At 38.3% G+C, this 72,089-nt stretch overlaps 1 protein-coding gene and 1 pseudogene across 1 annotated transcript; both read left to right on the top strand.

Annotated features, from left to right (window-relative positions):
* Positions 1-28,012: 28,012 nt before the first annotated feature.
* Positions 28,013-33,941, top strand: LOC101829898 (putative gustatory receptor clone PTE01). The gene is made up of 2 exons (XM_005077337.1): positions 28,013-28,041; positions 32,975-33,941. Exons 1-2 carry the CDS (start codon positions 28,013-28,015, stop codon positions 33,939-33,941), a joined length of 996 nt encoding a protein of 331 aa, XP_005077394.1.
* A 22,214-nt stretch (positions 33,942-56,155) lies between these two features.
* On the top strand, positions 56,156-57,126 carry LOC101828786 (annotated as a pseudogene).
* The last annotated feature ends 14,963 nt before the right edge of the window (positions 57,127-72,089 follow it).

The raw sequence follows: 72,089 nt of genomic DNA, 5'->3' as shown, positions 1-72,089 counted from the left end.
TCTTAAAGCAACTTAAATGCCATATTCTGTAGGTCTTTGAAGTGTTTCAAGATTACCTATCCATCTAAAATATACTTCAGCTTATCTAGAAAACCTAACATGACTATAAGCTTGATTAATATATATAATTGTTAATTTGAATTTCTTAACTATATATTTTAATTGAGCTGTATAAACACAATGTCTTAAATAAGAGTAGAAATGTGCATGCAGTGTAACAAAATTGATCGTATAGTTGTAACAATAAACCAAAATCCATACCAATGTACAAAGTATTCATTTCTATAACATATCCCCTTTTCTTCTTTAGAAACACATTGAGTGTAAACACTAATCATTTATAACCCCATTTAAATATAAGCAATCATTTATAAACAATCATTATGGGAAATTGGGCATAGTTATCTAAACTACTTCCTGCTGATTGTTAGGCACAGTGATCTTACAGGGATCCAGCGAAAATTTAGAATTATGTTCAAGTTCTGACTTGGGTATTTTTGGGGGTTAGTCATCTTATCCAACAGTCCTGAAGCTGTTGTGGGTACTGGATTATCTGGGTCATCTTTTCACAGGATCTTATTTGATCAAAAAATATTATCCTGGAAAGAATCCATAGATCCTCATTTCCTGTGGAAAGGAAAGCATTACCTCTTCTCCAAAGTAACATATCTCTTGTCTTAAATTTTGAAGATACCTTTAAATTATATATGTTGGTTTAGCTTAGTAGCCCTCACAATCAACAGTTAGCTTATTAACAGTCAAAAAAATCAAAGAAAACACAACAGTATACATAATCGAGACAGTCTGTGTATTTTCCATATTTCCATGGCCCATTATATTTTTTCTTACTCTATCATCCTTTAAGAACTTCAGTTTACTATCCCTACATTATTTTTATCTATGACTCTATATTTTATCTCTCTCTGTCTCTCCCAAGCCCGTATACATTTGTGAACACACTGCGAGCCATTTAGAGGAATTTTTTTCTGAATCTGTCCTTACTGTGTATCTGTAACTCTTTTCTGACCAGAATCATTTTTTTAAATGGTAATCATGATTAGTTAGGACTAAATTAGCTGGCTCTACCCCATTCCTTGGATTCCTGAGAGTATAGTTTTAACGTGGAGGTACTGGTGGAAGATATGTTTTTCGCCCTCCACTCTGGGGAGGTTTTAGATTCATGCTACTGGGTGCTCATAAACTCCGCATAAGCGTTTGGTAGCAGGGCCTCTTAAAAGAGCCATATGGTTTTTCTGCTAACTAATGCTGAGTGAAGAAACCACCTCCTAAAGAAGTTACACCTCTATTTGCCTCTAGAAAACAGAGTCCACCCAAGAAAACATTGCTACCAAGAAGTCATGCTTGACTCTTTAGTTTTGTGTTTAGAATCCCTTTTTAATCTTTTGTCAGGTTTAATGTGGAAATTCTTGCCAAAAGTTTGGATGAAAACTTCCAAATACATCTGCCTCCAAGTTCTAGCCCCATTTGAGTTTCTGTCCTGACTTCATTCAATGATGAATGGCAACATGGAAGTTTAAGATGAATAAATCATTTCTACCCCATGTTGTTTTGGTCATAGTGTTTCATCCGGTGGTATCAATTCAAAGCACGGGATGCATGCACTTGGATCAACCCTGGCTACTATACACTGTAGTATTATATAGCTTTGCCTATGAGCCTCACCATGTGTGACAGAGAAAAGCAGACATTCCGCAATTCTATATTCTTGCTGAGATCATTTTAGGTTTAACTAGAAACTTATCTCCTTGATGAAGAATCCAATGGAAAATTATCCACCTATAGTTTAGGATCCAAGTAAAGGATGATCCATCTAACTTAGCTTCTGCTAAGCTGCTACATATGTAGACCTCCTCTTCCAGATAACCAGTTATCTTGATTTCTGTAAAAAATACTTGCTCACATAAAACTTCCCTCTACAATTGCAGACCAAGACACCAGTATGTGTATTTACCTTTAAAATCCTCTTGTTCAAAATGCTTGGGAATATGCTTGTGTCCCCAAACCCAAGTATGGTCCCAGCTGACTGGAAAAAGACTTTCAACTGGCTATAAACTGTGTCTGCTTGTCATCTGTGTAGGCTTCCTACAACATTTTGGGGACCTCCAGAGAGAACTCAGAGTCTGGACACCAGGACATGGGGACATTGGGAATTCCATGAGAAGGGAAGAGTATACAACTGGACAGAACTCCTAGAGTGTGTAGAACCTGTCATGAGACAGAATCTCCAACAAATCATGGCCAAGCATTTCAAAGGCATACTGACACCACCATCCAAAATTTTAAAAAAAGGAGTAAATCGAAATACATCTGGTCTGAAAACCACTGAAGGTAAGATTTGTCTGTAAGACTCATTATGTAATTAGGACACAAGAGGGAAAATCAGACATAACTGTAATCTATGCAACCAGGAACTGTATGAGATGTCATTAGACTCCAGTGGTCTGTTCAGGCATATAAATGTGTGACATCCTCACCTGGTTGTCTTTATTATGTATCTCTTTGTATGACTGTATCTTTCTGTGTGGTTCCTATAGCTCTGTCAGCTGGAAAAATATCTAAAATGGAAGGAAGATGGCATCACAAACACAAGAACACTGTTTCTCTTCAGGTACATGGTCCCTCTGAGCCACCCATCTGAGCTTTGGTACCCCACTTCAGGCAGCCAACATGGCCTAACCATCTGTTTCTACCGTGACACCAACAGATGCCAAAGCAGAAGTCACCATTTTCCCTATAATAACCAATGGCTTTCTGTAGTGCAAGATCAGGAATATTCGCGCACACACACACTCCTTGGATTAAGACCTGTGGCCTCTTAAAGGGGAACTGAATTCCTTTGGTCCGGTCAGGTCATCCAGATAAACCCCACACCTCCATCAGTTCTCTCAACCCTGCTGGAGGAAAATTGACCTCATCCCTTGCTCAGACTGGAGCACTTGCTTCCCTTCAAGCTTGAATAGTTGTTTAACATCTGCTTGACGTCCCAGGTTCCTGATCCTGTTCTCTGTATGGAGGTGGAGAGGGCCTTAGAGTACATGCAGGGAGGAGAAATAGTGACCTGAATCATGAGCCTTCTTCTATTCTGTGGCCTACTGTAAGCAGCTATTTACACATAGGGAAGGAGGAAATATTCCCGACAGTTGTACCTGGTTGGGGGCTGCAGTAAGTGGAAGTTCGGCTCCTTCCCCATTCATGGTATGTCTCCTTCTCTACAACTAGTTTGTATAACTGAAAGACCCAAAAACTCTTATCAGCCTTTTGGAAACTGTTTTAAAATAAGAGGGCACTGAATGCTTTTGGAAGGATTAAAAGAAGCACAGTAAGTCCAGTTACTCAAAGACCTGATTAATATCTGTTGGCTTTCTAGAAAAGTTCTGTGAGACATACAGGAACATATCCCCATAGACTCAGATGTCCACTTATAACAGTAAACCACTAATATTGCCATTTTCATGCAGTAATCCAGACATAAGGACAAAGGTCCCATAATTAGAGGTATCTGAAGGCACAAACAGTTTTCAACTGGAAATTGATCAGAAAGTTTACAGCAGTCAAGATGCACATTAAGACAAACAGAGAGGTCACAGTAAAGCTGCAGTTTCAGACCCAGAGCAGTGACAACGGATTTACAAGCCTCAGACCGTGACCATCATCAGAGGAAAGCCAGAGCTTCAGGCCCAGAGCAGTGTCAGTGACAGGACTGAATCCCAGACTGGAAGCAGCATCAGAGGAAGGAAGGAGCTTTAGGCCTGGAGCCATCAGTGAGAGGCCCGAATCCCACACTGGAAGCAGCTTTAGAGGAAGTACAGAGTTTCAGGTCCAGATAAGCAGCATAAGAGGGAGGCCTGAGCTTCAGACTGGAGAAACATAAATGAGAGGGCCACATCCCAGTCTGGAAGCAGAGTCAGAGGAAGGTTAGTGTTTCTGGCCTGGAGCAGCTTAAAGGGAACCATGAGCCTAAGACCCTGGAGCAGCATCAAAGGTAGGCTTGAAATTCAGGCCCGGAGCAGCAGCGTCAAAGGAAGGTTGGAGCTTCAGGCCCTGAGGAGCACCAAGGGTGCTGCAAGCACCACACCTAGGAACAATGTCAGAGGGAGGTCATAGCCTCAGGCCCAGGAGCAAAAAGTGATTGATAGGAGAAACAACAGAAGCTTTCCCAGGAGTAGCTTCCAGAAATTATTGCAAAAAGTTCCCCTGGGAAAGAGCACCTCTGTTCCAGCCAGCATCCACTGCCATTTCTCATTGGAGATACCCTGCTACTACATGGACCTTTTGACTCTCAGTTCCACATACACCTCCAGTGGGAGGAGCATACACCCAATATGTAATCCCCACCTGAAACACAAGGAGAGACCAACTGAGCATTGGATCCACTTCCACCAGGAGGAGCATTAACTCAAAACACTGCTCTACTTGTACTTGAGGAGTGGCCAATGGAACCACAGTCCCAAATTATACCAATTGGAGAAAGAGGGAACCCCTGAAGAACAAGGTCCACCTACACTGATTAAAGTAAGAGATATGTAGACAGTAAGGTAAGAACACACTCAACAATATAAAGAGCAATACCGTACCAGTAGGAACTAGTAATTCTGCAACAACAAGGCCTGAACATCCCAACACAAATGAAATAGAAGAAAATGATCCCAAAAAACTTTATGAGAATGATTGAGGCCCTTAAAGAGGGAAAGAAATGGATGAAAAAAAAATGGAAAGATATCGAAAACCCCCATAAAGAAAATGAAAGAAAAAGCAATCAAATAAGTGAAGGAAATGATGTAAGACAGGAAATCTGAAATAGAGGCAATAAAGAAAACAAAAATGAGGGAATTCTGTAAATGTAAAATCTTGCTAAATGATCAGGAACCACAAATGCAAGCATAACCAACAGAATGCAAGAGACAGAAGAAAGAATTTCAGGCATTGAAAATAATTTGGAGGAAAATGATTCATCAGTCAGTCTCTCTTAGGGTCCTCACTGTTTCCCAGCCTCTCTGGCAGTGTGGATTGTAGGCTGGTAATCCCCTGCTCCATGTCTAAAATCCCCATATGAGTGAGTACATACAATGTTTGTCATTTTGTGACTTGTTTACCTCACTTAGAATAGTTCCTTCTAGTGCCATTCATTTGCCTGCAAATTTCAAGATTCCATTGTTTTTTCCCACTGCGTAGTATTCCATTGTGTAAATGTACCACACTTCTCTGTCCACTTTTCAGTTGAGGGGTGTCGAAGTTACTTCCAGGTTCTGGCTATTCCAAATAATGCTGCTGTGTACATAGTTGAGCAGGTGTCCTTGTTGTATGAATGTACATCTTTTGGGTATATGCCTAAGAGTGGAATTGCTGAATCTTGTGGTAGACTGATCACTGAGGACCCTAAGAGAAAGACATACATGGAACCCCGGAGAAGGGGACAGGATCTCCTGAGCAGATTATTAGCATGAGGAAAGGAAGAGGGAGTTGGGAGAAGGAGACCAGGAGAAGAGGAGGGGAGAGGAGGACATGGGGGAGCAGGAAGTTTGAGTCTGGTGAAGAATATAGGAAAGCAGGATAAGAGGTACCATAATAGAGGGAACCATTATAGGTTTGAGGAGAGATCTGGCATTAGGGGAAATTTCCAGAGATCTACAAGGATGACACCATCTGGCAATCTAACCAATACTGGAGAGGCTACCTTAAACATCCTTCCCATATAATGAAATTGTTAACTACCTTATATGTCATCCTAGAGCCTTCATTCAGGGCCTGTTGGAAGCAGAGACAGACAGTCACAGCTAAACACTGAACTGAACTCCTGGAACCCAGTGGCAGACAGAGAGGAGTTATGGGCAAGGGGTCAAGACTGGGTGAGTGAAACCCACAGAAGCAGCTGACCTGAACCAGGGGGAGCTCATGGACACCAGACTAATGGCTGAGAGGCCAGCATGGGACTGATCCAGACTCCCAGAATGTGGATGTTAGTGAGAAGTTATCAGCAATCCATGGGTCCTTCTGCTAGTGCATCAGTATTTATCCCTGGCATATGAATGGACTGTGGGAGCCCATATCATGCGGAGGGATGTGCTCTCAGCCCAGACACATTGGGGAGGGTCTTGGCCCTGATCCGGATGATATAGCAGATTTTGGAGTGCCTCACCCTCCCTGAGGAGTGGAGAGGTGATGGGATGGGGAGATTAGTAGGGATGTGGGAGGAGGGGAGAGAGAGGGAGCTGGAGTTGACATATGAAGCAGGCTTGTTTCTAATTTAAATAAGAAAATTTAATAAATGATTCATCAGTCAAAGAAAAATTTACACTCAACAAATATTGAAGACAAAATATGCAGGAAATCTGGGATATCATGAATAGAACAAACTTAAGAATAACAGGGATATAATAAAGAGAATTTCAAGACACAGAAAATATATTCAAAAACATCATAGAAGAAAACTTTCCTAACCTAAAGAAGGCCATGCCTATGAAAATACAAGACCCTTGCATAAAACCAAATAACAAATTGACTTGACCAAAAAAAGTCTTCTCACCAAATAATAATTAAAATAATAAACATACAGAATAAAGAAAGAATATTGAGAGCTGCAAAGGAGAAAGGCCAGATAACAAATAAAGACAGAGCTACCAGAATGACACGTGACTTCTCAACAGAAACAGTGAAATCCAGAAGGTCTTGGTCAGATACCATGCAGAGTTTAAAGGAACACAGATGCCAGCCCAGACTGCTGTAACCAGCAAAGCTTTCAATAACCGCAGATGGAGAAAACAAGATAGTCCATGATGACTGATGCAGACACCATGAACGTGGGTGTCAGTGAGGAGGCCTCGGCAATCTTTGGGGCCTCGGGTATACAAATGGACTTTAGGAGTCCATTCTACATGGAGGGAGGCTCTCTTAACCTGGACACATTGGGGAGGGTCTAGGTCCTACCCCAGATGATATAATTTTAAAATATTTAAAAAAAGATATTCCATGATAAACCAGATTTAAAAAGCAGCTAACCACAAACCTAGCCCTACAGAAAGTCCTAGAAGTAAAATACTAATGCAAGAAAATTACCTATGTTCACAACAACACAGAATATATATGAACTTACAGCAGCAAATTGCAAAGAAGGGAATTGAACACACAATGACATAATCAACAACAAAAACAAAAATAACAGGAACTAGCAATCATTGGTCATTAATATTCATTAACACAGATGGTCTCAATTCACATACAAAACAAAAACAAAGGCTAACACATTGGATACAAAAACACAATCCATCCTTCTGCTGCATACAAGACACACACCTCAAACTCACAGACAGATATTACCTCAGAGTAAAGGTTTGAGAAAAAGTTTCATACTAATTGGACCTAAGAAACAAGTTGTTGTGGCTGTCCTAATATCTACTAAATAAACTTCAAATTAAAATCAATCAAAAAAGTTAAAGAAAGGCATTTTATATTCATCACAAGAAAAATCCATCAAAGGGAAATCTCAATTCTGAACATCTTTGCCTCAAACATAAGGGCTGCTGCATTTGTAAAAGAAGCATTACAAAAGCTGAAATCACAAATCAAGTCCCACACACTAATAGTGGAAGATTTCAACACCCCAATCTCATCACTGGGCAGGTCTCCAGATAGAAAATTAATAGAGAAATAAGAGAATTAACAGATGTTATGACTCAAAGGTCTTAACATACATCTATAGAACATTCCACCTAAACACATAAATATACTTTCTTTTCAGCACCTCATGGAGCCTTCTCAAAAATAGAGGCATACTCATCAACAAAGCAAGCATCAACAGATACAAAAAATTGGAATAACCCCTTGTATCCTATTGAATCACCACAAATTAAAGTTCAACAGCAACATTAATTTCAGAAATTCCACAAACACATGGAAATTGAGCTATGATCACCTGAATCACCACTGCGCCAAGGAAGAAATAAAGAAAGAAATTAAAAACTTCCTAATATTTAATGAATGTGACCACAAAATATGTACAAAATGATGGACAGAATGAAAGCAATGCTAAGAAGAATGTTCATATCACTAAATGCCTATGTAAAGAAGCTGAAAAATATGATGCTAGTGAATAAACAAAACAGCTGGAATTGTGCTAGAACAAAAAGAAGCAAACTCACCCAGAAGGAGTAGATGACAAGAAAGAGTCAAATTACAGGTTGAAATCAATAAAATAGAAACAAAGAATGCAATGCAAAGAATCAATGAAACAAAGAGTTGGTTCTTCGAGAAATTCAACAAACTAGACAAACCTTTAAAGATAATAGTGCTATCTAAAAAGAGATCTAATATTTTTATTTAATATACTTACAAGATGAGAAAGGATAAAAGCTCTGGGAATATGGGTTGCTTCCAAGAGAGAGCAAGGATTTCCTTTTCCTTTCCTTAAATATTTCACCTGTTCCCATCCCCTGTCCACAACCCTTTGGACAATATTATAGGCTCACCACTATAATTACCCTTTTAGTATAAATAAAAGATTAAACTTGATACAAAACTCAAACACATACAATATATATACATAGAAGGTGATAAGAAAGTTATAATCTACTTATGTCTTAAACTAAACATACCTATCCCATGTAAATCCTAAACTTATCTAAAAGGGGTATCCAGGTCTGAACACCTCCTTCCAATCCCACCCCTAAAACAATTGAAAACTAACATTAACAGGTGTAAGATATCCTTTAATATCAACAGTAGTGAAAGGGACATAGGATTCTCAAAATTACTTCCTGCTGAAATGAGACAATGACAATCTCATGGGGAACTGTGGGAAGAAAATGTTATGTTAAATAGTCTCTGTTTGGCAGGACATGCTTGATTGAAGCTCTTGTCTGAAGTTCTGGCCAGATTTTAGAAGGTGCACCATATCAGTTCCTTACTCCGGTATTGTGTCAAGTGATGTAGTTCCAAACCGGTTTCAGGATGGTACTAGACATGGGGAGTCGATGATGTGGGGAAGTTCAGATATATCGGGTCAAATCAGATGGAATTGATGAAGTGAGGGTTGCTGTTAATAAATTCCTCTTTGTAAGAGAAAGTGGGTGGTACCCTTGAAGGAATTGGTACAGGAGACTGCTTCTTGAACATAACACCAATAGCACAGACACTGAGGTCAACAAGTAGTAAACGGTACCTCCTGGACCTGAGAAGCATCTGTAAGGCAAAGGACACAGTCAAGAAAAAAAGGCAGCCCACAGAATGGGAAAAGATATTCACTAATCCCACATCTTACAGAGGGATAATTTCCAAAATTTACAAAGAAATCAAGAAGCAAGTCTATAAAATACCAAAGGATCCAATTAAAAAGTGGGCTACAGAACTACATAGAGAATTCTCAATAGAGGAGACTAAAAAGGTTGAGAGGCACTTGAGAAAGTTCTCAACATCCCTAGCCATCAGGGAAATTCAAATCAAAACAACTCTGAGATACCATCTTATTCCTGTCAGAATGGCTAAAATCAAAAACACCAATGACAGTTTATGCTGGAGAGGTTGTGGAGAAAGGGAAACACTTTTCCACTGCTGGTGGGAGTGCCAACTTGTACAGCCACTTTGGAAATCAGTGTGGAGATTCCTCAGGAAAATGGGAATCAGCCTACCACAAGACCCACTCTTAGGCAAATATCCAAAAGATGCACATTCATACAACAAGGACATCTTTTCCACTATGTTCATAGCAACATTATTTGTAATATGCAGAACCTGGAAGCAACCTACATGCCCCTCAATTGATGAGTGGATAGAGAAAATGTGGTACATTTATACAATGGAGTACTATTCAGCAGAAAATATACAGTGGAATCCTGAAATTTGCAGGCAAATCGATGGCACTAAAAAATCCACCCTGAGTGAGGTAACCCGGACACAAAAAGAGAAACATGATATGAACTCTGTCACATATGGATTTTAGATTTAGATCTGGGGAGTGGCAGCCTACAATCTTACTGCCAGAGAGTCTGGGAAATAAAACCTTCATTCAATGGCTGATGGAAGCAGAGGCAGACTCCCACAGCTAAACACTGAGCTGAACTCAAGGAACCCAGTGACAGAGAGGGAGGACTGATGAGCAAAGTGGTGAAGATTGGGCTGGTTTAACCTCCAGAAACACGTGACCTGATAAGGGTTACCTCTCGATTTCCAGACTAATGACTGGGAATCCAGGATGGGACTGATCAAGACCCCATGGATATTGGTGTCAGTGAGGAAGCCTAGGGAATCTATTGGTCCTTGGGTAGTAGATCAGCATTTATCCATTGTTTACAAATGCATGTTGGGTGCCCATACCACAATGAGAAATGAACTCTCATCCTGGACTCTTGTGGGAGGGTCTAGGCCTTGCCCTGGGTGAAACAACAGACTATGGACATCCCATGTAGGGCCTCACCCTCCCTGAGAAATAAGGGGTACTGGGAAGGTTGGAGGGAGGGCATGGGAGGAGGGGAGGAAAAGGGACCTGGGATTCACATGTGAAGCAACCTTCTTTCTAATTTAAATTTAAAAATAAAAAGAAATTAAAAAAAGAAATTTTCAATATTTATATGTATGCATACCGGGAAAGGCAACAATAAGGAAGATATTAAATATTAATGAGATTAGACTTTCAGAAAAGGAACCAAGTATAAACAAATGAAAGTACCTAGTTTTGTTTTCTTCTGTCTTATATCAATGGCTCTTTGATATTATACAGAAATTCTGAATTTTATTTTAACAACATGCTTGGATTTAGAGTAGGAGAGCCAATCCAATTACAAAGGCAGCTTCAGTTAAATGAATTGGGACTAAAGCATATTATAAAGCAAAGAGAAATGGATACTATAAGAACAAGATAGAGAGATTCAGACATTAATACCACACATTAGATTGTTGTATGTTTGATGGTCCTCTGGGTAACTATCCTTTCTTCTTCATATGGATATAATTCCAATATTTTTCGCTGTTTGGAGGTGAGTTTTCCTGTGAAAACAAAAACAGAACACTTCTCTTTCCTTTTATGAAGTCTCCTTACACATAGTATAATATGACCTTGTAGATGAGCTGGCATCTTTCCTCCCCCTGAGGTTTCTTCTGTTCCAATTGAATCTTGATTATTTTTGATGGAATCCAAAGTTTTTCTTCTCCTGTGGAAACAAAGGCAAAACCCCTTCCCCAATGTAACACATAACCTGGTTGCCAAATTGAGGTCATAACATTCTTGAAGTGCACTGGTTGGTCAGTTCAGAAGTCTTTTTTTTCTGTAGTCCGTTGTTTTTCTGCAGCTGTTTGTCCTTTTCATTAGCATTAAGAAAGTTCCACGTTACTACAGCATTATGTAATCTGTGTTTGGGGGGGTCTTTGTTTCCCCTGACTGTTTATGAATCATTTCTTTTAAGGTGTGGTTAGATCTCTCAACCACTGCTTATCCTGTGAGGTATAACTGTTACATGTTTTATGTTATAATATTTAAAAAAAACTGTTTCAATTTGCTGGAGACATATGCTGGAGTATTATCAGTTTTTATTTGTGCAGGTATACCCATAACAGCCGACACCTCTAAGAGGTATGTGAAAACAGATTCAGCCTTTTCAGAGCTGAGGGCAATAGTCCATTGAAAGCCTGAGAACATGTCTATGGCATGGTGTACATATTTCAACTACCAAATTCTGGAAAGTGAAATACATCCATCTGCCAAATTCCATTTCTGAGAATACCTTTGGGATTACTGTCTGCTGGTAACAGAGTTTGATTATAGAATGAACAGGTGGGGCAGTTTCTTACTATTTCCTTGGCTTGTTGCCAAGTAATAGTCAAATCCTTCTTTAAGCCTTTGCTGTTGACATGGTGTTTCTTATGAAATTCTGAAGCTTCCAACGTACTTCGTATTAATAAATGATCAATTTAATCATTGCCTTGTGCTAGAGGACCTGGCATACCCTTATCGAAACTGATGTATGTTATATATATAGGATGAGTTCTATTTCTGATCGTTTCCTTTAATTGTGAAAACAATGAGGCTAAATCTGTATCACCTGGAACAAATTCTGCAGTCTCGATATGTAAAACTACTCTCTCTGCATACTGAAAATCCGTAACTATATTGAGAGGCTCTGTAAATTCTTTAAGTACCATGAGAATGGTGTACAACTCTGCCTTTTGCACAGATTTGTAGGGGCTTTGAACTACTTTACTTATATTTCCTGATTTGCTTGCATCAGTATAGAACATAAGAACCACAGAAATAAGTGTTTTTCTTACAATACACAGAAGAATCCAAATTGCTTTCTTTATGAATTTGATTCTCTCTGTTTTGGGATAATTGTTACTGATCATTCCCAAAAAGTCACGGCAAGCCCTTTGCCAATATTCACTATCCTTCCAGAAGGAGGAAATTTCCTCATTCGTTAAGGGTACAACAATCACTGCTGGGTCCTTCCCAGTTAGTTGACAAAGACTTAACTTACCTTTTAATATCAAATCAGAGATCTTTTCTGCATATGTCTTCAGTTTTTTATTCTGTTTATGTGGCAGACATACACATAAGAAACAATGGCCCGCTTAATTACTTTCAGGTCCTTCATCTGTATTGGTTCCCACTGAAAAGTGATGGATGGAACCATTATGGTGCCACCTTGTTGCTGGTCTTTCACTCATAGTTACTGGAAAGGCCACATGGGGTGAAGTAACAACCTTAGGAAAATGTCTTAGGTGTCTTGTACATATACATCTGTCATGGCCTGGTGGTCTAGTGGCTAGTGCCTCTGAATCTGATGCATCAGATTGTGAATCCTCTATGGCTTACAAGCTCATGTCCATAGTATCTCTGAGTGATTGAATTTCCTGGGACAGGAATTTTTCTAAGGATTGCATAGAATCTGCTCATTTGTTGGATTCCTCCTTTATGTGTGATTCCAAGCATTGAATACTATTATCCCTAGAGGCCTGAATGGCATGGAAGTTGCCTTCTAGGAATAGTGTTCTGTCTGCTAAATGGCCATTGTCTTCAGACACAGAAGGAATTTTTCCTGACAATTTCATAGCTTCCTCCTAACTGTACTCTATTTTTTCCATAAATGCAGTGGACCTGGAATCAATCATATCTTGAAGGTTATTCTGTTTAAGTTCCAAGTTATCTATTCTGGTAGATAGTTCCTGCTTTTCCTGAAGATTTTGATCTTTTGACTCTAATTTTCTAAACATCTGTACAACTTCCCCAATATCTGTCTTATTATTGACTCTCTTTCATGTGATTCTATGTATGAGAAGCTAACAGTGAGCATGAGACATAAATACATTTGAAATATATCATAAATATCCACTAATATGTAACCCACGACATTGACAATGAGATCTCTAACATTCTGCATCGTTAAATTATTTGCCATGGTATAAAATAGGTATTCTTACCAACAATTTTAAAGTACTGAGTTATAAAATTCACCTCTAATTAATTTGGGTTGATGAGAGGAATTTTATCTGTAGTAACTGTGCTTGACCAGCAGGTGTACCACCAAACACAACTTTACCACAAAAGTTAGTTATCTTCAGGCAAATCTGGAAAACTCCAAGCAGCTTCCACAGAAAATTAGCGAATCGATTTATTAAAAAGGCGGGAAGGGCTGACCCCATCCTGTGGGCTGTGGAATGGACATGGGCACCATGGAGGGAAGGCAGACACCGCAAAGGATAGGTGGGCGCCATAAAAGGGGTGCAGGCACTAGAGGGTAAGCAAATGCCACACAGGGCATGGTGTGGCTTTTGAGATTCTAATGGCAGGAATCACGGTAGACATTCTGAGCCGGGGTCCAGGGGCTTTCTCTCTAGGTGTGTGCTGTTCTGCGGCTGCAAATGGAGTGGCCAGGGGACACACTTGGGCCGCAGGCTGGGGAAAGGGTGGACACAGCATCGAGGGGGATGCCTCGCAGCACAGCTTTCAGGCTGCTGCAGCTAGGGGCAAGTTAGGCCGCTCTGGCAGAGCTAGGGCCCAAGGGCAGCCTGTGGAGGCAGCAGTGGTGACCTTTATTTTCTCAGGGCTGGCCAGGGTACAACAGGGCCTTGGCCTGGATACTGCACTGTTAGCAACACAGCTCAGCCTGTTGGTGGCTTGGTGTGCAGTTCTTTCCCAGGCTTCCTGGAGCAGCACTGGGAGAGCTATAGGCAGCACGCATAACACTCACACGCTGAAGTCAAAAAACAAAATAAATAGTATCCTAAGCCATCCCTGGTTGGTTGGCTGGCTGGAAGCAGGGGTAAATTGTTGGGTGGGTTTCTTCTGACCCTTGACACCAGCTGATAAGGAAACAATGCAGTGGGGACACAAAGATATTTATTAAAGGTAGCAATCACTTACTTGGGAAGCACTCTGCCCTCCGAAGTACAGCCAACCTCCAAGGGAAGGGGAGGGCCCACCTGTTCTTTCTTGTATATCCTGAATCTTCCCACGTACACATGTCCATGCCCTCCTGGAGAGTGGTTAGCTGCAGGTTCCTGGTCTCTCCCCACATTGAATTCCTGAAGGGATTACACAAATTAATTCCACCATCAAGGACTTGAAAAATTCAAGAGTTGTGGTTCCCAATCTACCTCCCTTTAATTCTCTTATTCCTCTTGTGCAGAATACAGAAGGATCATGAAATATGACAATTGGCTATCACAAATGTATTCAAATACTGACCTCAATTGCAGCTACTATGACAGATGTGGTATTCCTACTTGTGCCAGTTAACACATATCCTGGCACATCATATGCAGATATTCATCTAGCAAATGCCTCCTTTTCAGGACCTATCAATACGGATGAAAAATATTAACTTGCTTTCAGTTGAACAGCCTGACAGTATACTTTTTACACTTTGACCTTGAGAGTATATTAATTCTCCATCCCTGTGTCTTTACTTAGTTCAAAGGGAATGTGGCAATCTTTCTCTTACACAAAATATCACAGTGATACACTATATTGATGAATTATTCTGATTGAACAAAGTGAGCAGAAAGTATCAAGCACTTTGGACTAGTTGGAAGTGTATATGAACATAAGAGGATGCATTATACATACAAACAAAATAAAGGACCCTCTACTTCAGAAAAACTTCTAGGACTGCAGTGGGGTGGAACATGCAGAGATGTTCAGTCTAGAGTGAAAGAAGGCTTATTTCTTTAGCTGCTTCTTTCTACCACCAAGAAAGAAGCATGCTATTTAGCTCCATCATTTGTATTCTAGGGGCAGCACATTCCTGATTTATGTGTTACTCTAACCAATATACCAAGTGATTTGAAAAGATGCTAGTATGGCTGGAAGGGAAGGGTCTTCACATAGTACAGGCTGATATGAAGACTTCAGACTTCACTACCATTTGGACTATAAGATCCAGAAGAATCCAGAATTCATGGTACTTTAGGTGTCATCAGTAGAGAGGCTGTTTGGCATTGATAGAAAAATCCTACAGGTTAATGACAGTGGTGATTCTTGAGATCCACCATCATCTGGAAAGAACACTTTCCCCTTTAAAAGACAACTCTTATTCTGGTAGTTGGCTTTAATGGTAAGTGAACATGTGACAATAATCCACCAATTTGACCTTCACATGGTCATCTGGGTATTATCTGACCCACCAAGTCATAAAGCAGCACATGCACAGGATCAATCCACTATCAAACATCTGATTGGGCCCAAACAAGTCCTGTGGGCATAAACAAGTAAAGAAGTTACACAAATCCCATAGTTTCTACTCCCATTACAATGCCTTTTTCTCCAAAGCATACATATACTTTCTTGCTGGGGCCTAGCCCCCACAGCATATCTGAATTGTGCATACTGTTTTCTAGTCCTGGCTTACTGCCCCCACATTGCCCCACTGACATCAACATCTAACACGAGGAATACAGGCTCTCTTGCACCTGGGGTTTTTCTACTGTGTTGTAAGACTGTATATAAGACTTCTCCCTCCTACAAGAGAGAGACCTCTTAGCACTTGCAAAATAAAGACACTTCTTAGTACAAACAGCTGGGCATCTCATCTTTCTTTACCTGAGTTGCTTGTGTCATGGGCACTGCCCTTTCTCATGATGTTTTGACTGAAAAATAGAAGACTAGGCTGTCATTAGGTATCATGTATACATTATATGCAGTGATCACCCAGAAATGGACAGCTGCATCATTACAACCCATCCCATCACTGGAACTACCTGGGACATCAATGAAGAGAAATCTTCACAGTGCCCAGAACCTCAAGTGGTATATGTGTTTACACGTTCTTTCTTGGAAGGGAAGAGGCATGATGTGAGACTTGTAAGGTCATTAATTCATGACCTTAATACAAAGGAGTGGTTACAGAGTCAGAGAGTTGGAATGATGTGATTTGAAAAACTGAACATGACATATGGGGAAAAAACATTTGGATAGACTTCATCAAATTGGGCAAGGGTGTGAAAATAGTTGTGTTATCAAAAGGGTGACCAGCAGAGCAAGACTTAAGTAGTGACATATATTGGATGTCTCCCATGTGAATAGGCAGCTCTTTTTCACACCATCTCTGCCATTGGCCAATATGGCCTATGTATAAATAAACCATGGTGGCAGACATGGAGGTTATGCATGGGCTCACAAACGTGGTCTACCATTCATCTAGATTGACTGGGCTTTAGATATATAAATGTTGCTAAACACCATGACTGCCAATATGATGCTGATCATATTGAAGGTGATCATTCAGTGAACTAGTGACAACTTAACTACACTAGACAACTTCTTTCATTGAATGGACAATTCATTCTCCATACTAGAATAGATACCTATTGTTTAAGGATTTTCATATTCTGAACATAATATATATGTCAAAACAACCATCCATTGCCTTAAAGAATGCTATATCCACTAACATGTTCTTAAACATGTTTCTGTTTAAGAAACCAATTTCGTAGACAGAACAGTTCATTGAATCCACTAGTCTTGACATGTCCTCCACTACTTGGAAGTAGCTGGTAATGTACAATACTGGTTTTCACTTGATTTTACAAAGACAGATTTATGGTGTCAATTACATGACAAAAGCCTCAAAAGTCCAGGTCAGTATTCTTCAGAAGGCAAAATACACTTTGAACCAGCATGCAATGCATGGTATTGTTTCTCCTGTTTCTCAGTGGTCCAGGAATCCAAGAGTGGAAATGGAAATGGTTCTACTATCACAATTGGCCCAGGAAAAACATTGGTTCCTGTTCAAACAACCTTTGTTCTACATATTTGGTTTCATCAGAAGTGTTCCTGCTTAGAGACACAATAAACATTCCATTCAACTAGAAGTTCAGACTTTGCCCTGGCCAATTTGGATTTGCAGGGCCCTTATATACACTTAGTACTAAAGAAAGTATACTGCTAGGGAGGGTGATTGATGTGAAAGTAAGTAGGACTGTATCTGGAGTGCAGGAGATCCTCTAGAATATATCTATGTCTTTTATTTTGGAAACAATCTTATTTTACACATCAATCCTCCCATTCCTTCACCCTCCCATCCTCCCATGCTTACCACTGACACCATAATCCACCCCTCACCCACTCCCCAAGGATAGTGAGTACCTCCACAGGGGCCATCAAAGTCATTGTCTCTTTCATGAATCTATGCTGCAATAGTAACCCTTTATAGGGAATGGACTTCAAAAGTTCATTTGTACACTAAGGATAAACACTGGCTCCACTGTTAGAAGTCTCATAGACTTCCCAGACCTCCCAGCTGGCACCCACATTCAGAGGGCTTGGTTAGGCCCAAAGCTGCTTCCCCATCTTTATGACTATGGTCTCTGGGCTCTCACTAGGTCAGGTCAACTGTATCTTCGGGTATCTCCAGAACAGTCTTGGCTCCTTTGCTCATCTCTTCTCCTTCTCCATAACTGGATTCCAGGAATATGGCTCAGTGTTTAGCTGTGGGTGTCTGCTTCTGCTTCAGTCAGCTACTGGATGAAGGTTCTAGGAATGGCAAACAAGATAGGATCAATCTCATTATAGAGGAAGGTCATTAAAGGCAGTCTCTCCACCAATGCATAGGTTCACAGTTGGAGATCCCTGAACATTTCTCCAGTGACAGACCTCTCTTTAAACCTATACTGGCTCACTCTATCAAGGCATATCCTTTCTTGCCCTCCTCTATTCCTCCCCTGTCTCAATCCTCCTGATCCCTCCTCTTCTCCAGTCTTCTCCCGTTCTCCTCCTCTTCGCTTCCCACCTCCCTCCTTCCCCACCTCAAGTGCTCCCAATTTTCCCAGGGGTTCTTTTCCCTGCCCCCTTCTTTGGGGGACCACGGGTTCTTCTTTTTTCATATTTTTATTAAACTTTTTATACATGTTGTTTTCAGTTCCGTCTCCCTCCCCTCTTCCCCCTGTCCCCCCAATTCTCCAAACCACCCCTCCACATCCCCCTCTGCTCCCCCAGGAGGGTAAGGGCTTCAATGAGGGATTTTCAGAGTCTTTCATCTCATCCTGGGCAGGGCCTATGTCTTCCCCATGTGTCCATTCTGAGAGAGCATACCTTCGTGTGGAATGGGCTCCCAGAGTCTATTTGTAGGCCAGGAGTAAATACTGATCTACTTTCCCAGGGGACTCCTCCTTGTTCCCCAGATTCTCTGGTGGTGTGGATTGGAGGCTGATAGTCCTATGGTCTATGTCTAATATCCATTTATAAGTGAGTACATACCCTGCTTGTCTTTCTGTGACTGAATTACCTCACTCAAGATGATTTCTCACAGTTCTATCAATTTCCCTGCAAATTTCAAATGTTCATTTTTTTTCCCTGAGCAATACTCCATTGTGTGAATGTACGACATTTTCTCCATTCATTCTTTGGTTGAGGGGTATCTAGGTTTGGGCTATTATAAACAATGCTGCTTTAAACATAGTTGATGTATGAATGCACATTCTTTGGTTATATGTCAAAGAGTGGAATTGCTGGATGTCGAGGTAGACAGAGAGAAACAGAGAGACACAGAGAGAGAGAGACATCACTTAAAAATCAGACAAATAAAAATCACTGAATTTTTTTTAATTAACCTTTTCTTTTTTTTTGTTTTTTCGAGACAGGGTTTCTATGTATTGATTTGGAGGCTGTCCTGGAACTCGCTCTGTAGAGCAGGCTGGCCTCATACTCACAGAGATCCTCCTGCCTCTGCCTCCCGAGTGCTGGGATTAAAGGCATGAGTCACCAACTACTGGCTCCTGAACTCAAGAAATCCAGTGACAGAGAGGGAGGACTGATGACCAAAGGGATTAAGACTGGGCTGGTTTAACCCCCAGAAATAGATGACCTGAAAATGGTTAGCTCTTGAATCCCAGGCATCAGCCTGGGAATCCAGCATGGGACTGAGTAAGACCCCCTGAATGTGGGTGTCAGTGAGGAGGCCTAGGTAATCTATTGAGCCTTGGGTAGTAGATCAATATTTATCCCGGTTATACAAATGGACTTTGGACTCCCCTCCAACAATGAGAGATGCACTCTCACCCTAAAATCTTGGGGGTGGGCCCAGGCCCTGTCCTGGATGAAATGACAGACTATGGACACCCCTATGGAGGGCCTCCCCCTCCCTGGGGAAATGAGGTTTATTGGGGGGGTTGGTGGGAGGGCACGGGAGGAGGGGAAGGAAACAGGGAGGGACCTGGAATTGACTTGTGAAGCAACCTTGTTTCTAATTTAAATTTAAATTAAAAAAATATAAAAAAATTACTAAATTTCGCTATTGTCTAGTAAAACATCCTTTTGTTATGAATAAATGTGGATAATGTGGACAAATTAAAGTCATCAATCTTTAGATTCAATATGGATACAATGAGGCAGGGTTCTCAGTTATTTTCTCAGTTATTGGTGCTTAGATTTTCTAATATGTGTCTTAAAGTGAGCCATGAGACCTGTTATTAAACAACACAAACATGGAGCCTTTTTAGAGAACTGCTACTGTCCTGATTTCTCAGACTGTAGATGAAAGGATTTAGCATGGGTGTGACCACAGTGTACATTATTGAGGCCACCACATAATTTCCAGAAGAGTGAGACAAAACGAACCAAAATACTCTGCAAGCCCTGTTCCAGTGCTAGATGAGACCCACAGGTGGGGAAGGCTTTATAACTCCCACCTAAAGAGGTGATTCTCAAACTAGAAGAAATGATTTTAAAGTATGAGACAAGAATCCCTGATAAGGGAAAAACAAGTATGACATCAATACAAACATGAGTATGCTATTATTAAATGTGTTGTTGCATCCTAAATTTAGAAGTTGAGAAGGGTGACAGAAGAAAGTAGTAATTTCCACATCTTTGAAGCATTTAAGTTGTAAGATAACAAAATTGTGAAGCAGGGAATCAAAAAGGCTAACTAAAAACGACACTAAAGCTAAGATGCCCCAGCGACAGGGGTTCATAATTACTGTGTAATATAATGGATGACAAATGGCCACAAGCCTGCCATACGCCATGACAATCAGAAGAATACTATCCATTCATGCAAAAATGACAAGAAAAGATATCTGAGTCAGACAACCCACATAGGATATGGCTGGACTTCGGATTTGAATGTTTGCAACCATGTTGGTGACCATGGTAGAAATGAAGCCGATGTCTGTCAAGGAAAGAATGGAGAAGAAGTACATGGGAGTGTGTAGATGGGAATCAGAACTGATGATCAGGATGATGAGCTGGTTTCCCAGGACTGATATCAGATACATGGATAGGAAGAACCCACAGAGAAAGGGCTGCAATGCTGGATCATCAGATAATCTCATAAGATAGAATTCTGAAATATGTGTTATGTATTTCGTTTTCATTTCCATCATTACCCTTTTAAAAAGGAAAGAAATAATTATAAAAATAATTCAAATATAAATTCACACTGAACTCTAGATAACTTGACTGCAAATACCCTCAATCAAGGTGTTCTATATTCTTACAGAAGTATTTTGGGGTCCCACAAAGACAATCTTTGAAGTCTTTCATTATTGTTTTGTGTGTTATTCACTTTCTTGTACACAAATCATTCATCTACATTCATATAAACCATTTTAGGATTCCATAAACATTAGAGAAAACAGGTATGTATTAATAATTAAGTAAACCACCTCTATTTTAACAACAAAGTAGAAGTAATAAAATCTTCCTCTAATGAAAAATGTCAATCAAATTCAGGAAATTAAGAAGTATCCTACTCAATTCTACTTTATTCTGCTAAGATAGTATCACTCCTTCCAATATATATATTCTAAGGGCTCTCTCTCTCTCTCTCTCTCTCTCTCTATATATATATATATATATATATATATATATATATATATACTATCTAAGGGCTGAAAGTACTATACGTGTGTGTGTGTGTGTGTGTGTGTGTGTGTGTGTATGTATGGCCTAGGCTGACCTGCAACTTCTGTATCTGCCTCTGCCCCTTTAGTGCTAGGATTGAGGTATTGACCACCACACACTCAATTGAACTTAGTTGATTTTATTTTAACCAAAAATCAGTTTGGAAGGTAAACTAAATTTGTAGGTTAGACAGTGAAGGCTGATAAAAGTTGTCAATGTGACCAAACTGAGATCCTGAAAATTGTTACAGTCATCTATTTTTTCCTAAGAATACTTTACACTATAAATATTACAAATAAAAACAGTAGAAACTGAAAAGCAAGTGAGAAGAAATTAGCAAAGTGTATCTCATAACTACATTTACATTTGAGTAGAATGAACCCATAAATTTTATGGACATTCTTTTGTTCATTTTCTCCTCCCCTGGTTTTGTCATATGACCCTCATCTTCTTCCTTTACCTCCTAAATCAAATACAATACCTGAACTTATGTGACAATTTATAAGAACTGTACATCAAAATTAAAATATTATACAGACTATTCACACTGTTTCACTACCCTTATATTTTCCAGGACTTTTATCATGAAGTCAGCTTGGATTTGTTCAAATGCTTTTCTTCATTTATTGAGATGAGCATCAGCTGTGTGTGTCTTCCATGTGTTGAACAACTGAATAAAACCAGCTTGGTCATGGTGGATAATCTTTTTGATGCAATGCTATCTTCTGTTTATCAAAAAATTTTTAGTATGTTTACTGAAAATGATCGGCTGTACTGTGCATTTTTGTTGTTGTTATGTATTTACCTTATTTTCTATTATAGTGACACTAGCTTTGGGTTTGCTCCGTTGGCTTTTATTTCTTAAATATTTTATTAATTAGAACATGCTTTGTTGGTTTTTTTGTGTTGGGGGAGTTGTTGTATTTTCAGTTTTTTTTAGATAGGGTTTCTCTGTATTGCTTTAGAGTCTGTCCTGGAACTCATTCCGTAGGCCATACTGGCTTTAAATATATTTTGACCCTATGTCTCATCCATCTTGTCCTACCAGATCTATTTGCCTTCTCTACTCAACTGATACAAGCCACAAAATCATACAGTAATTAAATAATAATTAACTTTTTCATGGATTCAGACAACATGGAATAAATTTCTCTCACTGACCAGAGTTAGCCACAAAATATAAACTAACTTCATAGATCTGCCAAAAGAGCTGCAAGTTTCTCTTTCTGGGGTAGGGCTACATGCTATAAAGAAAACTATATCTTAAGATTTAAAATGCTTTTAATGTCACTGTGTCTCGGTAAGTGCTGTATGGGCTCCTCTGCAGCTCATGCTATTGCACTCTCTGAAGAAACAGTGGAAACAGACAAATCCCCAGTCTGAGAAAGCCTGACCTATATAACCACTAACCACAAAATGTTTAATTTTTATCCACTCAAATGTATGGGATATAACACAGAATTTCCTTATTTCTCTTATTAGTTTAGTTCCATAAGGCTACCACTATATTTAAGATAAAAGAAAAAGACTTCTTTGCAGATTGCAGCTACAATGTGTAGTCCACTAATTAGGGAGTTAACTAAAGGAAAGTGCTCTTTTCTTACTATCTGGATTCATTGTACTGTGAGTTGTGGGAATGATTCTTTTTCTTATCACATTACTTAAGAAATGATATGAGAACTTCAGATGAATGCCTGAAATATTTTGTTGGTCTTTGTAAGCTGTGTAGGAGAAAGAAAGACAGCCGGGCTATAGTGGTGCATGTCTTTAATCCCAGCATGCAGGAGGCAGAGGCAGGTGGATCTCTGTGAGTTCAAGTCCAGGACTGATCTACAAGCGCTAGTTCCAGGACAGCCTCCAAAGCCACAGAGAAACCCTGTCTCAAAAAAACAAGAAAAAAGAAGTAGAAGTTGGAGGAGAAACTGGCAGAAATAATAAAATGGAAAAGAAGGAAGAAGAGGAGGTAACAGAAAATTGAATAGAGAATTAGCTCTAAGAAATTGTAGACAGATATTACAGAAGAATTAGAATAGAGGCAGAAGAAAAAAGTTACAATAAAAGAGACATTGATAGAAAGATCATATTGAGAGTAGATTCTGTTTCCCTCACATTTTAGTTCCTTCACTTCTCATGACTCCTTTTTTTGAACCCTGAGAGAAAGGTTTGGAAGCAGGCATTCTAAAGTGTTCAATACTCATTCAACTTCAAGTTGTTTCATAAAACAAGAAAAACCTAACACAACAGCAAGTTTCTCTGATGCTGTGAAGTAGAGCCTCCAGCAGCATAGGGTTTGAGATGGATAATACCCTACAGAGTCCTCAGATGTGTATTTTTTATCTGAAGGAATAACACTTAATTATCTAAGACTGGTAAGTGGGGGTGACTAACTTAACTCTCTGGGGACTGTGAAAGAGATAACAGGCACACACATATTAAGGATATTTCTATCATCTTATGCCTCAGTTATATCTTTAGTTTTCCTTTACAGCTTACATATCCCAACATTTTTGAGGCAATATAAAATTACAATGTGGTTACAATCTATTTTTCAAATGGATGATTTGAAATGACTCATTTCAAGTAATGAATACAGGTAGAAAACTTGTCTCCCATTTATACATGATTAAACAAAGTCACTCCCAGAGCCCACATACTTTCACAGCTAAATAACTTGTTATAGATTAAAAGAGTGTGACCAAGCAGATCCTTTACTGGCATACTGCATATTGTGGTTACAAAGAATGAATTGATCACTTTGTTACTTATCTTGAAAGGCAATATTATAAGGAATCTTAACAGCATCACACACCTAAGCTTTCATATATGAAAAACTGCTAAACTTCAAATCTTTAGGGTACGTACCTACTTGCCAACAATATATATCAAGAAGTTGAGGCCACAAATGAGTACAGGGAATTAATCATAAACTTTGATCACCTTCCAATCCTAACAAGAAAGACATATAAGGTAATAATAATTGAGTTGCTTTTGCTCATGTTCCCTGAGCTTAATGTGTCTCTCACTTGGCTAGGTGATTTTCAAAAACTTTAGATTGTTTTCCTGGGTTTTTCACCTCAAAGTTCTTTGACAAAAACCTCTTAGTCTAACCTTAAGCCATTTCCCCGAGCTTTGTTTTAAACTGCCCAGTCCCCCATTTTAGCAGCCATTACAGGCTAACATGTGCTCACCTGACGTTGCTCCTCCTGTCTTGGTCACTAGGAAGTCAGATGCCCTCCTCATGGCAAGGAACCAACCAGAAGTTAGCTGGCAGTGCTGTGCTTTACAGCCCTGGGTGTGCTTTACAGACAAGTGCATAACAGTGACATGCAGAACATAGCAACTGTCCTGAAGGGCATATGGGCCAAAAAAACCAGTTACCCAATCAAGACGGGCAGGTCATCCAAGCCTGGAAGCACACCAATCCTGAGACTGTTGCATACCCCTACCCACTCCCCTTACACTGCCCTTTAAAATCCATGCCTTGTGATTTCTCAGGGTCCTTCTCCAGCCATTCACTGTGGTGAATGGATGAAATGCCCAAGTTAATGGGGTTAGCTTGTTAAACAACTGCAATAAAAGACTCTTTGTGGGCTGGAGAGATGGCTCATCCGTTAAAGTCTAGGCTCACAACCAAAAATATAAGATGGTTTTCTTTGCATCGAAATGGGCCTCGTGGTGATTTGTGGCTTCAGTATTTGGGCGCAACAGTTTCAGCTATGATGCACTCTGAACCTGTGATCAAGTCTCCCAGCAATAATATTAAAAGAATTTAATATATCTGGGCTTCTACGACTCAGTTGTTTTTCTTGATCATTAATCTATGCCACAGGCTATGCGGCTCATCAAGAGAAACAAATTGTGTGACATTTCCCCATTTTGCTGTCTATCCTCTGAAACCTCTGCTTTATCATGGGCAAGGACAACGTTTTATCCTACCTTTACCTATATTAACTTTTCCACTAAAATATCCTCTATCATAATCCCTTACAATATTTATTAAAAACCATTATTATCATAATTCTACTTAAACTGACACTAGTATTGTATAAAATCACTGTTTCAGTTAAAAAGTACAGCTTATGAGGAAATCATCTTCATAACACTCTACAGGGAAAAATACCCAATAGAATGTGCTATCTGCAAGACATGAACATATTGCATTAAGGGCAGTGTAGAATATCCTTAGGCCCAATCACACCATGCCAGACACCAGAGAAAAATGGCAGTGGCAAAAATGCAAAGACACAGCAGTAACAAGAAATATTCTGTGGCTGAGGCTCTCTGGGGCCCTTGCCTACCAGAGATTCACCCATTGAGGTTTTGTTTCCTGTTGACCCAGCTTTGTGAACCTTAACTGCCACCTGGTGCTCCTAGGACATGGACACCAGCAAATTCTTATTTTGTTTTCTTGAATAGTTTAAGAACTGGTTATAAATATCTGCATGTCGGGTAGGATTCTTCTAAGAATTCAACAGTTCCTGGATTTTTTTTAACATGGACAAATTTGAATCACTGTTTCTTTTTGTTTATTTATTTTGTCATTTTACATATTAACCTCAGTTCCCACTTCTCCCCTTCTCCTGCCCCCCAACCTCCCACCACCCTTCATGCCTGAGTAGGGGTAAGTCCTTCCTTGAGGAGGCAACAAAGTCTGGCATATCAAGTTGAAACAGGACCGAGTTCCAACGCCCATATCAATTCTGAGCAAGGTAACCCACCATAGGGAATGAGCTCCAAAAAGTCAGTTCCCTGGGATAAGTCCTGGTACCCCTTCCACCTCCCACACCACAATAGATCAAGTCTCAGAACTGTCACCTACATTTCTCCATCATTATCTTTACTACCCTTGCTTATAAGACCACTCCTCCCTCTCTTCAAGTGAACTCATGGAGCTCAACCCAGTGCTTTGCAGTAGGTCACTCCATCTGCTTCCATCAGTTACTGGATATAAATTCGATGATGACAATTAAGGTAGTCACTAATCTGATTAAAGGAGAAATCCCATTCAGAGAGCCTCTCCACTACTGCTAAGAGTCCTAGCAGGGGTCATCCTTGTGGATCCTGAGTGTTTCTCTAGCATCAAGTTTCTCTCTAATGTCATAATTGCTGGATCTATCAAGATCTCCTTCATTGCTCCCCCCCTTGTCTCTCAATTCCCTCATTTGTGATGTATTTCTTTAAGTCATTGAGTTCTTCTTGGTTTCATTTTGGTGGTTTGGCTGATCCTAGAAATTCATCCATGTCTTTTATATTTCCCAGCTTATGGAAGTACAGGCTTTTCAAAAAGTCTCATAATATTTTGAATTTCTTTTATAGCTGTGAAATTGTTCCCTCTGTGTGTCTGATTCTGTTAATTTGAGTCATCTCTTTCTTTTAATTAGATGAACCAAAGACATGTAAATTTTTATTATATTCTCACAGAACCAGCCCTTAGATTTGCTTCATTTTATATTGTTTACTTTATATTTGCTGATTCTTATTCTAGTTTTTATTTCTTTTGATTGACTAATCTGGATTTGGTGTGGACCACTATTGCTTAAATACTCAAAATACTCTAAATTCTATCAAAGAGTCACTTGCACATCTATGTTTGTTGCAATAGATAAACAAAGAATAGGACCACTCTGAGAGCTATCAGCAGAGGACAAAACTGGAGAAAATATGGTATGTATACACAATATAATTTCTTCCACTAAAATATGCCATTTGTAGGTAAATGGGTGAATCTGTCTCTCTTCTCTCTGTGTATGTTTGTGTGTGTGTATGTGTGTGTGAGTGAGAGAGAGTGTACATGTGGGTGTGTTGAAACTAAAAAAGAACCATGATAAGCACCTATTTCTGAAGACACCCCTCATTTGCTGCAGGATATAGGGAAATTAATGTAAAACTTACTGGAAATTTTCTGCTCTAGTATTATTAAGTTAACTAGTGGAGAGGAGCAAGAGCTCTTAGAGAGCAAGGTGAGAACTGGAGGTAAATATTAACATAAAAAAGAAAAAATAGAATAATTTGGGCTGCAGCAAAATGGGACAGGAGGATTTGAAGTGTATTTTCACAGAAGGACAGAAAAGAGCAAAGTTTCTATGAAAATGCCATCCTAAAATTGATTTACTTTACATACTACCTTTAAGAAAGTAATAAAAACTATTTTTAAATGTACAGATTTTTAGATTATTACTTTTTGAAGGTTATAAGTATATCATTTCCCCATTCTCTTTCCTCCCTCCAAACCTTCACATATACTACTTGCAGAATGATTTGATCTCATTGAAATTAGTGACTTTTAACATACAAGTATTTTTAAAGAAGATATAAAATATATAAATACATTGAATGATAACTAGAAGTTTCCCTGAGAAGGAACCATAAGATTTCAGTGAAGTATTTTTCTTTTCTTCCTTTTTTCACTTCTAATATTAAGAACCTCTGAGAGACTGTGATGAAATGAAGCAATGTGTGTAATTGTGAGCTCTGGGCATTCAATCTCCAAGGTCATAAAAAAGTCAATAATGACCACAGGCCATCGACCTTGCAATTTGGAGTCTTGAGTACAGTGGGGACAGAGAAGTACATCAGGGGTTTATTTTATTATATATTTACATCAAGCATAAGAAATAAACCAGAGCCTTACATAGACACAAGACAAAGAAGTTACTTTGGATCTTGATTATGACCCAGCAAAGAATCATTTTAACCATGTAAGTGTTGAGTGGGGTGGATGATGGAGAAAAACCCTTGGAAGCATTGGCTTATCATCATAAGAGAAAAGTTGGTGAAAGGAACTGGCTGTATGGTGAGTGGGGGATTTTATATTCTGTGTTGTATTATGGAGGACTGATACATAATTCAATATGATTTCCTTCCTCGTGGATAGTATTGTCACACATATCTAACACATCAAAGCTAAAAACAGCTTTTTCCTAAGTATTTTTACAATATTATGAATGTGATTTAAAAAGAGGATGGTGAATAACCACCACATAATGTCTATTTCCCATTGCCATCAGATGAGTCCTTCAAAAGTGTTTGCTATGAAATCCTGTTGTTATGAAAAAGAGCAAGAACAGTAGGTATAGGAGTCCACCAGTATCATCTGGCACTATTACTGAAGGATTTTGAGTTTGGGGTTCTGACCAGTGTGTTCTGTGCATCTTATTTCTCTGCATTTACCTAATCACCTCCAACTCAAAAGTAATCAGTTCATTTCCTGGTAAACAAGAAGTACAGTCTTTGTATCAGTTGTGCACAAGAGTATTAAATTTTAAAAAATATAGTAAATCGTGCTTGAAGTGTATCACCTGACTATGGACAGAGACGTCTTTTCAAAAGTGCCTAGCTTTGTTACCCCTCAAAATAATCTCACTCATGTTTCATTTCCTGTAAACCCAGGACACTCAATATTTTTCCTTTTGTGATTCTACATACATCCCATTTGGAGACATTAGCTGCTTCCACCAGGTGGATATCCCATAGACCACAGGCAAAGAACACAAAGAATTAGACACATAGTTATTCAAGGCAGATGTGCCTGCCATGGCCTCAAAAATATCCTTGAAAGTATGCCAGCATGTCTAGAACTCAAAAAAACATCATATGCTTCAGATACGCTATGCAATGATACTAATGGTTACCCACTAAAAACATACCTGTAAGTAACATTGTGCAAACTTAGTAGATTGCACTCACATATTTAGTGGTTTTGTGTGTGTGTGTGTGTGTGTGTGTGTGTTTGCCTAACAACAATTAATTAAAACAAAGACCATGAATTTGAAAAAGACCAAAGAAGGCTATACAGGAGGGGGGTGCAGGGAGAAATTGGAGGTTGAAATGATGTAATTAAATTACAATCTCAAAATCTAAAGAAAATGTAAAATACATTGGTCTAAAAAATACAATATTTTTCTATGTTTAGCATATAACTCTGAAAATACATTGCATGTATTTTTGCTTTAATCACATCCTGCAAACAGCAATGTGGATAAATTCTGTTTCATATTATTATAGGAGGAGATAACTAAATAAAAACAGTTGAGAAAAATAAGAAAGGTTATTTCACCAGACCGAGCAATAATTTACATTTGAGTTAATTTAGCTTTCCTTTCTACTTCTATAATGCTTGGAAAACTGTTAGTATCTCTGAGACTTGGTGTATCCATCTGTGAGGATTTCTCATTCATATAGCTGCACTGAATAATATCAACAGATGAAGGGAATCTCAGTGTGTGACAAGTATGTATTTTTAAATATAGGTAAAGAAAATGTTACATGTTATGAATATATATACATATTATTAATATATATTACTTTTCATTAAATTTTAATAAAAATCATGAAACCTATTTATGATTTCTATTTTTGTAATGAAAGTTTTCATTATGCCTCATATATAACAATTCTGTAATAAATGAAAGACAATAATTTTAACGTTTTCTTTTCCAATTCCCGAGAGCCTACATTATGGTCACCACAAAAGATGTTTCCAAAAATTTATGTCATCATTAAAGACCCTGTCTTGGCTCACAAACATTGGTCATAGTTAATGTGACTTCAAAACAGTAGGTATTTCTTCTCTATACCTTTGTCTCCTTAAAAAATGCTCCCATAAGAACAAAAGAAAGAAATTTTTATCTTTAAAGGCATTATAAAACTTGTTACTCAATCTTTATGACACAAATGTTGACAGACATAAGAAATTTACAAGACAGAGGAAGTGTATTCTTTTGTAACTTAGTCTAAAGCACATTTTAGAATATTTTATCAGCCTGAGCAACAATGCCTTTGAAAACTGTGTCACTCAAAACTTTTATTTATCCCCGGTGAGGGCACACTAGTCCAGCCAAAATGAAAAGAAAAATAATGGTCCCTCAAATAACTAACACTAGATTTACCTTATGATTCAACTATAGCACTCACAGGTACCAAAAGTACTCTAAATCAATACAGGAAAAAACACACATTATCAGCTGTAATAAAACAAAATGTGTTATTTGAAAAAAAAATGAAGGGAGATATCACATTAAGCAAATTAAGCCAGGCTCAGATAGACATATTTTTTCAATAACAAAAACTATGGTGTGTTCAGTTGTACCAGTAATTACAATTATTTGTAACTACTCCTGTTTGTGACATTTGTACTTTATATAGATGTTTAAAATGAAGGAAATACATTTGATAGGAAATCATAAGTGTAACTGATAAAAAGATTAATGAGTAGGCAATTAAGGGTAAATCAGGGACTGTATTCCTTATGCAGTATATATTCAAATAAAATGTCTTAGGTGGCACAAAGCCCTGCACAATGAATATATGCAATGAATATTTCAAATTATTGTTTCCATACTGCTAAAATTCTCAAGGAGAAAAACACACACTGGTGAGACTTTGCTGTCTTTAGAGACTGTAAATAATGCGCAGTTGGGCAACATTCTCTAGTACAGATACAGAAAGGAGGACGGGTTCATATACTATATATTGACTCCCTTATATTACAAGGTCAATGACATGGGACTAAACCACATACATCCTGATTCCTATCCCTCATCGCTGTCTGCTCTTCTGAAGCAATGAAGAATATCATTCCTTATGGAAGATGGAATTTCTTAGTGAATTATAAAGGAAGGATTATTACAAAGTGGATTTTAGGGATACCATCTGTTTAGAAGAAGCATGATAATTTTGGGGATTTGGGGTCGGTAACAACTGTTTGTAATTACTTTTAAAACCATACATGTCCCAATTTTGGAATCAATCAGCTATCGATCATCATATTAATAAAGAGACTCAAGAGATTTTATTGAAATAATTATTCTCATGCAGTATCTTGCGATCATAGTTTCCCACTCCTATCTCCTCCAAATCCTCTAATTTCCCCTAACCACCCAATTCCCTTGCACAGCCACTCTTTAGAAACAAACAGGAAAACAAAACCTGAATTAAAAGAAAGAACACAAAACACACACACAAACACAAGCCCTAAAAATGGAAGACCAGAAAGCATAAAAGTCCTAGAAGAGCAAAACAAATGCCCAAGTGAGAAAAGAGACTCAAGACTTTTGAAAGTAGTCTAAGTTCAGTTGGTAAGGTACAGGTTGAGAACCTGAGTTTGAATATCAAATGTCAATGTAAAAGGCAAGAATGACAGCATATCTCTGTAACTCTAGTATTGGGGGAGGGGAGGAAACCTAAAAACTTCAGGTACTTGCTAAGGAAGATGAATCCAGCATTCTTCCTGCCAGTCTGGTCCCAGAGCCACATCAGTTTCAAATGAGCACGCAGGACATTATGTTAATTATGAAGCTATTGGCCATTTGCTTTGGTCTCTTGTTGGCTAGCTCTGACTTAATTATTAACCCATAACTGCTAATCTGAATATTTCCACATGGTCTTCTCTTACTGGCGAAAGGGTCCAGACCTCTTACTCCTCTGGTATCCTACATGGTGACTGAATGTGCCTCTGTTTCCCAAAATCCTCCACCTCTCCTAGTCCCACCTACCTTGTTTTCCTATTGGCCAACAGTGTTTTATTTATCAATAAGATAAATTATACAAAGAAGGACTTCCCCCATCAGAAATTTTCCATAGATAAACCATAGATAAAGGTATATATCTCACTTGAAGATATTAACAGGAAATCAATTCCTGTTATTTAAATCATTTCCTGTTACAATTCCAAAGGTATTTTTCATTGTAAGTCAAGAGAAGAAATCAACTCACAAATTACTAAGATCTCAATTTTTCTATGGATAATTCAGAATCTATGTAATAGTACTTCTGAAACAGACATTATTAAATCATCATGCTGTCTTTTGAGTCAGTGAAGGCTACTGATAGCAGTAAACAGTTAATATGTCATATCATCCAGGGAAGGGTCTAGGCCCTCCCATATGTGTCTAGAATGAGAGAGCATCCCCCTATGTGGAATGGGCTCCCAAAGTGCATTGATACACCAGGGGAAAATACTGAAATATACATACTCCTCATCGACACCTATGTTCTGGGGGTGTGGATCAGTCCCATGCTGGCCTCTCAACCGTCATTCTGGGATCCATGAGATCAAACTTGTTCAGGTTTTCCTAATTAATGTAGCACAGGATTTTTAAATATTCCATTATAGCAACTACTTTGTCTGTCTAAAAGGATCATGCTAAGCTAATGTACAAAATAATACAACTTAAGTCATTTGTGTTTTCATAAAATAATCTCATACAACAAAAAATTCACTGTCTTAAGAAAAATGTATATTCTGCTAATATATTTGCTGTAATCAGAATGATTTTTCAAAGTGAAAGGATATTATTTTCTTCCCTGTGTCATCAAAAAATGGTTGTATATTACCATAATCTTAACCTTGTGATTTGTAATCTCCTTCATTTTAAAACTCTCATGAGTTTACCTCATCACAAATAGATTTGTATGAAAGGACATGTGTAACTTGGAAACACATGAAGAAAGTTGTTGATTATTGTCATGATGCTGCATGTGAAGAACCTCAAGTTAGCACATTTTACTTGTAACAAGTTGAACTTAAGATATATGGGTTTCCACCTTTTGAAAATATTTTTTACTTTTGAGAGTACAATTAAGTCATACCTTATTTTATGTATTTTTCCAATTAATTTTCTTTATCCAAAGGTGTTCAAATAATACAGCACAAAATCTACCTGTTGTCTTGCAATTCCAACTCATGAGCCTCTCAGAGGATCCAGAACTGCAGCCCCTCCTCTTCGGACTCTTCTTACTCATGTATATGGTCACAGTGGTTGGGAACCTGCTCATCATCTTGACTGTCATCTCTGACTCCCACCTCCATACCCCCATGTATTTCTTTATCTCCAACCTTTCCTGGTCTGACATCTGTTTCATCTCAACTACAGTACCAAAGATGATTTTGGATATTCAGACGCAAAGCAGAGTCATCTCCTATGTGGGCTGCCTAACACAGATGTCTATGTTCATAATTTTTGGGTGTATGGATAGTATGCTTTTGACTGCAATGGCCTATGACAGGTTTGTGGCCATCTGCCACCCCCTGCATTACACAACCATTATGAACAATCACCTCTGTGGTTTATTAGTTTTGGTATGTATTTTGATTAGTCTTTTGGACTCTCAGGTACATAATTTGATTGTGCTACAATTTACATATTTCAAGGACATGCAAATCTCTAACTTTTTTTGTGACCCTTCACAACTTTTAAATCTTGACTGTTCGTTAATGTTTACCAAAAACATAATCACACATTTGTTTGGTGTTTTTTTAGGTTTATTTTCAACCTCAGGGATTCTTATATCTTACTATAAAATTATTTCTACCATGCAGAGACTTCCATCAACAAATGGAAAATATAAAGCCTTCTCCACTTGTGGGTCTCACCTTTCAGTTGTTTGCTTATTTTATGGAACAGGCATTGGAGTATATATTGGTTCAACTGTATCAAATTCTCCTGAAAACTGTGCAGTAGCTTCACTGATGTACACAGTGATCACACCTCTGATGAATCCTTTCATCTACAGCTTAAAAAACAAGGACATTAAAAGTTCCCTCTGGAGGTTTCAGAAAAGAACAACATGCTTACCTAACTCCTTCCATCATTTCTGAAGATTGAGTTGTGAATCCAACTATCTACACCTAAAAATGAAACCTCTTTGGTGTTATGACTTTTATCTCACTCCACTAATACTTAAATGTATATTTCTTCTCGTTGTCTTTAATTGAATAGAATAAGAAGGCCTAGAGCTTGTCTTCTCTTAAACATAAATAAATTAATACATTCAGGAGAACCATAATTTCCAAGTAAAATCCTGGATTTAGAGTGAAATAGTTAAGTTACTTTTACATTTTCACAATTTATACCCCTTTATAAAGTCCACATATACTTATTTTAAAATATATATTTAAGTTACTATATCCAGAGAATATACTCTGATAAATTGAGAGATAATTTTCTTTTTAAATTGGTCCTGGATGTCTCCAGATGTTTTACCTGTATCAAAATATAAATCTGCCTTTTTAATCACATCCTATCTAAAGATTCATTAGTATCATGTCAAATTCCTCACACAATGAACTCTTACTTTTTAAAATTAATTTAGTCTTACATTTGTATAGCAAACATTGCAAAAATAATAGGTCAATATCTAAATCAAGTATGATTATTAACAATGGACACAATATTTGCTAGATTGCAAATCTCTTAATTTCAATTCATAGTAATAAAAAATGTTCTCATGGTGAGTGTGGCATTATTTTACCTCCTCTAAAGTCCAATCCAATTGCATTGCTACTTCTAAATTTCAAAGATAGTTTTGTTTTGCTATAGACCTTGGTTACTGAATACCAGCAGCAAAGCATCTGTCCAACTCCTCCTAATATATTGAAGAGGAGTTTTAGCCATACATCACATCCATAATTGTTCTAAGGTATCTATTTTCCCTCTGAGGGGAAATCTCTGTGGTACCTGTTTTCCAGGCTTTCTAATTCAACATCAATGAGTTTCAACTGGCAAAATTGAGTTCCATATCCCAAGATATAGCCTGGACAAACTGCTAGAAATTCAGCCCTTGGCCAAATTAAGAATCAAGATGCTCACAGAGGTCTAGGAAAATTTTTCTTAAAAGTATTTTTTTATTTTAAATAGCTTGTTTTACATGTCAATCCCAGTTCCCTCTCTCTCCCCTCCTCCCGCACCCCCCACCATCCCCCCATCCTCCCACCCTATTGCCAATTCCTTCCACATAGGGTATATCTAGAGTCTATCATTTCATTCAGGGTAGGGTCCAGACACTTCCCTAAGAGTCCAGGCAGAGACATCAACCCTCTTTGTGTTATGGACACGTGATGTCTGTTAGTATTCAAGGGATAAACATTGATCCACTGCTCAGGACCCCATAAGTGGCCCAGGCATCCTCATTGACTCTCACATTCAGGGGTTCTGGATCAGTCCCATGCTGGCCTCCCAGCTGTCGGTCTGGGATCCCAGAGCTCTCCCCTGTTCAGATAAGCTATCTCTGCTGGTTTTGCCAGCCCATTCTTTGCCAATTTGTTCTTCGCTCCTCTCTCTCTGTCGCTGGATCCCTTGGGTTCTGTTCAGTATTTAACTGTGGGTGTTTGCCTCTGCTTCCATCAGTCACGTGATGAAGGATGGTTATAGGCATCAAGTTCACTATCAGGAATAGGCATTCGAGGTGGTCTCTACACTATTGCTTAGCTTGCCAATTGGTGTCATCCGTTTAGATCACTAGAGGTCAAGATGGTGCCTGATTTGTCTTCTAACATATGATTCCCTCTTCCCCCTATCCTACCCCTCCAGTCGACCTTCCTGTTCCTCCACGTACTACTCTCTCTTCCACTTCTCCCCTTCTCTATTTCCCAGGCACCCCTCCCCCCCATCCCTTGCTGTGTTTCCTATCTGTTCAGAGGATCTTGCCTCATTTCTCTTCTCTTGGGTACCATATATATCATTTAGGTTCTTCCCTGTTTCCCAGACTCACTGGCACTGGAATTGTAGGCTGATACTCCCCTGATCCAATTCTAAAATCCATATATGAGTGAGTACATACCATGTTTGTCTTTTTGTTACTGGGTTACCTCACTCAGGATGGTTTCTTCCAGTGCTATCCATTTACCTGTGAATTTCAAGATTCCATTGTTTTTATCTGCTGAGTAATACTCAATTGTGTAAATGTACCACATTTTCTCTATCCGCTGTTCAGTTGAGGGGCATCTAGGTTGCTCCCAGGTTCTGGTTATTACAAATAATGCTGCTATGAACATAGTGGAGCAGATGCCCTTGTTGTATGAATTTGCCTCCTTTGGATATATGCCTAAGAGTGGAATTGCTGTGTCTTGTGGTAGATTGATTCCCATTTTCCAGAGGAATCTCCATACTGCTTTCCAAAGAGGCTGTACGAGTTGGCACTCCCACCAGCAGTGGAGGAGTGTTCCTTCTCTCCACATCCTCTCCAGCATAAATTGTCTTTGGTGTTTTTGATTTTAGCCATTCTTACAGGAGTAAGATGGTATCTCAGTTTTTTTTTATTTGAATTTCTCTTATGGCTAAGGATGTTGAGCACTTTCTTAAGTGTCTCTTGGCCATTATAGCCTCCTCTATTGAGAATTCTCTGTTTAATTCTGTGCCCCATCTTTTGATTGGATCCTTTGGTGTTTTGGAGACTTGCTTCTTGAGTTCTTTCTAAATTTTGGAGATTAGCACTATGTCAGATGTGGGGTCAGTGAATATCTTTTCACATTGCGTGGACTGCCTTTCTGTCTTGTTGACTGTGTCCTTTGCCTTACAGAAGCTTTTTAGTTTCATGAGTTCCATTTGTTAATTGTCGATCTCAGTGTCTGTGACACTGGTGTTATGCTCAGGAAGCGGTCTCCTGTACCAACTCTTTGAAGAGTATCTCCCACTTTCTCTTCTAAAAGTTTCAGTGTGGCTGGATGTATGTTGAGATCTTTGATCCATTTGGACTTAAGTTTTGTACAAGGCGATAAACATGGATCTATCTGCAGTATCTACCAGTACCCAGTTATGCCAGCACCATTTGTTGAAGATGCTTTCTTTTTTCCATTGTATAGTTTTAGCTATTTTGTCAAAAATCAAGTGTTCATAGGTGTGTGGGTTAAAATCAGGGTTTTCAATTCGGTTCCATTGGTCCACCTGCCTATTTTTGAGCCAATACCAAGCTGTTTTCAGGACTATAGCTCTATAATAAATAGAGCTTGGAATCAGGTATAGTGATGCCTCCTGGAGTTCCTTTATTGTATAGGGTTGTTTTGGCTATCCTGGGCCTTTTGTTTTTCCATATAAAATTGATTAATGTTCTTTCAGGTCTGTGAAGAATTGTGCCAGAATTTTTATAGGGATTGCTTTGAATCTGTAGACTGCTTTTGGCAAGATTGACATTTTTATTATGTTGATCCTACAAATCCAAGAGCATGGGAGATCTTTCCATTTTCTGGTATCCTCTTTGATTTGTTTCTTTAAAGGCTCAAATTTCTTGATATGCAGGGCTTTCACTTCCTTGGTTAACATTATCCCCAGGTATTTGATGCTATTTATGACTATTGTAAAGGGTGAGGTTTCTCTGATTTCTTTCTCAGTCACTTTATCATTCCTCATTCCACCTCTCTGGGATATCATGCATCTCTCTTGGGAACCTCTCTGTTTCCGAGACTCACTGGCACTGATATTGTATTGTATTTAGTATAACACACATATTGGGCATTGTCTACAATCCCCAGGGACAAGGATCATAGAGCAAGCCAACCAAACGTCAAAAAACATGATCTCAAGGTTACGGGGCTCCACATTACCCCATAATCCTCCAACCCCCCCCCCGCCTTCTTGTACGATATGCTCTTTTCGTGCTAAATTTTCTCCAAGTAGATAAACATGGCAAGTCAGCCAGAGAACGCGTTTGGCACCCCCAGCCATCTTTCACATAACCACTTGCCAGATGGAAGGATCTGGTCACTAATTCCTGGCATTGACCGGATCCCATCCTGATCTGGGGCTGCAGCTCTGCTTGCATGTGTGATAAGGTTAGCGATGCTCCTTGCTGGCTACCCAAGAGACTTGTTAAGCATTCTTCTGCCTCCCATTAACCTAACATACCAGGTCAGGAGACCCCTCTCTGCTTGAGTCCGGATCGTCTGTTCTCTCCCCAGATGAAACTAAAACAGATGAGCCCAAATGTCAAGGTGACAAGGAAGAGACTACCTCATCAGCCTGGCTGCATTTTTTGATCCTTAAATTGTTCCTCCTTACACTGACCCCTTCTGTTCTCATGTCATCCCCAGTCCCCACCAAAAAAACCTAACCCACACGAGCCATGAAATTATACCTGGGTAGTTCTCTCAGAGACAAGAGATACAGCCTGGTATGCCTCTAAGTCCTGACACACTCCTTGGTGGCCAGATTCTTTCAACCCAGACCTTTGTAAACTTGCACCGAGTGCTAGAGCTCCTTGGGTCCCTGAGCAAATTTTTGATCAGGCCAACATGCCTTACATTCCCTTTATGTGCCCCATATATGCTGGATGCTCCCACCCTCAGAGACAAACTCTACTTAGGATCTACTGCGTCCATGTTTGCCCCAGCCCCCACCAGGACAACAATCTTCTTCATAGATGTGCAAACTCTTCGGATTTCTTTTGTCTGTCTTGGGGCTACGAGACAACCGGAGACACAAATTGGAATCCCACTTGTGATTGGGACTACATTACAGTTACAGTCTCCTACCACCAACCCCTCCCTCCTTGCATTAGCCAAATCTATGGTTCAACTTGCAGGTATCAGCCCCCTTTATATTGTCAGCTCGACTCTCCCTCACAAGGCTGGTGCAATCTCTTAAAAATCCGATTCACCACATCAGAATATCACACCCTAAACTGGTATGGAGGATACACTTGGGGCCTTTGACTATATAAAAATGATACGATGAAGGCCTCACCTTCTCAATTAAATTACTCAAAGAGATTTCCCCATATCCGTGGACCTCAGGTACTACTGGGCCCGGACTCAGTCTTGGGAGGAGGCCAGAGACCTCCTATCCTTAAACCCACCCCTGGCTTGCCAAACCCCACTGACAGATAGCCCAATCTCACCACCCTCCTCACCCTGAGCCCTTCTCCACCCCCCTCTTACCCATTGAGAATCAGGACTCCCTCTTTTTAGATACAGGTGATGTTATTTTAGATCTAATCTACCCCACCTTTTTTCAGCCAATAGAACCAACCCCCATCTGATGGCATATTGCTGGCTTTGCTGTCCCTCCCCCACACTTTTATGAAGGATTGGCTGTTCTTGCTGGATTTACCACCACCAGTGACTCCAGATATTGTCAATGGAGTTCAGATAAATCCATTTGCCACCTCGTCCTGCAACAGATCGTTGGATCTGGCCTATGCATAACCATGCCTACACATCCTTCCCCTCCCCTTTCACATGCTTCACTTGGTAAGACCACTTTAGTCCTCGGCTCCCCTGATGATTTTGCTGTCCCCCCAAATGGTTCTTACTGGGCCTTCCTTGATGTTATTATGCCCTGCCTTTCCATTCCACTTTTCCAGGAGGTTGGGTTCTGTGCATTGGTGCAGGTCATCCTGTGCCTATCCTGTTACCGTCCTGATTAATTCTTTAATTTCTGGGAAACTTCCCAAGACCTTAGTATACGTACAGAACACATTAGAGCTGTTACATTTGCCATCCTTTTTGGAATTAGCGTGTTTGGAGCCGGGACAGGCATCTCTGCCCTGGTGGCTGGTAAATCCAACAACCAGGAACACAGTGCCTCCATTGACAGAGACATCAAGGAATTGCAAAATCAAATGGACTATTTAGAAGAGTCACACCAATCCCTGGCCGAAATGGCCTTACAAAATAGATGAGGCTTAGATTTACTCTTCCTCCAACAAGGGGGGCTTTGTATGGCCCTGAAAGAAGAATGTTGTTCCTATGCCAATAGGTAAGTAGTCGTCTGTGATAGTATAGCTATGATTCAAGAAAGCTTATAAACAAGAAAGAGAGAAAGAGAAAAACAAGAATCCTGGCATCAAAATTGGTTCTCAACATCTCTGTGGTTGACCTTCCTCTTCCTCCTGGGGCCCCTCATGGGCTCCTTTTGGTGGTATCTTTTGGACCATGGACATTCCAAAAACTGCTTAACTTTATCAAACAACAGGTTGACTCTGCCACCAGACTTGTCTTGGTACAATATCATGGTCCCTAACTTTATGACAAGGTCTCTGAGCTTTCACTACGTCAAGTCAACTGCTTATGTGGGTTTCTCCAAAATGGTCTGGGTTCCTTTGCTCATCACTCCTCTTTCCTCCACAATTGGATTCCAGGAGTATGGCTCAGCTGTGGGTGCCTGCTTATGCTTCAATCAGCTATTGGGTGAAGGCTCTTAGAATGGCAACCAAGGTAGTCATCAATCTTATTACAGAGGAAGGGTATCAAAGGCAGCCTCTCCACCACTGCCTAAATTCATAATTGGTGTCATTCCTATGGATTCCATAACTTTTCTCCATTGTCAGACCTCTCTCCAAAACTATACTGGCTCCCTCTATGAGGTCATCTCTTTGATGTCTCCCTCTATTCCTCCCCTGTTTCAATTCTCCTGATACTTCCTGTTTTCCAGTCTCCTCCCCTTCTCCTCCTCTCTACTTCCTACCTGCCTCCTCTCTATCTCCATGCTCCCAATTTGCTCAGGGCTTCTTATCCCCCTCCCATTCTTTGGGGGAACATGTGCTCTTTTCTTGGAGTTCTTCTTGTTCCCTGGTTTCTCTGGTGGTGTGGATTGTAGGCTGATAATTCTTTGTTCTATGTCTAAAATCCACATATGAGTGAATACACACTATGTTCATCTTTTTGTGACTGTGTTACCTCATTCAGGATGGATTCTTTTAGTCCCATCAATTTGCCTCCAAATTTCAAGATTCCATTGGGAATTTTTTCTGTTAAGTGGCACTGACTAGTGTAAGGTGGAATCTCAAAGTTGTTTTGAGTTGCAATTCCCTGATGGCTATGGATGTTGAGCACTTTCTTCAGTATCTTTCAGCCATTTTAAATTCCTCTATTGAGAATTCTCTATTTAGTTCTTTACTCCAATTTTTAATTGGATTGTTCACTATTTTGATGACTAGCTTCTTGATTTGATTGTATGTTATAGAAAGGAGTCCTCTGTCAGATGTGGGGTTGGTAAGGATCTTTTCCCATTCTGTGGCCTGCCGTTTTATCTTAATTATTGTGTCCTTTACCTTATAGAAACTTCTCATTTTTCAGGAGGTCTGATTTATTAATTGTCAATCTCAGTGTCTATTCTACAGGTGTTATATAGAACATTTCTTGATATCACCTTACTCTGTGATTGAGGTCAATGGAAAACTATAAAAACATGATCCAGGAAGACCGAAAAATCGTTCAATGAGAACATTGGTTACCTACCCAGTTAAAGAATCAAAATATGCTGAGCTGCTTACCAAGAGTGGGTAAATAGAAAACCAACAGTACAAAAAGGTAGTTATATGAGCAGTTACAGAAATAAGGAGTGCAATATTCATGAGCATTTTCTATCCTATTATATTAAGAACATGCTTGGGTATATAAACATATATTGTGTGAATAGCTGCATTTACTTTCTTAATTTAACATATAATATGATATTTACTGAAATATAAGTGGTTATTTTAATTATGCTATGAGGTACTAAAGGACTAAAAATTTTCAAAGGATATTGACATCTTATCTAAAATATATAATGCATAAATGCTAGTATGAGGAATAGTTATACCATGGTAAATGGAACAATGACATGCTATTGTTTTCATATGGAATTAAGTATGACATAAAGAGATTCAATTGTGTGTCAGGCTGACAAAGGGTAGACTTTTGATGGTTCATTTCGGGAGTCATCTCTACTGAATGTAGAATCAAGAAAAACCCTAAATACTTAGCATTTCTGTGAAGGATATTTTCTTAGTCAGATTATTAGAAATAGGAAGGCCCACCCTAAACTGGGTTAGCAACTTCTGGAAATAGACAAGAAGACATAGGACGAAAAATGTTCCTTTTAACAGCTTGCCCCAAATATCACTGGAAATATTATTCTATCCAGTCTCTCTGACATTAGTTCATAGTTAATATATCCAACTTCTTCACAATTGCCATATAGACTAAAACCTAGAAACTCTTCAAGAATCCTCAAGAACACCAACTCCAAATTGGAACTGCTAAGAAATACAGTCTCCTGGCTAATGGCCAAAACAACTGCTTGATTTGTGGTCCCTCCACTGTGAAACAGGAATTGTTGGACTATCTGCACCATGCCATGTAAGCAATCTAACAAATCACACACACACACACACACACAACACACACAACACACACACACACACACACTAACACAATGACCTGTGTTATTCAGGTTTCTCTAAAAGAATGAAATTAATAGAATATATGTATGTTATACCAACAAAAGGTCCAAAAATTCAGTTGTTGTTCAGTCACAAGCTGGATGTCTCAGCTGATCTTCAACATATAAGAACCCTGAAGAACTGGGCTATAATGCCAAAAAAGGAGTGGGTATTCTTGTGATAATAGAAGTGGGGTTTTTCACCTGAAAAGTTTAAAGTAAGAAAAAAATACTTCATAAGCATGCTAGCCATTTGAGTTTTTGGAAATTCCAGATGTAGTTAAGTTGACAAAATAGGATATTCATCACAAATCTACCCCTTGTCACCTTGAAACACAACCATGTCCACCTATGCCAGGTATATTTTGAAATGAAAATGATAACGAGGTCATAATTATGCCTAACATGATATAACTATGATATGTATAATCAAGATTTTCCATGCTCTTCGATAGGTAGAATCAACATATTAAAAATGGTAATCTTTCCAAAAGCAATCTACAGATTCAATGAAATCCCCATCAAAATCCTAGCACAATTCTTCACAGATCTTGAAAGGACAATTCTCAACTTTACATGCAAAAACAAAAGACCTAGGATAACCAAAACAATCCTGTGCAATAAAGAAATTTCTGGAGGTATTAGCATCCCTGAATTCAAACTCTATTATGCAGCTATAGGTCTGAAAACACAAATGTTGACAGACATAAGAAATTCAAAAGACAAAAAAAGAAAGAGTAACTTGGTCTAAAGCACATTTTAGAATATTGTATCAGCCTGAACATTAATATCTTTAAAAACTGTGTCCCTAAAACCTCTTATTTATACTTGGTGGCGGCACACTAGTCCAGCCAAAATGAAAAGAAAAATAATGGTCCCTCAATAACCAATACTAGGTTTACCTTGTGATTCAACTATAGCACTCACGGGTACCAAAAGTACTCCAAATCAATACAGGACAAAATCCATGTCACCTTTGATTGTAGCACTATTTAAAATAGACAAGATATAGAGTCAGCCTAAGTATCCAACACAGTAATGGGTAAAGAATATACGATAAGCATATGATGAATTATCAGGTGTACCATAACAAAATGGGTTATTTGAAAAGAATGAAGGCAGACAGACATCACTTTAAGCAAATTAAGCCAGTCTCAGAAAAACACATTTTTTTCCAATAACAAAAATTATGGTGTATTCAGTTTTACCAGTAATTACAATTCTTTGTAACTACTTCTATTTGTGGCATTTGTATTTTCTATAGATGTTTAAAATGAAGGATATACATATGATAGGAAATGATAAGTGAAACTGAAAAAAGACTAATGGGTGGGCATTAAAGAGGAATTCGGGTAATGTGTTCAATATGCAGTATATATTCAAATAAATGTCTTCGGTGGCACAAAGCCTTGTACAATGAATATATGCAACAGATATTTAAATTATTGTTTCCATACTGCTAAAATTCTCAAAGAGAAAAACACACACAGTGGTGAGACTTTGCTGTCTTTAGAGGCTATGAATATTGTGCAGATGGGCAACATTCTCTAGTACAAACAGAAAGTATGATGGGTTCATATACTATATATTGACTCCCTTATATTACAAAGTCAATGACATGTGACTAAATAACATACATCCCGATTCCTATCCCTCATCACTGTATGCTCTTCTGAAGCAATGAAGAATATCATTCCTTATGTAAGATGGAATTTCTTAGTGAATTATAAAGGAAGAATTATTACAATGTGGATTTTAGGGATACCATCTGTTTAGAATAAGAATGTTTATTTTTGAGATTTGGGGTCAGTTAACAAATGTTTGTATTTACTTTTAAAACTGAACATGTCCCAATTTTGGAATCAAAGAGCGATCAATCATTATATTATATTATATTATATTATATTATATTATATTATATTATGAGACTCAAGAGATTTTTATTGAAATAATTATTCTCATAAAATATATTCTGATCATAGTTTCCCACCACCATCTTCTCTATATCCTCTAATTTTTCCTATCCACCCAATTCTCTTGCCCATCCTCTCATTAGAATGCAAACAGGAAAACAAAACCTGAATTAAAAGAAAGAACACAAGAAACACACACAAGCACAAGTCCTAAAAATGGAAGACCAGAAACCATAAAATTCCTAGAAGAGCAAAACAAATGCCCAAGTGAGAAAAGAGACTCAAGACTTTTGAAAGGAGTCTAAGGAGCTTATTCAGTTGGTAAGGTACAAGTTGAGAACCTGAGTTTAAATAGCCAATGCCAATGTAAAAGGCAAGAATGACAGCATAGTTCCATAACTAGTATTGGGGGAGGGGTGGAACCCTAAAAACTTCAGGTACTTGCTAAGGAAGATGAAACCAGCATTCTTCCTGCCAGTCTGGTCCCAGAGCCACATCAATCCCAAATGAACAGGCATGATGCTATATTAATTATGAAGCTGTCAGCTATTTGTTTTGGTTTCTTGTTGGCTAGCTCTGACTTAATTATTAACCCATAACTGCTAATATGAATATTTCCACATGGTCTTCTCTTACTGGAGAAATGGTCCAGACCTCTCACTGCTTTCACATCCTACCTGGTGACTAACTGTGCCTTAGTTTCCTAGAATCCTCCACCTCTCCTAGTCCCACCTACCTTGCTTCCCTATTGACCAACAGTGCTTTATTTATCAATTATTAAGACAAACATATACACAAAAGGACTTTTCCCATCAGAAAGTTTTTAAAGATTAACCATGGATAAAGATATATATCTCACTTGAAGATATTAACAGGAAATCATAGTCCCAATTCCAAAGATATTTTTCATTGTAAGGCAAGTGAACCAGTCAACTCACAAATTACTAAGATCTCAATTTTTCTATGGATAATTCAGAATCTATGTGTCCGCACTTCTGAAATAGACATTTTTAAATCACCATTCTGCATATTGAGGGAGTGAGGGCTACTGTTAGCGGTAAAGAGTTACTATTTCATATCATTTCGGGCAGGCCCTAGGCCCTGCCATATGTGTTCAGGCTGAGAGAGCATCCCTGCATGTGGAATGTGCTCTCAAAGTCCATTCATACACCAGAGATAAATACCGATCTATTAAATGAGGCCCTATAAATTTCCAAAGTCAACTCCACGACACCCACGTTCTGGGGGTCTGGATCACTCCCATACTTGCCTCTCAGCCATAAGTCTGGAGTCATGAAGTCCCCCTTGTTCAGGTCAGCTGATTTTGTGGGTTTCACAAGCCTAGTCTTGTCCCCTTTGCCCATCATTTCTCCCTTTCTACAACTGGGTTCTAGTTCACTTCAATGTTAAGCTGTTGTGTCTGCCTCTGATTCCATTAGACACTGGATGAAGACTCTAAGATGGCATAGAAGGTAATCATCAATCTCATTATCAGGGAAGGGCATTTAAGGTAGTCTCTCCACTATTGCTTAGATTGCCAGTTGGTATCATCCTTGTATATCTCTAGAAATCTCCCTAGTGCCAGATCTCTCCTCAAACCTATAATGGCTACTTCTTTTATGATTATCTCTCATCCCCTCCCTAGGGAGCAGAGGAGGTTGGTGTGGGGGGCTGGTGGGGATTGTTGGGGTGGGGGAGGAGGGGAGGTAAAGGGAGCTGGGATTGACATGTGAAGCAAGCTTGTTTCTAAGTTAAATTTTTAAAAAGGCGATCTATAGTGAAAGAAAAGATTCTAAACAAAGCTCCATGGCTTTAGAATGGTGAATCTAATAGTAAAGAAGTTCACTGAGTTGTATAGAATTTGGGATCTGAAAAGTGTTTGTTTTAATATCTAATTTATAACCAGTGTGTGATTATTTTTTTTCATTTCATTACAGAAAAGTGATTTTTATTTTAAAAAGAGGAGTTAATATATATTGTCTAAATGTCAGAAATTATCTTAATCAAAGTTTGCATTTCTGGAGTTAAAGAAGGAACATCACAAACTTCACATACTCATTCTTAATTAAATCTATTTAATGGATATATAATCATCTAAAGATTTTAGATCCGGGCTGTGGTGGCACACGCCTTTAATCCCAGCACTCGGGAAGCAGAGGCAGGCGGATCTCTGTGAGTTCGAGGCCAGGCTGGACCGATAGCCTCCAAAACAATACAACGAAACCCTGTCTTGAAAAAACCAAAAAAAAAAAAGATTTTACAAGTATTTACAGATGGATACACGGATAAGTGATTGTAATAAACAATTATCTCTGCAACTTAAAAGTCAAAATTCTATTCTTTTGAAAGTGCAGCATGCACAAAAATTTGATCATATTCAAACCAGACAATATCCCATGCCAAAGAAGGAAAATTGGGCAAAAATTCTCACTCCTAACCAAGAGCTATTTGAAATTGATAGTTCCTGGGAAGTAAAGAAACTGTTTTCTTCAACAGAGTAACACTGAATATGTCAAATACACCCATATGCTCAAGAATAATTGACCAACACAAAAATGACTTCATATTTTCTGGTTAGTTTTGATTTAGTTTTAGATTTTATCCTTCTTTTTCTGCTTTTTTTGTTTGCTTACTTTTTTTCTAAGAGAATAAATATGAAATGTTGTGGGTATAAAGGAATCTGGGAACCACTAGGGAAGAAGAAAGTGTATGACCAAAATGCATTATATTTGTTTTACAAAATAAAAAGGTTAAAAGGGTGGAAAGTTCTTTACACATGTTTTTGATTACACTCATTTTAAAAGTTGGGCAAATTGCTAGAGAATTGGCGCAGCAGTTAACGGCAGCTGTGTTTTCAGAGGACCCTGTTTTGGTTCCCAGCACCCATATATACATACATACAAGCAAAACAATCAAGCATAAAATGAATAAATATAATGATAATTAAAATGAGAAAATTTTGCAGAAATGTTTACATCACTTCCTGTACTTTCTCATTTTTCCAATTGAATCATAGTGTGAAACAATGACCCAATTTTTTTCATAAAACTCAAATGAGAGAATTGTAGCCTATATAATAGAAAATATCAGTGACAAATACATATATAATTAGATGTATGGTTACTGGGAATTAAACTTAGGACTGCCTCAGGAACACAAGTTCTTAACTATAAACAATTATTATGATCAGAAAAGGCAATGTAGCAGTATTAACAGATTAAAGATGCTAAGATCAAAGGGAAAACTTTTATTTCTTTTATATTTTACCATTATAATTGCATAATTTCCCCCTTTCTTGCCATCCCTATAAATCCTCTCATAAATGACTCATTGTTCTTTTTCTTTTTTTTTGATATCTGTATTTATTTATTTATTTTTTTGGAACACATTTTTTTTAAAATTTTAAATAGCTTGTTTTACATGTCAATCCCAGTTCCCTCTCCCTCCCCTCCTCCCGCACTCCCCTTCCACCCTCCCTCCCACCCTATTGCCAAATCCTTCCACATAGGGGATGTCTAGAGTCTATCATTTTACTCTTGGTAGGGTCAAGGCACTCCCCTAAGAGTCCAGGCTGAGAGAGCATCTCTCTTTGTGCTATAGGCACATGAAGACAGATTGTATACCAGGGATAGACACTGATCCACAGCTCAGAGCCCCATAGGTTGTCCAGGCCCTCTCACTGACACTCACATTTGGGGGATCCAGATCAGTCCTATTCTGGCCTCCCCACTGTCGGTCTGGGGTCCAAGAGCACTCCCCTGTTCAGATCAGCTGTCTCTGCTGGTTTTGCCAGCCCATTCTTTGCCAATTTGCTCATCATTCCTCTCTCTCTGTCACTGGGTTCCTTGGGTTCAGTTCAGTGCTTAGTTGTGTGTTTGCCTCTGCTTCCATCAGTCCCAGGATGAAGGCTCCCGGATAGTTATAGACATCAAGTTCATTATCAGGAATGGGCATTCGAGGTGGTCCTTCCACTATTGCTTAGCTTGCCAATTGATGTTATACCTTTAGATCACTCGAGGTCACTCTGGTGCCTGATCTGTCTTCGATCCTATGATTCCCTCTTCCCCCTATTCTACACCCACCCCCTCAACTTCCTGTTCCCCCATGACCAACTCCCTTCCTCTTTGCCCCCTCTATTCTTCCCAGGTCCCACTACCCCCCTCGCCCTGTTCCCCATCCATTCAGAGGATCTTGCCTCCATCCTCTTCTCTTGGATACTATGCATATATGCATATCTTTTAGGTTCTTTCCTGTTTCCCAGACTCTCTATCTTTGGAAGTGCAGACTGGCACTATCCTGATCTATATCTAAAATCCATATATGAGTGAGTACATACCATGTTTGTCTTTTTGCGACTGGGTTACCTCACTCAGGATGGTTTCTTCCAGTGCTATCCATTTCCCTGCGAATTTCAAGATTCCATTGTTTTTTTCTGCTGAGTAATACTCCATTGTGTAAATGTACCACATTTTCTCTATCCACTCTTCAGTTGAGGGGCATCTATGTTGCTTCCAGGTTCTGGCTATTACAAACAATGCTGCTATGAACATAGTGGAGCAGATGCCCTTGTTGTATGAACCTGCCTCATTTGGATAAATGCCTAAGAGTGGAATTGCTGGGTCTAGTGGTAGATTAATTCCCATTTTCCTGAGGAATCTCCATACTGATTTCCAAAGAGGCTGTATGAGTTGGCATTCCCACCAGCAGTGGAGGAGTGTTCCTCTCTCTCCACATCCCCTCCAGCATAAATTGTCTTCGGTGTTTTTGATTCTAGCCATTCTGACAGGAGTAAGATGGTATCTCAGAGTTGTTTTGATTTGCATTTCCCTGATGGCTAAGGATGTTGAGCACTTTCTTAAGTGTCTCTTGGCCATTTTAGCCTCCTCTACTGAGAATTCTCTATTTAGCTCTGTACCCCACCTTTCAAGTGGATCCTTTGGTGTTTTGGAGACTTGTTTCTTGAGTTATTTGTAAATTTTGGAGATTAGCCCTCTGTCAGATATAGGGTTAGTGAATATCTTTTCCCATTCTGTGGCCTGCCTTTTTGTCTTTTTGATTGTGTCCTTTGCCTTACAGAAGCTTTTTAGTTTCAGAAGGTCCCATTTGTTAATTGTTGATCTCAGTGCCTGTGCCACTGGTGTTATGTTTAGGAAGTGGTCTCCTGTACCAACTCTTTGAAGAGTATCTCCCACTTTCTCTTCTAAAAGTTTCAGTGTGGCTGGATGTATGTTGAGATCTTTGATCCATTTGGACTTAAGTTTTGTACAAGGCGATAAACATGGATCTATCTGCAGTCTTCTGCATACCACTAACCAGTTATGCCAGCACCATTTGTTGAAGATGCTTTCTTTTTTCCACTGTACAGTTTTAGCTTCTTTGTCAAAAATCAGATGTTCATAGGTGTGTGGGTTAAAATTAGGGCTTTCGATTCGGTTCCATTGGTCTACCTGCCTATTTTTGTGCCAATACCAAGCTGTATTCAGGACTATAGCTCTATAATAGAGCTTGAAGTCAGGTATGGTGATGCCTCCTGAAGTTCCTTTATTGTATAGGGATGTTTTGGCTATCCTGGGCCTTTTGTTTTTCCATATAAAGTTGATTAATATTCTTTCCAGGTCCTTGAAAAATTGTGATGGAATTTTGATAGGGATTGCATTGAATCTATAGACTGCTTTTGGCAAGATTGCCATTTTTATTATGTTGATCCTACCAATCCAAGAGCATGGGAGATCTTTCCATTTTCTGGTATCTTCTTTGAATTCTTTCTTCAAAGACACAAAGTTCTTGATATACAGGTCTTTCCCTTCCTTGGTTAACATTATCCCCAGATATTTGATGCTGTTTTTGGCTATTGTAAAAGGTGATGTTTCTCTGATTTCTTTCTCAGTCACTTCATCATCTGTATATAATAGGGCCACTGATTTTTTTGAGTTTACCTTGTATCCTGCCACATTGCTGAAGGTGTTTATCAGCTCTAGGAGTAACCTTGCGGAGTTTTTTGGGTCACTTATGTAAACTATCATATCATCTGCAAATAATGAAAATTTGACTTCTTCTTTTCCTATTTGTATCCCCTTTATCTCCTTTTGTTGTCTTATTGCTGTAGCTAGAACTTCAAGTACAATATTGAAGAGATATGGAGAGAGTGGACAGCCTTGTCTTGTTCCTGATTTTAGAGGAATTGCTTTGAGTTTCTCTCCATTTAGTTTGATGTTAGCTGTTGGTTTACTGTATATTGCTTTTATTATATTCAGGTACGTTCCTGTTATCCCCGATCTCTCTAGGACCTTTATCATGAAGGGATGCTGGATTTTGTCAAAGGCTTTTTCAGCATCTAGTGAGATGATCATGTGGTTTTTCTTTCGCAGATTGTTAATATGGTGGATTACATTGATAGATTTTCTAATGTTGAACCATCCCTGCATTCCTGGAATGAAGCCTACTTGATCATGGTGGATGATTTTTCTGATGTGTTCTTGAATCCGGTTTGCAAGTATTTTATTGAGTATTTTTGCATCAATGTTCATGAGGGAAATTGGTCTATAGTTCTCTTTCTTAGTTGTGTCTTTGTGTGGCTTGGGTATCAAGGTAATTGTAGCCTCGTAGAAAGAGTTTGGCAGTGAGCCTCCTGCTTCTATAGTGTGGAATAATTTGACGAGTATTGGAATGAGCTCTTCTTTGAATTTCTGGTTGAATCCTGCACTGAAGCCATCTGGGCCTGGGCTTTTTTTGTTTGGGAGACTTTTGATGACTGCTTCTATTTCATTAGGGGTTATAGGTCTGTTTAGATTATTTATCTGTTCTTGATTTAGTTTTGGCAAGTGATATCTATCCAGGAAATTGTCCATTTCCTTTAAATTTTCAAATTTTGTGGAGTACAGATTTTCAAAGTATGCCCTGATGATTCTCTTGATTTCCTCAGAGTCCGTTGTTATGTCCCCTTTCTCATCCCTGATTTTGTTAATTAGCATGTTCTCTCTCTGTCTTTTGGTTAGTTTGGACAGAGATTTGTCTATTTTGTTGATTTTCTCAAAGAACCAACTCTTTGTTTCATTGATTCTTCTCAGTATTTTCCTGGTTTCTACTTGATTGATTTCTGCCCTCAATTTGATTATTTCCTGGCGTCTGCTCCTCCTGGGGAGTTTGCTTCTTTTGTTCTAGAACATTCAGCTGTGCTATTAATTCTCTAGTATGACTGTTCTCCAGTTTTTTCATGTGGGCACTTAGTGCTATAAACTTTCCTCTCAGCACTGCTTTCAAAGTGTCCCATAAGTTTGTGTATGTTGTGTCTTCATTCTCATTGAAATCGAGGAAGTCTTTAATTTCTTTTTTTATTTGTTCCTTTACCCAGGGATAGTGCAATTGTGCATTGTTCAATCTCCATGAGTTTGTAGGGTTTCTGCGATTTGTGTTATTGTTGAATTCTAATGTTAATGCATGGTGGTCTGATAAGATGCAGGGGGTTATTCCAATTTTTTTGTAACTGTGGAGATTTGCTATGTTTCCTATTATGTGGTCAATTTTAGAGAAGGTTCCATGTGGTGCCGAGAAGAAGGTATATCCCTTTGTGTTTGGGTGGAATGTTCTATAGATGTCTGTTAAACCCAGTTGGGTCATAACTTCTATTAATTCTTTTGTTTCTTTGTTAAGTTTCTGTCTGGAGGTCCTATCTAGCGGTGAGAGCGGAGTGTTGAAGTCTCCTACTATTAGTGTGTGAGAGTTTATGTGCATTTTGAGCTTTAGTAATGTTTCTTTCACGAATGTAGGTGCCTTTGTATTTGGGGCGTAGATATTTAAAATCGAGACTTCGTCTTGATGTATTTTTCCTTTGATGAATATGAAGTGCCCTTCTTCATCTCTTTTGATTGATTTTAATTTGAAGCCTAATTTGTTAGATATTAGGATTGCTACGCCCGCTTGTTTCTTGGGGCCGTTTGATTGGAAGATCTTTTCCCAGACCTTTACTCTGAGATAACGTCTGTCTTTGGTGTTGAGATGTGTTTCTTGTATGCAGCAGAAGGAAGGGTTCTGTCTTCGTATCCATTCTGCTAGTCTGTGTCTTTTTATAGGTAAGCTGAGGCCATTGACATTGAGGGATATTAATGACCATTGATTGGTGATCCTTGTTTGCGCTTGATTTATTGTTAGTGAAGTTATTTTGTGTAGTTTCTCCTCCCTTTTTCTTTTAGTGTTTTGTAAAGTATGATTCTATATTGCCTGCGTCTTTGTGAATGTAGTTATCTTCCTTGGCTCTAGGTTTTCCTTATAGCATTTTCTGTAGAGCTGGATTCATGGATACGTATTGTTTAAATCTGGCTTTGTCATGGAATATTTTGTTTTCTCCATCTATGGTAATTGAGAGCTTTGCTGGATATAGTAGTCTGGGCTGGCATCCTTGTTCCCTTAGCGTTTGTAGGACATCTGACCAGGATCTTCTGGCTTTCATCGTTTCCATTGAGAAGTCAGGTGTAATTCGGATAGGTCTGCCTTTATATGTTACTTGGCCTTTTTCTTTAGCTGCTCTTAATATTTTCTCTTTGCTCTGTAGGTTTGATGTTTTGATTATTATATGGCGAGGTGACTTCTTTTTCTGGTCAAGCCTATTTGGTGTTCTGTAAGATTCTTGTACTTTCATAGGCATATCTTTCTTTAGGTTAGGGAAGTTTTCTTCTATGATTTTGTTGAATATGTTTTCTGTACCTTTAAGTTGAAGTTCTTCACCTTCTTCTATACCTATTATTCTCAGGTTTGGCTTCTTCACGGTGTCCCATATTTCCTGAATATTTTGTGTTAAGGATTTGTTGGTTTTGAGATTTTCTTTGGTTGACGATGCTATGTCCTCTAATGAGTCTTCAACACCTGAGATTCTCTCTTCTATCTCTTGTATTCTATTGGTGATGCTTGCATCTGTAATTCCAGACCGTATACCGAGCTTTTCTATTTCCAGCATCCCTTCATTCTGTGTTTTCTTTATCGTTTCTATTTCAGCTTTCAATCCTTCAACTGTTTGAGCTGTTTCCTTAATTTTCTTGGTTGTTTTTTCTTGGTGCTCTTTAGATTCTTTGAGAGATTTGTTTATTTCTTGAATTTTTCCCCCATTTCATGGATTTTTTTGTTTGTTTTTTCTTCTATTTCTTTAAGTGATTTCCTCGTTTCTTCTTTGAGGCTCTCCATCATCTTCATGAAATAATTTTTAAGGTCTGTCTCCTCTTCTTCATCTATGTAGTGCTTTTCAGGTCTTGCTGGTTTTGGATCCCTGGATTCTGGTGGGGTCGTTTTGGTGTTTCTATTGCTGAGTGATCTCTTATTCTGTCTTCTTCCCATCTCTTCTTCCAGTGGGTGCTGGTGGGGGCTTTCTGTTTCCACTGGTCTCCTTCCTTACTGCAGCTGAAGCTGAAGCTGGCCTCGCTGGGGTTGGGGTCTTGGAGGGGCTGATCTCTTTCCTGAAGCTAGGCTCGCTGGGTTGGGGTCTTGGAGGGGCTGATCTCTTTCCTGTGTGGGCGGCTCTTCTGAAGCTGGGCTCGCTGGGTTGGAGTCTTGGAGGGGCTGATTTCTTTCCTGTGTGGGCGGCTCTTCTGGAAGCCGGGAGCGGCCCCGAAGATGGAGGGGGATGGATGATGGGCGAGTGGTCCCAGCCGGGGACCCAGTCTCCCCTGAAGCTGGGCTCGCTGGGTTGGGGTCTTGGAGGGCCCTGTGTGGGTGGTTCTTCTGGAAGCCGGGAGCGGCCCCGAAGATGGAGGGGGATGGGTGATGGGCGGGTGGTCCCAGCCAGAGACCCAATCTCACCTGAAGCTGGGCTCGCTGGTTGGGGTTGTTCTTTTTCTAATTCATGCCTTCTTTTTAATTAACTGCAGCTATATATTATTCTAGCCATTGAAATTTTCACATTTCTATCTTCTATTCTCTTGGAGTTAGTTGTTGTGGAAGGTGATATAATTTCATTCTTCTGCATGGAGACATGCAGTTTTCCCAGAACCATTTGTTGAAAGTGTTTTATCTCTACCATATAATTTGAGGGCCTTTGTCAAATATGACATGGCTGAAGTAACATGCCTTCCTGTTTGAGTCTTTGATTGTATTCTATTGGTCTGTATATCTATTTTTATACCAGTTCTATATTGTTTTTATTACAAAGTGTTTACAGTATGTTTTAAGATCTGGAAATATAATCTCTTCAGCATTTTTTCCTCAGGATTGTTTTGGCTATCTAAGGATTTTATTATATAACATGAAACTTAGGATAGTTTTTTTCAACTTCTGCAGAGGATACAATGGGGAGTTTGACTGGGATGTCAATGAATCTATAAATCGCTTTTGGTAAAATGGCCATTTCAACAATATTGCTTCTACTAATTCAAATGAATGGATATATTTTCATTTTCTAGTGTCTTCATCATCTTCAGCTGTTTCAAGTTTCCATTTTGGAGGTTCTTCACTCTCTTGGTTATGATTCGTCCTACATACTGTATTTTCTTTGAGACTTTTGTGAATGGGAGACTGTTCATTTCTCTTTATGTTTGCTGGTGGTGTAAAATAGCTTTTGACTTATTCTGTTCTTCAGAATTTCTTTATTTCTAGTAGTTCTATGTTAACAGTTTTGAATGTCTAATATATAACATCATGTTATATGCAAATAGAGATAGAATGATTTTCTTTCTTGTTTGTATCCCTTTAGTGTCCTTTTGTATCAGGCAGAACATCAAGTACAATATCAAAAAGAAGTGGAAATAGTTGGCTCTCTTTTCTGACGTGAATGTAATCATTTAATATTTTATATGTTTAATATGATATCGACTGCATGTTTCCGATATATAGCTTTTTATTATTTTGGACTATGTTCCCTCTAGACCTACATTCTCTAGGACTTTTATTATGAAGGCATGTTGGATTTTGTCACAGATTTTTTTTTCTGTATCATTTGAGATGATTGTATGATTTGGTTTTTAAGTTCATTTACAATTTATTGCACACATATGATGAAAATTCCTCCATCTTCTGGATAAAGCCAAGTAGATCATGGTGAATAGTATCTTTTGATGTGTGTCTGTATTTAGATTGCAAGTATTTTGTCTAGTATATTTGAATCTGTATTCACCAAGGATGTTGCCCTGTAGTTTTCATTTTTGGTGTGTCTTTATCTTGTTTTGGTTTTGTAATGATGATTGATTCACAGAAGGAGTTAAGAAATTTAAGAAATGTTTCTCCTTTATCTGATTCAAAAAATATTTTACAAAGGCATTTCTCTCTCTCCTGTAAAAGTCTGGTAGAATTCATCTGTATATCCATCTGGTCCTGAATATTTTTATTTGAAAATCTTTTTATTTCTCTTTCAATTTTCCGATTTACTATAGATATGCCTAGATTGTTCAGTGCTAGACATAATTTTGGTGGTTTGAAGAATCTAGAAAATCATTCATTGGGTTTTCCTACTTAATGTAACACAGGGTATTTAAATATTCCCTTCTAAGAACTACTTTGTCTAAAGATCCATGTTAAGTTAATGAAAATATAATACAATTTAAGTAATTGGTGTTTTCATAAAAGAATGTAATGCAACAAAAAATTTCAATGTCTTAAGAAAAATGTACATTCTGCTAATATGTTTGCTGTAATCAGAATGATTTTTTAAAGGGAAAGGATATTGTGTTCTTCTCTGTGTCATCAATAAAATACTTATATATTTCCATGATCCTAATCTTGTGATTTCTAATCTTCTTGGTTTTAAAACTCTCTTGAGTATACTTCCTCAAGAATAGATTTGTAGGAAAGGAGATGTGTAAGTTGGAAACACATGCAGAAATTTGGAGATTATTGGGCTTGTCAAGATGCTGTATGTGAAGGACCTCAAGTTAGAACATTTTACTTGCCACAAGTTGAACTTAAGATATATGGGTTTCCTCTTTTTTATTTATTTTACTTTTGAGATTACAATGCAATCATACCTTATTTTATGTGTCTTTTTACAATTAATTTTGTTTATCCAAAGGTGTCCAAATAATACAGCACAAAATCTGCCAGTTGTCTCCCAATTCCATCTCATGAGCCTCTCAGAGGATCCGGGACAGCAGCCCCTCCTCTTTGGACTGTTCTTACTCATGTATATGGTCACTGTACTTGGAAACCTAGTCATCATCCTGGCTGTTACCTCTGACTCCCACCTCCATTCACTCATGTATTTCTTCCTCTCCAGCCTCTCCTGGTCTGACATCTGTTTCGTCTCCACCACAGTACCAAAGATAATTTTGGATATTCAGACTCAAAGCAGAGTCATCTCCTATGTGGGCTGCCTAACACAGACGTCTATGTTTATAATTTTTGGGTGTATGGATAGTATGCTGATGAGTGCAATGGCCTATGACAGGTTTGTGGCCATATATCACCCCCTGCATTATACAACCATTATGAACACTCATCTCTGTGCCTTGTTAACTTTGGTATCTATTTTGCTCAGTCTTTTGGACTCTCAGGTGCATAATTTGATTTTGCTACAACTTACATACTTCAGGGATATGCAAATCTCTAACATTTTTGTGACCTTTCACAACTTCTAAATCTTGACTATTCTGAAATATTTATCAAAAATATAGTCATACACTTTATTCGTGTCTTTATGGGTTTATTTTCAACCACAGGGATTCTTATATCTTAGTATAAAATTATTTCTACCATCCAGAGATTTCCATCAACAAGTGGAAAATATAAAGCCTTCTCTACTTGTGGGTCTCACCTTTCAGTTGTTTGCTTATTTTATGGAACAGCCTTTGGAGTATACATTGGTTCAATTGCATCAAATTATCCTGAAAAGTGTGCAGTGGCTTCACTGATGGACACAGTGGTCACACCTAAGCTGAATCTGTTCATCTACAACTTAAGGAACAAAGACATTAAAAGTGCCCTCTGGAGGTTTCACAAAAGAACAATATGCTTGCTTAACCCCATCCATCATTTCTGAATATTGAGTTGTGAGCCCAAATATCTATACTTAAAAATGCAACCTCTTTGGTGTTATGACTTTCATCCCACTCCACTAATACCTTTTCTTCTAGTTGTCTTTAATAGAACTGAATGGTAATGCCTAGATCTTGTCTTCCCTTTAACACAAATAAATTAATATGTTCAGGAAGACCCATAACTTCTGAGTAAAGACCCTGAATTTAAAGAGAAATAGTTAAGTTACTTTTATATTTTTATAATTTATACACAGTTTCAAAGTTCATGTATATTTATTTTAAAATATATATTTAATTTATTATATACAGATAATATATTGCAGTTTTAAAATATTGATGAATCAAGAAATAATGTTCTTTTTAAATTAGTCAAGGATGTCTCCAGATATTTTACCTGTATCAAATTAGAAACCTACCTTTTTAAATACATCCTATCTAAAAATTCCCCTCACAATGTTGTCTGGCTTTTTTCAATCCATTAACTCTTACATTGTATAGCAAAGGCTGCAAAAAATAATAGGTCAATATCTAAATCCAGTTGATTTTTTTAACAATGGACACATAGTTGGCTAGGTTGCAGTTCTCATAATTTCAATTCATTCAAAGCATTAAAATATGTTCTCATGGTGGGTGTGGCCTGAGTATTTTTCTTCCTCTACGTGTGTGTGGCTTCATCTTGACTTAAGGTCAGAGGGTTCAAAACTATCCTTACTCTTTCAAGGTTACTGAAAGTCATAAGACCTACTGGTTACTAAAGGATTTTTGTTCTAAGGTGTGGATGTCTTACCTAAAAAATAAAAGACTTCGTCTAAGGTGTGGTTGCTCTTAATCTTCAAGGCCAGATAATGAGAGATTTAGTCTAGGGAGTGGTTACTGAATGTTTGGAGAATTAAAAAAGTCACTTTCTTCCTTGTATCATAGTACAGTTGCCTTTTTCCCCTTTTTGTTTTGGATATATTAGAAGGTTGAAAAATAAACTTGAAATATTCACTATTCATGGGATTGCCCTCCTGACTCAAAAAAGGAGAATATAGCTTGAGTTTAAATGTCTTACTTCATTGACTAAAAAATATGGAATTATAAAAGATTATCTCCAATGGTGTTATGATGTTGTACAAGAAACAAACATGAATCTATATCTACAAGAAAAACTGACAATATAATTAGTGAGATTTCAACTTTATCACTTTTGGTTTGTTGTTCTTGAGAGACAGAGTTGTCTAGGATTAATCTCTCTTTCATAAATAGCAAAGTATAGACCATGACTCATTTCAAATGCCCATTTTTAATTGTATAAGGGAACTAAAAATTGTTTATATTCAGTCCAATTGTATATTTTGTAAAATTTCCCCTTCCCATTTTTAAACAAATGATTTTATTTATATTTTTGAATAATTTTCATGTTAATATTTAACAAAATAAAAATGTTCTAAAAGAAAAAAAGAAATAATATTCAATTCCATTATAGATCAGACAAATGCAAATTAAATCTAAGCTGTAGGCTCTAAAGGACGCTGTAACGATAAGCGACACACAATTACTGAAAGTAAAACTAAGTATTTATTGTAGAAATTACTCACAAGATACCAACAAGTAACCCAGAGGAGCCAAGCAGTTTTCTGCTGCCGAACCGGAAGCCAAACTCCGGGAAAAAGAGAGACCGACACTTCCTGTGTGCTGTCTTTTATACCTTCCCCCGTAACGCCCCCAGCCATGCCCAAAAGTGGGCCTGGCTAGTGACGTAGTTCCGCCTACGTACGTATACGTCTTTATGTCCAGCCGTATACATCTTTAGTCCTGCCTGAAGTGGGTGTGGTTTGCGATGTGGTAAACCGCCCTTTTATTACCTCATCTGTATGCGCCTCTAATAAGTCACATGTTTAATGGCGGCATACAGACTTCCTCCTACAATTCCCCTTTTAGTCTAAAAAAGGACAACTAACTTGCATCCATGAACAAAATGTATCAAACATCTATTCTATCTAAACCTAAACTTATCTGAAAGAAACACCTAAATATGAACACCTCCTTCCAAACCCAACTCTAAAATAATTGAAAACTAACACTAACAGGTGTAAACTATCTTATAATATCAATAGTAGGGAGAGGGTGCATGGAATTCTCAAAACTACTTCCTGCTAAGATGGGACGATGATAATATCATGGGGACCTGTGAGAAGAAAAATGTTAGTATAACAAAATCTCCGTAGAACAGACAGTCTCTGTATGGCAGTAAATGCTTAATTGAAGTTCCTGATTGGGGTTCTAGTGTTGATTGAAGTTCTCATCTGAAGCTCTGGCCAGATTGCAGAAGATGTGCTATTTCAGTTTCTTGGTCCAGAGTTGTATAGAGTGATGTAGTTTTAAGCCAGTTTCAAGGTAGTGCTTGTCAGGTGGAGTCAATGATGTGGATCCTCATTCTCTTTTTGAAGCAGTTGAAGATTGTTGTCAGGAAATCCCTTGTTCTCTGGAAAACTCAAACATTAATGTTAACAAAGAAATATTTTAACTTTTATATGTATGTATCCTGGAAGAGGTAACAATAGGGAAGATGGTAAACCTGAAGGAAATTAGACTTTTTAGAAAAAAAATCAGTTTCTTGGTCCGGAGTTGTGTAGAGTGATGTAGTTTCAAGCCAATTTCAGGATGGTGCTTGTCAGGTGGAGTCAATGATGTGGGGCAGTTCAGAAGCCTCTAGTCAAATCAGGTGAAGTCAAGGAAGTGGATCCTCATTCTCTTTCTGAAGCAGTTGAAGATTGCTGTCAGGAAATCCCTTGTTTTCTGGAAAACTCAAACATTAATGTTAACAAAGAAATATTTTAACTTTCATATGTATGCATACAGAAGAGGTGACAATAGGGAAGATGGAAAACCTGGAGGAAATTAGACTGTTCAGAAAAAGAAATCCACAGATAAAAGTCCCTCATTTTATTTCTTCTGTCTTATAACAATGGCTCTTTAATATAATACAGAGATTCTGAATCATATTTAAATTATATGCTTGAGTTTAGAGTAGGAGAGCCAATCCAACTCCATAGCCAGCTTCAGTTAAATGAATGGGCACTGAGGTATGTGAAGAAATAAAGAAAAAGGGTACTATGAAAATACAATATAGAGAGATTTAGACTTTGATACCATACAGTGAGTTACTGTTTGTTTGATGGTCCTCAGGGTAGCTATTCATTCTTCTACAGGAATCCATATGTCCAGTATTCTTTGCTGATTTTACCTGTAAATACAAAAAACAAAACACTTCTCTTTCCTTTTGGGAGGTCATTTTACCCATGGTGGACTATGAATTTGTAGATGGGCTGTTATCTTCCTCCTCCTGAGATGTTATCTGTTCTGATCGAATTTTAATTAATTTTGATGGAACCCAAACCTTTCTTCTCCTGTGGAAACAAAAGCATAACCCCTTCCCCAACGTAACACATATCCTGGTTTCCAGACTGAGGTCATAACATCCTTAAAATACACCGGTTAGTTCAGTTCAGAAGTCTTCTCTGTAGTCCAGTGTCTTTCTGCTGCAGTTTGTCCTTTTTCATCAGCATTAAGAAAATTCAATGTTAGTAAAGCATTGTGTAACCTGTGTTTAGTTGTCTTTGTTTTCCCTGGCTGTTTATGAAGCATCTCTTTAAAGGTTCACTTAGATCTTTCAAGTATTGCTTGTTCTGTGGGATTGTAAGATATACCAGTTACATGTTTTATATTATAATACTTGAAGAATTGTTCCAATTTACTGGAGACATATGCTGGAGCATTGTCAGATTTTATTGTTTTAGGTATACCCATAACAGCCATCACCTCTAAGAGGTGTGTAATAACAGAATCAGCTTTTTCAGAGCTGAGGGCAGTAGCCCATTGTAAGCCTGAGAACGTGTCTATGGTATGGTGTACATATTTGAAACTGCCAAATTCTGGGAAGGGAAATACATCCATTTGCAGAAGTTCATTTCTGTGAACACGTTTAGGATTACAACCTGCTGGTAATGGAGTTTGATTGTAGAATGAGCAACTGGGACAATTTTTTACTATTTCTTTGGCTTGTTGCCAGGTGATAGAAAAATCCTTCTTTAAACCTTTGCTGTTAACATGGTGTTTCTTATGAAATTCTGAAGCTTCCAACATATTACCTACTAATAAATGATCAATTTCATCATTGCCTTGTGCCAGAGGACCTGGCAGACCTGTATGGGATCTGATGTGTGTTATATATATATAGGATGAATCTTGTTTCTGATGATTTCCTGCAAATGTAAAAACAATGAGGTTAATTCTGTATTATCAGGAACAAAGTCTGCAGTCTCAATGTGCAAGACAACTCTTTCTGCATACTTAGAATCCGTGACTATATTGAGAGGCTCTGTAAAGTCTTTGAGTACCATGAGAATGGCATATAACTCTGCCTTTTGTACGGAGTTGTAAGGGCTTTGAACTACTTTACTTATATTTCCTGATTTATACCCTGCTTTACCTGATTTGTTTGCATCTGTGTAGAAGATAAGAACTCCAGAGATAGGTGTTTGCCTCACGATACGTGGAAGAATCCAAATTGTTTTCTTTATGAATTTGATTCTCTCTGTTTTGGGATAGGTATTACTAATACTTCCCAAAATGTCACTGCAAGCTATATGCCAATACTCATTATCCTTCCATAAGGAGGAAATTTCCTCATTCGTTAAAGGTACAATAATTTCAGCTGGGTCTTTCCCAGTCAGTTGACGAAGCCTTAATTTACCTTTAATATCAAATCAGAGATCTTTTCTATATATGTTTTCAATTTTTTTATTCTGTTTATGTGGCAGAAATACCCATTCTAGAATGATGTCTTCCCTCTGCATTAATATTCCTGAGGGGTATTCTCTAGATGGTAAAATAACCAGAATAAAGTCCAGATTTGGATCCACACGGTCCACCTGTGCTTCTAATATTCTCTTTTCTACCCATTCTAATTCTTTTTCAGCCTCAGCTGATAGTACTCGTGGGCTGTTTAGGTCTTTATCTCCTTTTAAAGCCATTTTCAGGTGTTTTAAATCATGCCCTTCTACACTGATAATTGTCTGTAATTGAGAGATTTCTCCTAATAGTTTTTGAAGATCATTAAGAATCCAGTAACAATCTCTTCTGATCTGTACTTTCTGTGGTCTAATTTCCTGAGCATCTATTTTATAACATAAATAGTTAATAGAATCTACTCTTTGTATTTTTCTGGGGCAATTTGTAATCCCCAGCGAGGCAAAATTTCCTTTACTGCTTCAAACATCTTTTCCAAAGTATCCTTATTTGAATCAGACAATAATATGTCATCCATATAATGATATATTAACAAATGTGGAAATTTTTTACGAAGTATTTCTAGAGGTTTATTTACAAAATATTGACACAAAGTTGGGCTGTTTAACATACCTTGAGGAAGTGCCTTCCACTGGAATCTCTGTACCGAACGGGAATTATTATAGGTAGGTACCATGAAGGCGAACTTTTCTCTGTCGTTTTCTTTTAACGGTATGGTGAAGAAACAATCTTTTAAGTCTATAACTATAATTGGCCAATCTTTAGGAATTAGAGAAGGTAACAGCATCCCAGGTTGTAGAGACCCCATAGGCTGAATTACCTTGTTGATGGCTCTAAGATCAGTAACCATTCTCCACTTACCAGACTTTTTCGTGACAAGAAAAACAGGTGAATTCCATGCACTAGTTGATTCCTCAATATGTCCAGCATCTAGCTGTTCCTGAACTAACTTATCCAAAGCCTCTAACTTCTCAGATGTCATAGGCCATTGACCCACCCAGATGGGTTCATCTGTCAGCCATTTTAATGGTAGAGCTTTTGGTTGCTCTTTAGTTTTGGCACTAGCCTCTTGCTTCTGTACGGCCTGTACATTTTGCATCTGTTTTCTGTACTGCCTTACTATATTCTTTCTACCACTAAGAGCTTGTCTATAATTCCTAGCTGATACAGGAGGAATGTTAATCTGCGTATTGTATTGCTGGAGTAGATCACGACCCCAGAGGTTTATAGCAATATCTGCAACATATGGATTTAACCTTCCTCTCTGTCCTTCTGGCCCAATAAAGTCAATCCATCTAACACTCTGTTTAACTTCAGATAGGTTCCAATCCCTAAGAATTGAACATGAACCTCTTTTAAAGCCCAGTTGGGGGGCCAGGACTGCTGATTAATGATAGTGACATCACTTCCGGTGTTCAATAAGCCGTTAATCACCCTATTAGTTACCTTAACTGGTAGCTTGGGTCTATGATATTGTATACAAGTTTGCCAAAATATATGTTTTGTATCTCCTCCTGATGTAATCGATTCATCCTTAGGAGCTAATGTATTATCCAGTGCCGTATTATTTACAATGGGCAGTGATCTTCTAATTGTCAGGGAGAGGCTGTCCTCCAATGCCACTGGGAATGACCGGATAATCTTTCTTTTTGGGGCTCAATTGAGCCCCTGAACCCCGTTTCCCGGCTTTAAAGATCTACCTTGTCTATCTATTGTGGACAAGCATTCATCAGTCCAATGGCGCCCCTTCCCACACCTCCTGCATAGACCAGGAGGCTTATGCCTTCTGTTTCATGCATTCCTGGTAAAAGCATTATTTCTAGGAATGCGTTGTCTACAGTTCCTACTAAGATGTCCTATTCTACAACAGTTAAAGCATGTTGCATCTTTATGCCTATTAAAATTCTTGGAGATTGCCTTCCCTACCCAGGCCTCTACATCTTCACAGGTAGGGTATTTGGCATCCTGGTGCCTCCTCAAGCCTGTAGAAATAGTTTCACCTACCCAATCTCCTTTATCCTGACTTTTACATTCCAGTCTCGCTGTATGTAGGACCCATTCCTCCAATGGTGCTGATCTTATTTTTAATGGCCAAATTACCTGCCTGCATTGAGGATTCGTGTTCTCATACGCCAAAGATTCTATAAGGAGACGCCTGGATTCTGAATTCGCTACCTGTACTTCTACTGCTCTGGATAATCTCTCTAAAAATTCAGTAAACCTTTCCCTTGGGCCCTGTAATACCTTGGTATAGGGTTGCATTTTCTCTCCTGTTTCACAAACCTTATCCAAGGCATTTAAAGCAGCTGTAGGGCACAAAGACAACATGTACTCGTCATATGCAGATTGAACCTGCGTGGCAGCGTAAGGACCCTCCCCAAGAATCTTGTCTTGGGGTACTTCATGACCTTTCAGTAATTCCTGAATCTCTATACCTTTTGCTTCTTGCCTCCATAAAGCTCGCCATTGAATTTGACAAGAATTTTCGAGCACTGCAGAGGCTAATTGGGCCCAGTCTTTTGGGGTTACTTTATTTACAATAGCCCATGAGGTTAGGAGCTCTCTGACAAAGGGAGAATGAAGACCATACAAAACAATGGCCTTCTTAATATTCTTTAGATCCTTCATCTGTATAGGTTCCCAGTGATAAGCAATGGGACCATTTGATTGTTTTTCGTTGCTGGTTTTTCTGTTACAGATACTGGAAAAACCATAGGGGAACGCATAGCAACCTTAGGGAGATCTTTCCGGCATTTGAGAAGCTTTGCGAAACTCCTGTCCTGACCTGTTGCCTGTATTTCTGATTCTGAAGTATCAGATTGAGCGTCGTCTAAATCCTGCAGTCTATTCATCATTGTTTCTCTGAGCTCTTGAAGTTCTAGGGACAAATAATTTTCTAAGGACATCATGGAATCTTTCATTTTTTTACATTCATCATTTACATGTGATTCCAAATTTTTAATATTTTCATCCTTAGAAAGTACCTCAATAGCATGTAAACTGCCTTCCACAAATGATATTCTATCAGTTAGTTTATCATTGCTCTCAGACATGGAACAATTCTTTTCTGTTATCATTTCAATTTTATGTTCCAGTCTTTATAATTTGCTAGTGAAATCATCAAACATGGAACCGTGTTATTCGTTAAATGTTTCAAAATTATGTTCCAATTTTTCAATTCTATCTGTGGAACACATTTTTCCTGAAAGTAATTCAATTTTGTGTTCCGTCTCTTTAAAGCTGTTTTTCAGACCTACATTATCATTTTTAATATCCTGAATATTTTCTACCAACCCTTTCTTACTCTCCTGCCAGGAATTTTGCATTTCCTGAATTCCTTGTATTAAGATTTCAAAACTATCCTGCGATGACTGTATGACCTGTATAAGTTTAGTCCTATTTTTGAGCCATTTCATTAGCAAAATTATATTGATTATGAAACTAATAATCACCATCGTGGGTAGGAAGTACCTTTCAGGTAGGTCCTCAACCCTTTCTAAAATCCCATCCATACAAAAAACAAGAAAATTCTTAACATCCTGCATCATAATGTTAGCTGTTGACATTGTATAAAGCAGTTACGTTTGTTACCAGTGGAGTAATTCGTGATTCCTAGATAAAATCATTTATAAATGTATGACATGAAGTAAAAACAATGTATCTGGGGTAACAGTAAAGACTAATATGATAGACTATGATAAAGCAGATGTATGATGAAATAAATTCATATAATGTATACTTCAATGAAAAATTTTTTTTAAAAAATTAATGTTGAAATTATTGCTGACTGCATCTCAGAATCAAAGACTCTTACTTACCTGGATCTTTATACTTATGAAAACTTTGGAAAACTTACAGTTCTCCTGCCCCTGACTCTTCAGCATATCCTAACAGTGAGCACCACCAAAGTAATTTTTCTAATTATTTGTATACATCTCACAAGAATACTGTGAAATATGGCCATTTCCATCTTATCCATCATTCATTTCCTACCTCCATTCTCCATAGGTTTCCCTACAAATATAAATACACCAAGTTCCTGCCCTTATCTTTTTATTTAAATAACTCTCAGTTCCATTAGTACTGCACATATAATGTAAGGATAGTCCACCCATTGGGACAGGGGAAATCTACCAGTAGTCACACCCCCAAAGACTAATTATTCTTCTTCTCTGGTCATCTAAGAACTGACAATAGCTTCACAGTTAGTGGTAGGGTTTTGTGAACAACTCCAACACACATGGTAGAATTCTGGCTGCACTAGTAATATTCTGTAGGTCTTGTACAGGTAACAGCAGCTGTTGTGAGTTCATGGGTGGAATAGATATGCCAGCTTACAAATGTGTGAAAATGTAGAGGTCCAAATACAATGTTGTAGATCTTCTCAATCACTTTCTACTTCTACTATGCCAGCTTACCGTAGGGCTTACCTGATTTAACTTCTGAGTACTAAAGCAACAGTTGGCTGCCTCACCTACCTGGATTTTAAATTGATTCTGAGTTCACTAATTTCAAAACTCACATTTGCATACCAACTGGTTTTTCCACTGAGTTATATCCTCTTGATCAGAATTTCTTTTCATAAACACCATGAGCTCATCAGTATACTGAAGAAGAAAACAGCACTTCTGAGCAATGATCCTACATTCACATAAAATTCTACATTATTTTATGAACTTATACATTTGACTTTTTCATGAATATTTTCTTTTTTCTTTGTTTGTTTGAAAGATACCTAGATTTTTATTTTGTTTTTGAATGAGAACTCTTCTTCCATTTTAAGCCACTTTGGGGAATGAGATTAATAAACTGATTATAGGAAACAGTATATTTTCCAGGAAAGGTATTTACGAATAATATAAAGAAAAATATAATTATCATAGTTTTATAAAAGGCCAGCTTTGATCTTTCATACATGTTTGAATATTCTTTTTCATTTCTACTACCAAATTAACCATTACATGAGCCAGAAGAAGCCATGTAATTAAATAATAAAATATAATTTGTGCTATTCTATCTGTGTTGATTCTCTTATAGAATTATCAATGAAGAATGTGAAACACTACATACTACTAAGTGATTTATGACTATACATCAATTCATCATTACAGGAAATTGTTACTTGATATGGAAAAGCATCCAATCTCATTGAACTCCCACACTAACAATACATCTTGAGGCCAACATGGATCTGTATGCATGTGATCCCAGCAATAAGGAGATTGAAACAATGGAACACAAATTTCAAGACCAGTCTTACTATTTAATAATACAGGGTCTCAAACAACAATAGCAAACAAAAACAAATACAAATTGGAAGTGTTTGAAATCTAATTTTAGCAACAAAATCTCCCTTATTTCTTTTTTTCATTAAATATATCCCATCTTTTCTGTTCTCATTCTTTTATATCTCATTTTCTATCCTAAAATCAGGAATATTCTCCTCAGAAGCACAGCCTGGAAACATGAGACCTTGTAGGGGGAAACTTAGGACTCTGCCATTAGCCACGTGGTGCTCTAAATAAGCATACAGATGTGGTAACGAAAAGGTGGAACCATGCCACTAACCATGCCCACTTTGGGCAGGACTAGAAACAGGGCATTGGAAATATGCCACTAGCCATGCCCACTTTTGTGCATGGCTAGGGCTGTGTATGGAGGAAGGAATAAAAGACTGAACAGCAAAGTGCTCACTCTCTTTTGGCTTCCACTTCGGTGGTAGAAAACTACTGGAGTCATCTGGGTTGCTTGTCTTTCACTTGTGAGTAATTTCTAGAATAAACAATTACCTATACCCTAAACAAGTGTGTCGTTTATCGTTGCAGCATCATTTTGGTGTCAGGAGTTCCAGAACCCAGATCCAGGTGCCCTAAAAGCTGCTTCTCCTCGGCCTTCCCACCACCAGCCCCAGGAACACATGAATTCTCCTTTTGCTAAATTCCCCACCACTTCCCTCACAGCCGGGAACCAGAACCTTCTACCTGCCAGTAAGGTTAAGTGGACTTCGAGATTTCTCTCGAGGCCACATGCTCTTTTATTGGTGGCCTGCTGAATTCGGCCTGAATAAATCTCCACTGTTAATAATATTAACTGCTTTATAGAATGGCAACTAGCATTACAATGCAGGATGTTAAGAATTTTCCTGTTTTTTGTCTGGATGGGGTGTTAGAAAGGGTTGAGGACCTACCTGGAAGGTACTTTCTACCCACAATGGTGATTATCAATTTGATAATCCATATAATTTTATTAAAGAAATGGTTCGAGAATAGGATGAAACATGACAAACTTATACAGATCATATGGTCATCGCAGGATGGTTATGAAATCCTAGAACAAAGAATTCAGAAAATGGAAAATTCCTTGCAGGATATTAAGAAAGGTTTGGTAAAAATATTCAGAATATTCGAAATGATAATGTAGATCTGACAAACAGGTTTGAAGACACAGAACATAAAATTGAATTACTTTCAGGAAAAATGTGTTCCATATCTCTTGATTCAACAGAAAGAAACAACAAAGTGGAACATAATGTTGAAACATTTAACCAACAAAGCTGTTCTGTGTTTGATGATTTCACTAGCAAACTACAAAGACTGGAACATAAAATTGAAATGCTAACAGAAAAGGTTTGTTCCATGTCTGAGAGCAATGACAAACTAGCTGATAGAACATTATTTCTGGAATGCAGTTTACATGCTATTGAGATACATTCTAAGGATGAGAATGTGAAATACTTGGAATCATGTATAAATAATGAATGCAAAAAATAAACAATTCCATGACATCCTTAGAAAATTATTTGGCCCAAGAAATTCAAGAGCTCAGAGAAACAATGATAAATAGATTGCAGGTCAAAGAAGACACCCAATCTATTACTTCAGAATCGGACATACGGGCAAAATGTAAGGACAGAGGTTTCCCTACATCTCTCAAATGCCAGAAAGGCCTCCCTAAGGTTGTTATGCCCTCTCTTATGGTCTTCCCAGTATCTGTAACTGAAAAACCAGCAACGAAAAGGCACCCAAATGGTTTCGTTGCTTATCAATTGGAACCCATACAGATGAAGGACCATTGTTTTGTACGGTCTTCATTCTCCCTATGTCAGAGAGCTCCTGACTTCATGGGCCACTGCAAGTAGAATAACCCCAAGAGACTGGGCACAACTGTCTTCAGCAGTGTTTGAAAATTCATGTCAAATTCAATGGATAGTTTTATGGAGGCCAGAAGAAAAAGCCCTAGAGATTCAGGAATTAAAGATCGGTTATGTAGTGCCCCAAAACAAGATTCTTGAGGAGCCAACTCACTGCCACAGAGCCTCCCATCCTGGCAGGAGCCAAGCACTCCAGATCCCAGGTCTTCTCTTCCACCGATGAGACTAGGGGACCAACGGGTCAAGGTAAAAAAGGCCCCACATCCAGGCCTGCCTTCCAGTGCTTGGGGACTGCCTACTGACTGCCACACAGCCTCCTGTCTTGGCAAGACCCAAGCACCCGAGATCCCAGGTCTTCTCCTCCAACAACAGTTCTAGGGGACCAACTGGGAGACAATGCATCCCAGATTCCTGGGCTTCTTCTCCACCTATGGGACCAGGAATAGAAGAACTATCAGAGTATTGGACTTGCTTGCACCCACCAAAAGGGAACTCTGGTCCACTAACCAACAGAGCAGTAAGGGGCTCTTTCTGCACACACTAGAAGAAGAGATGGGAAAGAGACAAACCAAAAACACACTCAGCAACAGAAAAACAAATATGAAATTGCCAGATTCTAGAGATTCCACCCCAGCAAGACTCCAACATTCAAATGCAAATGAATCAGAAGAGAGTGACCTTAAAAACAATTTCATTAAAATGATAGGGGCCCTAAAAGAGGAGATACAAAAATTCCTCAAAGAAATGGAAGAAAAAACCAACCAAAAAAAGGAAGAAAAAAAAACACAAAAAAATGCAAGAAATGGAAGAAAAAACAAAAAAGTCACAAAATGCAACAAATGGATGAAAAGATAAAGCAAAAGTTGCAAGAAACTATTCAAACAGTGCAAGGGTTGAAGACTGAAATAGAGACAATAAAAAAACAAAATTTGAAGGATGGCTGGAAATGCAAAAGATGGGCAAATAGTCAGGTACTACAGATACAAGCAAAACCAACATAATACAAGTGATGGAAGAAAGAATCTCAGGTGTTGAATATACACTAGGAGAAATTTAATCATGAACCAAAAAAATCCCTAACACAAATCATCCAAAAAATATGGGACACGAAAGACCAAACCTAAGAATAATATGTATGGATGAAGGTGAAGAAAACCACCTCAAAGGGGCAGGAAACATATTCAAGAAAATCATAGAAGAAAACTTTCCCAACCTAAAGAAAGACATGCCAGTGAAGATACAATAAGTGCACAAAACACCAAATAGAGTGGACCACAAAAAAGTCCACTCACCACATAATAATCAAGACTCCAAATATACAGAATAAAGAAAGAATATTAAGAGCAGCTAAGGAAAAAGGCCAAGTAACATATAAAGGCAAAGCTATCAGAATTACAACTGACTTCTCCATGGAAACTCTGAAAGCCAGAAGGTCCTGGATAGGTATTCTACCAACACTAAGAGCCTGTGGATGTCAGCCCAGACTATTATACCTGCCAAAGCTCTCAATTACTATAGATGGAGAAAACAAGCTATTCCATGATACAACTAGATTCTAACAATACATATCAACTAACCCAGCACAACAGAAGTTCTGGAAGGAAAACTCCAACCCAAAGAATTTAACTACAACCAGAAAAACATAGGGATTAGGTAATCCCAATTTACCAACAGCCAAAAGAAAAAAGGGGGTGGAATTCCACACATAATCCCACCAACAACAACCATTCCAAATCAAAAAAGAATGAGCAATCAATGGTCATTAATGTCCCTCGGTATTAATGGACTTAGCCAACCCATCAAAAGACACAGTCTAACATTATGGATCCAAAGAAAGAACCCATCCTTCGGCTGCATACAACAAACACACCTCACCCTCAAAAACAGATATTACCTCAGAGTTAAAGGTTGGGAAAAGATTTTCCAATCAAATGGACCCAAGAACCAAACAGGGGTAGCAATCCTAATATCTAACAAAATAGATTTTAAAATAAAATCAATCAAAAGAGATGAAGGAGGTCATTACATACTCATCACAGGAGAAATCCACCAATCGACAAAGAGGCTAAAAATATACAATGGAAAAAAGCATCTTTAGCAAATGGTGCTGGCATAACTGGATGTTGGCATGGAGAAGAATGCAGATAGATCCATTGCTATTGCCATGTACAAAACGTAAATTCAAATGGATCAAAGACCTCAACATAAATCGAGCCACACTGAACCTATTAGTACGAATTAGTACAGGAGACAGATTCCTGAACATAACACCAGTAGCACAGACAGTGAGGTCAACAATTAATAAATGGCACCTCCTGAAACTGAGAAGCTTCTGTAAGGCAAAGGGCACAGTCAGCAAGACAAAAAGGCATACCACACAATGTGAAAAGATATTCACTAACCCCACATCTGACAGAGGGCTGATCTCCAAAATTTACAAATAACTCAAGAACAAAGTCTCCAAAATATTGAAAGATCTAAATAAAAAGTTGCCTATATAACTAAATAGAGAATTCTCAATAGAAGAGTCTAAAATAGCCAAGAGGCACTTGAGAAAGTACTCAACATCCTTAGCCATCAAGGAAACCCGAATCAAAACAACTCTGAGACACCATCTTACTCCTGTCAGAATGGCTAAAATCAAAACCAACAACAACAATTTATTCTGGAGAGGTTGTGGTGAAAGGGGAACATTCCTTCATTACTGGTGGGATTGCCATCTCATACAGCCATTTTGGAAATCAGTATGGAGATTTCTTAGAAAAATGGGAATAAACCTATCACAAGACCCAGCAACTCTACTCTTAGGCATGTATTCAAACGATTCACATTCATACAACAAGGATGTCTGTTCCACTATGTTCATTATTTGTAATAGTCAGAACTTGGAAGCAACCTAGATGCCCCTCAACTGAAGAGTGGATAGAGAAAAATGTGGTACATTTACACAATGGAGTACTATTCAGCAGAAAAAAATGGAATCCTGAAATTTGCAGGCAAATGGATGGCACTAGAAGAAAC

Source organism: Mesocricetus auratus, unplaced genomic scaffold, assembly GCF_017639785.1.
Source record: "Mesocricetus auratus isolate SY011 unplaced genomic scaffold, BCM_Maur_2.0 Super-Scaffold_100040, whole genome shotgun sequence".
Taxonomy (NCBI): Eukaryota; Metazoa; Chordata; class Mammalia; order Rodentia; family Cricetidae; genus Mesocricetus; species Mesocricetus auratus.
This window is presented reverse-complemented; position numbering and strand designations above follow the sequence as displayed.

What these genes read in the sequence shown, in the direction of transcription:
- LOC101829898 (XM_005077337.1), top strand. Translation starts at nt 28,013, where the DNA reads ATGACCCAGCAAAGAATCATTTTAACCAT. An exon ending in CAAAGAATCATTTTAACCAT is followed by an intron (nt 28,042 to 32,974) that starts GTAAGTGTTGAG and finishes CTTTATCCAAAG; the next exon opens with GTGTTCAAATAATACAGCAC.